The sequence below is a fragment of the Zosterops lateralis genome, assembly GCF_965231275.1.
Source record: "Zosterops lateralis genome assembly, chromosome: 17".
In the NCBI taxonomy this organism is placed as follows: domain Eukaryota; kingdom Metazoa; phylum Chordata; class Aves; order Passeriformes; family Zosteropidae; genus Zosterops; species Zosterops lateralis.
Window position 1 is genome coordinate 13,103,847 of NC_139777.1, and position 71,560 is coordinate 13,175,406.

Sequence of the window (71,560 nt, forward strand, 5' to 3'; positions counted from 1 at the left end):
GGGCTGAAGAGCCAGAGCTGGGCAGGAACTCTCCCCACATGGGTCCAGAAGAGAGGTGGAGGTGCCAACCTGCAAAACACTTGGGTGCTTGAGGGAAGGAGTAATTCCAGACTTTGCCTGGTACAAGGAACAGTAAATTCAGTAAATGAGAGTGGACATTTGGGATCTTTGCATTTCACATCACTTTCAGTCTTGATTGCAGAGGTTGAGCAAACATCAAATCCTAGCTCTTCTCATCATGAAGGGCTTCCCATCAACAGCTGCTTACAAATTTGGGGTTAAAAAATTCCTAATCTGTGCTCTGAGAGCTTCTGCATCCCACCCAAGTCCTGACCCCCAGCTCCACCACAGCTCTGCTGCCCTTTCTGGGGTCTTTGGAGATGTTAGAGGTGGTTTGTCCCATCCTTGGAAGTGTCCAAGGCCAGGCTGGATGGGGCTTGGAGCAGCCAAGGTGTCCCTGCCATGGCAGGGGGTGGAACAAGATGGTTTTTAAATCCAAACAATTCTGTGATTCTGTGGTTTAACCATGAGGTGACTCTGCCTTGGTGGGTCCCAAGTGCTCCTAGTGCAGGGTGATCCCAGCAGGAGCTTCCAAACACAAATATCCATGGGATTCACCCCATCTCCACCTCCCAGAGCCTGTGGGAGCTGGGCTCACCCCATCCTGCAATGGGATGATTTGGAATAAGGCACCAGAAACTGGCACTGCCACCCTCAGCATACCAAGCCCTGAGCCCTTAGGAACTATCCCTGCTGCTGGGACCATCCCTGCTGGGACCATCCCTGCTGCTGAAACCACCCCTGCTGGGACCGTCCCTGCTGGGACCATCCCTGCTGCTGAAACCACCCCTGCTGGGACCGTCCCTGCTGGGACCATCCCTGCTGGGACCATCCCTGCTGCTGAAACCACCCCTGCTGGGACCGTCCCTGCTGGGACCATCCCTGCTGGGACCATCACTGCTGGGACCATCCCTGCTGCTGAAACCACCTCTGCTGGGACCATCCCTGCTGGGACCATCACTGCTGGGACCACCCCTGCTGGGACCATCTCTGCTGCTGAAACCACCCCTGCTGGGACCATCCCTGCTGGGACCATCCCTACTGGGACCATCCCTGCTGGGATCATCTCTGCTGGGATCATCTCTGCTGCTGGAACCATCCTGCCCCTGCGCCATCACTGGTGCTCCTCAGACTTTACAAATATTCATTTTTAATGACTTGTTTGCCCACTCGTGGATTGAAGATGCCCAGGATGAGGTGTCACAAAAATCTGACAAACCAGGAAACTCTGAGCTGCTGCTCTCCCTCTCTCCTGACACGTTTTGGAGACTTGGCTTGGGGAAATCCAGGATTTTGGGACAGAAGCCACTGGTGGCAGGAGCACAGGGCCACTCTCACCTCTTGGGAGCCTTCAGAGCCCTGGGCTACCCTGGGCTGGGGTATCAGGCCCAGCAAACACAGGATGGTTCCCAGGGGAGTTGTGATCTCTGATGAAAATGGCATTTTAGGTCAAATCATATAAACTGGGGGGAAAATTGCTTTAAGAAAAATGCATATTCACATTTTCAGGGTGAATATCTGGGTTTCAGTTTAACACATCCTTTGCATCTGAGAGTGAGTTTATTTTAGTTATTTAGATTTATAGTTATATATTTATCCATTAGAAATGGATTTATTTAGTTATTTGGACAGCTATAAAGGGAAGGAAAAGGCAGTTTCAGTTCCAACCATTTGTTACGTGAGTTTATCTACATTATACTCAAATACAATGTTTTTGCTATATATTAAATTATTACCATGACTTCCCTTTTCCTGCCTTATCCTTTGTTAAAGAACTTTGAATTTTGGCTCTTCATTTACGATCCTTTTATTTCTTCCAACCTCCTCTTTCCAAGACCAACCATTCATTTTGTGCCCTTGCTACTGAAATCTTTTTAGTGCTTTTAATCCTTCTCACACCCAGAACTCCCTGATACAGAGGCTCAAAAATAAAACTCAGTAATTGACCACTTGGAAAACGTTTATTTTTATTTTTATTACCTTTTTTTTTTTCACTCCTAACTCTGCAAAGAAGGGGTGAGTCACAGCTTTGAAATCTGCACTGGATGCCAGCTGAAAACAGAGGCTTTACACGATCAAATTGACAGATGATTCCAAGGCAGCCCTGCTCCACACAGACCCATCCATATTCCCAGTTAAAAGAAATATTGCATTTTTAAGGGTAAAGAAACATATTTAAGAGATAAAGGAAAAAGAAAAGTTTGCTGGTCATCAATTATCATAATAAAACAGAGGAGCGGAGGGCAGGAGGGGGGATGAAATTCACTTTAAAGACATGTTAAAGCCCCCTAATCTTCAAAGAGATAAAGGCTGCCCCTGAGAGAGCCACTTCGCCAGGAGGCAGCCACGGGCCTGGCCTCAGGGGAGGCTGATCCAGCTCCAAAATAAACTTGGGATCGACTTGAACCGAGTGTGGTCGGGCTCAGGGGGCGATGGAGAAGGAGCAGGAGGGGCACGGGAGGACACGGTGAGGCCAGGGGCTGGCTGGTGGCCTTGGGGACAGCCCTGAGCTTGGAGGTGGCAGCAGGGGACACACAAGGAGCCCTCGTGGTGTTCTCCCTCCAAGCCCTGCCAGAAAACTCAAAATCCAACACAAATCCTGACTGGTGAAGCCTGCAGGGACAGAGCTCAGTGCTCCCCACCCAAGTCCGGATCCATCCTTCAGGAATTTCCTTGGATGGGGATGACAGACAAGGCTTGGATGGGCCAGGTGAGCTGAGCTGGGGCTTGTCCCATGCTTCTGAACACAGAGTGAGTGTGCAAAGCCCACGGTGGTGTGACTGCTTCACACAGAGGGGTCACCAGTTGTGATGTGGGTGCAGACTCACACAGAGGACAGCAGGCAGCAGCAGGTCAGACATGGAAAACTTTTTTATTTTCTGACTTTATTAACTTATATACACTTTGTATAGAAAGCCAGGATTGGCTTAAGAAGGCTACAGTTTTATGGACCTCATTGGTCACTCTTACTATCAATCAAGTTCTCCTCTCAGAGAAGAACTATGCAAAATACATAGATAATTTAAAAAAATACACATAGTTTACATCAAGCTCCGTGAGAATCATGCTGCGAAGATTCAAACACTTGAAAGCAAGAAAATGCAGGGCAACATTGTGGTGTCAGAGACTGGGAGAGGACTCTCATGCCCTTGAGCCAAGCCTGGGCTCTTCCCCTGTGATCACTCACAGAAGATGCAGCAGGGCAGAAGGTCCTGCCCTTTCCAAATTTTGGAAATTCAAACTCCACCCTTTAAGCACAAAGGCTTCAGCTTTTCCAACACGGACCAAAGGGGAGGCTCCATCTGCAAACTGCATTTCACAGTTCACCAAGGTGGAAGAGGCTTTTGTGCAGCTCTTAAGTTGTTTCTCATAATGAAACATTTCTTTTAAACAATTTGAGAAAGGAAAGTTCAAAAAAATCCAGAGGAAAAAAATCACCAAAAAGATGGAAAATGGCAAATCCAGGTGACCAGGGATTTCTTCTGGAAAAGGTGACATTGATTAGAGCCCTTAGAAAGCAGAAAATCAACCATGGAAGCAAAAATGAGACTGAGTGTTGCCAGGTTTTGACCACTCTGGAAGAAGTAGGATTTGGGTCCATATGCTGGGGTAAAGGTTTGGAGAAGGATCTTTAACCTTGGTGAAAGGAGTGTCCTACTCAGAGCCAAGCAGCAGGAATTGTCAGGGGGCAAAAAAGGACCACCAGGAAATAAAAACCTGGATCCAGAGAAGGGAGGAAATTCCAGCTCTTTGGAGAGCCCTGCTGAGTTCTGAATTGGAGGGAGCTGAGCACATCCAGGTGCTCACTCCTCCCAGGGCCATCAGAGGGGCTGCCTGGGCACAGAGAGCTCCAGAACAATGGGGATTTGCTGCAGCATGAATGGATTAGGGATCTGGCATTGGACTGTATTATTGGATCATTCATACTAACACAGAAACGCTCCCCATCCATCCCTCCATCCATCCATCTCTCCATCCATCCATCCATCCATCCATCCCTCCATCCATCCCTCCATCCATCATCCACCCACCCACCCATCCATCCGTCCATCTGTCCATCCATCCATCCATCCATCCATCCATCATCCATCCACATCCATCCATCATCCATCCACATCCATCCATCCATCCATCCATCCATCCATCCCTCCATCCATCCCTCCATCCATCATCCACCCACCCATCCGTCCATCCATCCATCCATCCATCCATCCATCCATCCATCCATCCATCCAAGCTGTGTCTCACTAACCAGCAGCTCCTCAGGTTTTTCCAGAGTATCTCCTCCCATCCAGAAGAAAACTGGCCCAGCCTCACCCAGGAGCCATCCAGACCCACATCAAAGCTTGGCAAAATCACAGCCAGGTTCACTCCAGCCCCTGCAGCTCTGGCAGAGTCAGAGCACAAAGCTCATTTCATACCTCTGAGCTCCAGCAGGGATCTGAGAGCACAGCTGGGAAGGAACCTGCCAAGGACACAGGATAGGTGACCTGCCACCAGGTGTGCGGCAATCCCAGAGCATCCCAGTGAGTTTTGGCACTCAGAGCCCGGGAATAGCTGGATTCTTACAGCTTTGGCCAACTCACTTTGCTCCTCCAGCCTGTGGTGGGCCAGCCCCATGGAGGAGAGTGTCCAAAGCTTTGGAGAGCTGGGATCCTCCAGCAGGGAGGGCTCATCTTGGCCCAAAACACACCCAGGCCATATATCTCAGCTCTAATGTTCACTCAGCTCGTGCTGTGCCAACCTCTCACCCTCCTGGATCTTGGAGGCTTTAAAAAGTTGTTTCCAACCTCAGATGGAGGAGAGTTTATCTCCAAGCTCAGTACCAGACTTTTCCTGCAGCCGGCAAGCCAAAACTAACACAAACAGCAGCCTCCTCATTCATTATTCTAATTCCACCATAAAACATTTCCAAGCCAGCTCTGACTGAGGGTTTGAGCTGATTTACTGCCTTTTCAACAGGCAGTGTCTATGAGCTGCATGAGCTCGTGGGTCAGATTTACACCGAGGAGCAGCTGAAAAAGGAGCTCACCCTCAGCACAGCCTCCCTGTGCCCAGGGCACTGCTGAAAAATCCCCAAAATGTTCCTGCTTCCCACCACATGGAAGTGGCTACCCCCAAAATTTTCCTCAAAGAGAAGGAGAGGAGATCACAGGGGTTGGAATTGTTATTGGCTTGGGCTCAAGGGTTTGCTTTGAGGTAGGGATTAAAGGGTGTTGCAGCTCATCCCATGCCTGGACACATCAAAGCCAGGCTGGATGGGGCTCTGAGGTTGCAGATGGCCCTGCCCATGGCAGAGGGTTGGACTTAATGACCTTTAAAAGTCCCTTCTTAACCAAAATTCTTTTATCCAAGACACCGTGCACGGAACAAGAGGCTCTGGCATGTGGCACTCACTGAGGGCACCCACACCCTGGTGAGTCCTGGCACCACATCTGGGGTCTTGGGTGGCCCAGGAGGTGTCAGTGACAGCCATTCCTTGTACCTCTGGCCACTGCAGAGCCAACACTCAGCCTGGATGTGCTTCTACAAATCCATTGCTCCTCCTGGATCCCCTTTTTTCTCCCTTCTGGTGGAGGGAATCATTCCCAGCTTGAGCTCTGGCAGGTGTTCCACATCGCTCTGAGAAGTTTCATCTGACCAAGTGACTCCAACATGGGCTTTATCAAAAAGATTCCCAGGCAGCTCTGCCTCCAGTGGCTCCAGAATCCCCCTGCAAGGTCTGATCCAGTGGCTGAGACAGCAGTGCCATGTGTATCCCTCAGCACAGCCTGGTTTGTCTCCAGCTGTCCCCACCAGAGCCTCCTGAAGAATGGTGCTGGCTCTGGATGCCCCTGGTTAATCCACATCAAATATAAAACCCCTGCCTTTTTCACATTTTTCTGTATCAGGTTAAAAACCAGAATCCCAGGGAAGCTGGTGCATGGAAAGAAGATTTCAGTTAAGCATTAACCCTTTGGCATCCCACAGCAGGTATTTTGGAGTTCTTTCAGGAATCCTTTTTATCTTTGAGATGCTCCAATTTCAATCACAGCCAAGCTCAAACTCCTGAGCAGCGTTTTCCAAGTAACATCATGTCCTGGGTTGCAGTGTAGGATGTACACAAAGTATTTATTCTATCACCATCTTCATGAACTGTTGAAACCAGGTGGGCTAGTGTTTTCTCAAAAGTGTCTTCTGCTAATGGCCTTTGGGGTGTCTTCTGCTAATGGCTCATCAACGCCTGGCCCATGACTCACAGGGAACTCCCTCCAGGAGTTATCTCTGTTTAATGGGCCATCAAGGACCCACTTCACAACTCCTCATCCTATTGGGAGATGCTCTGCCCAGGGGGAGGAGCCAAGCATTCTCACCTGGATATAAGCTGGTATGTGGGACAGTGCAAGTGGCACTTACCCACTGAATTCCCAGAGGAGCAGAGCTACCAGACCTTTCTACAGGATCACTGCTTCAGGAAGACCATCTCATCTGGACTGCTTCCACTATCCTGCTCAAGTTGTATTCTGACTCTGTCAATGTTCCTTTGTGTTATCGCATTTATTTTATTTTTACCTTTTTACCTTTTTTCTTATTAAATTATATTTCTAACTTGGAGCCTCTCACTCGTTTTGCTTTCAAACCACAACATTTTTTGGTGCCCAACGTGGGGCACGAGGCACTGAGAAAAGCCAGAACTACAGTTTTGTATTGGAGAAGACACCTGTTTGCTATGATGCTCAACATGCTTACATGTGTCTTATACCTATCTCTCTATATTTTTCCACACATGGGGTACTATCTCCCAGTCTTAATGCTCCTGCGTAGACCAGGGTATGGTACTAAAATTGCCTTATTGGTCTATTATGTCCATTGCTTGATAAACTCCGAGGCAATGAACAGCATTCAGAATACATACCCAGTTTTGAATTCGTGTCCTGGTCTAGGATGCTACATCTGGGGCCTCAACAATCTCACTCAGCCCCTGTGGGGAGGAGTAAAGAATGATTTTTTCCAGCTTTTCAGGCATCACACAGCAGTTTTTGAAAATACTGGGTACCCTCTGGATGCCAAGGACAGTATTATGTTATTGTTAGTCCTGCTTTGTCTTCTCTGCACAGCCCTTTGTTTTTTTCTGCACCATGCTTATGATCAAAACACTACCTGGTGTGATGCAGCGTGTTCCTAAGGAAGAGGAAGAGGGAAAGAGAAGCAAAGCAACAGCATCAATGTCTACACAGACTGTCACAGAGGAGAAGGGAACCAAAGGCAAGGCAACAGTGTCCTCATCTACACAGACCATTGCAGAGGAGAAAGAAGCCAAAAGTGAAACTGTAGAAGCATCCACGACTTACAGGGACAAGGTACTCTGCAAACCTGAGATATTCTAGAATATGTGGTTTTATTGCAAGGGTCGTGGGTAGAAAGGGCCTTCCCTTCAGCCACCAGCCTCGGCTGAAGGGAAGTCCCAGAGAGAGAATGAGAGAAAGCAAGAGGGTAAGCTGGCAAGAAGAGGGGAGAGAGCTAGAGCAACGTGGCAGGGGTCAGAGTGCCAGGGGAAGAGAGCAGAGGTAAGAGCAGGGAAAGGAGAGAGTGAGGTCTAGAAAGAGAGAGAGCGAAGAGGAGAGCCAAGAGAGTGAAGAGAAGAGGGAGGGAAAGCCAAGAGAGAGAGGTCCTGGTTACAATACATTTTAACTCCTTTTGTGATGAATATTCTAATTTACAGTGACCAACCAATACAAGACACAAAATCCTATAGAATCTACATACAGCCTATAAGAACTACTACATTACCATGTGTTATATTTTAAACTTTAAAAACTACTCTTTAGACTTTTCTGTTTTGCTACATTGACCTTTGGATCCCTTAGCCAGCAGAAAGGTCTTGTTCGATCAAAAGGGATTCTCCTTCAGCTGGCCAGGCTATTGTCTTTAGGTTATATAGTAACTAAGACTCGGTATCCTACAACTCAAAGTAAGCTTCCATTTCTATCTCGACTATAGGTTTCACATTTTCAGAATCTTTTGCCAAGCAATCATATTTATAAGGTTTCCCTGATTCCTCTTTCCCAACATGAATCAACAGTGTCTGTGTCTACACAGACTGTCACAGAGGAAAAGAGTACCAAAGACAAGGCAACAGTGTCCTCATCTACACAGACCATCGCAGAGGAAAAAGAAGCCAAAAGTGAATCAACAGTGTCCGTGTCTACACAGACTGTCACAGAGGAAAAAGGAACCAACGGCAAGGCAACAGTGTCCTCATCTACACAGACCATCACAGAGGAAAAAGAAGCCAAAGGTGAGGCAACGGTGTCCACATCTACGCAGACTGTCACAGAAGAGAAAGGAACCAAAGGTGCCGTCAGCATCTCCACACAAACCGTTACTGAACTGGAACAACCTAAACCAGTAGCAGTTGCCACCACTCAGAAAAAGAAGTCAAGGAGCAAATCAGTCCGCGTAGTGACTGACAAGGATGAAGCAGGACCTTCGCAGCCAGCAGAGGAGACAGAGATAGAGATTATTACTCGCTCTCTATCCCTGGGTGAGCTGTGTGACCTGTGAAGGGAATTCACCCGCCAGACCAACGAGTCCATCCTGACCTGGCTGCTCCGCATCTGGGACGCTGCAGCCAATGACACCATTCTGGATGGAATTGAGGCCAGGCAACTGGGATCGCTGTCCTGGGATGTGGTCATTGACCAGGGGATTGGGAAAACCCAAGAACCTCTCAGCCTCTGGCAGCCACTGCTAACAAGTGTGAAAGACAGATACCTTTGTAAAGAAGACCTCCAAGTGCACCAAGGAAAATAGAGCACAATAGAACAAGGTATCCAATGCCTGAGGGAATTGGCTGTGCTGAAGATCATTTTTTCAGAAAACGAGAGATTTCCTAGAAACCCAGATGATGTCCAGTGCACATCACAGATGTGGCTGAGACTTGCACGGCTTGGACCAGAGATGTACTCACGTTACCTGGCAACACTGCAATGGAGGGAAGGTGAAGACAAGGTGGGTATCTTGGCTAATAAATTAAGAATTTATGAAGACACTGTCACCGCCCCAGTTCGTACCCATGTCTCGTCTGTAGAAACACAACTGGCTGAGCAAGTCCGGAGCTTGATTGAAAAAGGCCATCAGAAACTGAAAAAAGAACTTAAAGAAGAAATTTATCATATTTCACCAGAGCCGATGAGAGTCTCTGCCATTAGGAACAGGCGTCCCCCAGCCAGGGAGAGAGGATAGACACCACGAGGTAACCTCTGGTCTTTTCTTCGAGAGCATGGACAAGACATGAAGAAGTGGGATGGAAAACCCACCTCCTCCTTAGCAGCCCGGGTACGTGAACTGAAAAGAGGAACACCTACCACAAGAAGCCCATCTAGAATCAAGGTTGCCCCAGTCTCTCAGAACTCCAGACGGTACAGGAATGATGATATGACTGATCCTCTTGAAGGGACCTCAGAAACATACATACAGGAAGAGAACAATATATGCCATGACCAGGAATAGGGGGGTCCTGCCTCTAGCCAGGAAGAAAGGGATAATCAGATCTACTGGACTGTGTGGATCCGATGGCCTGGCACATCTGACCCACAAGAATATACGGCGTTGGTTGACACTGGGGCCCAATGTACCATGATGCCATCAAGGTATGTAGGAACAGAATCCATCTCTATTTCTGGGGTGACAGGAGGGTCCCAGGAACTGACTGTATTAGAGGCTGAAGTGAGTTTAACTGGGAACGAGTGGCAAAAACACCCCATCGCGACTGGTCCAGAGGCCCCATGCATTCTCGGCATAGACTATCTCAAGAATGGATATTTCAAAGACCCGAAAAGATATCGCTGGGCTTTTGGATAGCCGCAGTTGAGAAAGAAAACATCAGACAGTTGAATACTTTGCCTGGTCTCTCAGATGACCCCTCTGCTGTGGGACTGCTCAGAGTCGAAGAACAACAGGTACCAACTGCCACAACAACCGTACACCGCCGCCAATACCGCACTGACAGAGACTCTATGATTCTCATACATGAGATGATTCGTACACTGGAGAGCCAAGGAGTGGTCAGTAAGACTCATTCACCTTTCAACAGCCCAATATGGCCAGTGTGTAAGTCCAGTGGAGAATGGAGACTGACAGTAGATTACCGTGCTCTGAATGAAGTCACGCCACCACTGAGCGCTGCTGTGCCAGACATGTTAGAGCTTCAATATGAGCTGGAGTCCAAGGCAGCAAAGTGGTATGCGACCACTGACATTGCCAATGCCTTCTTCTCCATCCCTTTGGCAGCACAGTGCAGGCCCCAGTTTGCTTTCACCTGGAGGGGTGTGCAGTACACCTGGAACCGACTGCCCCAGGAGTGGAAACACAGCCCCACCATCTGCCATGGGCTGATCCAGGCTGCACTGGAGAAAGGTGAGGCTCCAGAACATCTGCAGTACATCGGCAACATCATCGTATGGGGAAACACCCCAGGGGAGGTCTTTGAGAAAGGAGAGAAGATTATCCAAATTCTGTTGAAAGCTAGTTTTGCCATTAAACAAAGTAAGGTTAAGGGACCGGCTCAAGAAATCCAGTTCCTGGGAGTCAAGTGGCAAGATGGACGTCACCAAATCGTCACAGAGATAATAAACAAGATCACTGCCCTGTCCCCACCTACCAAAAAGAAGGAAACACAAGCTTTCCTAGGTGCCATAGGCTTCTGGAGGATGCACATTCCTGAGTACAGTCAGATTGTGAGCCCTCTCTATCTGGTTACCCGCAAGAAGAATGATTTCCACTGGGGCCCTGAACAGCAACAAGCCTTTGTTCAGATCAAACAAGAGATTGCTCACGCAATAGCCCTTGGCCCAGTCAGGACGGGACCAGATGTGAAGAATGTGCTTTACTCTGCAGCCAGGAACAACAGTCTGTCCTGGAGCCTGTGGCAGAAGGTGCCTGGGGAGACTCGAGGCCGACCATTGGGATTCTGGAGCCGAAGTTACAGAGGCTCTGAAGCCAACTACACTCCCACAGAGAAGGAGATCTTGGCCGCCTATAAAGAAGTTCAAGCTGCCTCAAAAGTGATTGGCACTGAAACACAGCTGCTTCTGGCACCCCGATTACCAGTGCTGGGGTGGATGTTTAAGGGAAAGGTTCCTTCCACGCATCACGCCACTGACACCACATGGAGCAAAAGGATTGCTCTCATCACACAGTGTGCCCGTATTGGAAACCCAAATCGCCCTGGGATTCTGGAAGTTATAACAAACTGGCCAGAAGGTGAGAATTTTGAATTATCGTCTGAAGAAGAAGAAAAGCAAATAACACGTCCTGAGGAAGCCCCACCATATAATGAGGTACCGGAGACTGAAAGACAATACGCTCTCTTCACTGATGGCTCCTGTCGAATTGTAGGCGCTAACCGGAAATGGAAGGCTGCAGTTTGGAGCCCCACACGACAAGTTGCACAGGCTGCCAAGAGACAAGGTGGGTCGAGTCGAGTTGCAGAGCTTAAAGCTGTCCAGCTGGCTTTGGATATTACTGAACAAAAAAAAATGGCCGAGGCTCTATCTCTACACTGACTCATGGATGGTAGCTAATGCTCTGTGGAGATGGCTAAATGGCTGGAAAAAGACCAACTGGCAGCACAGAGAAAAACCCATCTGGGCCGCTAACATTTGGCAGGACATTGCTGCCCGAGTAGAGAGACTGACCGTGAAGGTTCGACACGTGGACGCACACGTACCCAAGAGCCGGGCTAATGAGGAGCATTGCAACAACGAGTAGGTGGACAAAGCTGCCAAAGTGAAAGTATCACAAGTGGATCTGGACTAGCAGCACAAGGGAGAACTGTTCTTAGCTCATTGGGCCCATGATGCCTCTGGTCATCAAGAAGGAGATGCGACATATCGATGGGCCCGTGACCGAGGGGTGGACCTTACTATGGACAGCATCTCACAGGTCATCCACAACTGTGAAACCTGCGCTGCAATCAAACAGGCCAAGCGAGTGAAGCCTCTGTGGTATGGTGGACGATGACTGAAGTACAGGTATGGGGAAGCCTGGCAAATTGACTACATCACCCTTCCCCAAACCCGCCGAGGAAAGCGCTACGTGCTGACCATGGTGGAAGCCACCACTGGATGGCTGGAAACCTACCCCGTGCCTCATGCCACTGCCCGGAACACCATCCTGGGCCTGGAAAAACAAGTCCTGTGGAGACACGGCACCCCTGAGAGAATTAAGTTGGACAATGGGACCCATTTCAAAAACAGCCTTATAAACATCTGAGCCAGAGAACATAGTATTGAATGGATATATCACATTCCTTATCATGCACTAGCTGCTGGAAAAGTTGAATGGTGCAATAGACTGCTAAAGACTACCCTGAAGGCACTTGGCGGGGGGACCTTCAAGAATTGAGAAATAAACTTAGCCAAAGCTACCTAGATGGTCAACACCCGAGGGTCTATTAATCGAGGTGGTCCTGCCCAGTCTGAACCCTTGCACACAGTGGATGGAGATAAAGTCCCTGCAGTACATATAAAAGGCATTTTAGGGAAGACTGTTTGGATTAATCCCACCTCAGGAAAAGCCAAACCCATCCGTGGGATTGTCTTTGCTCAAGAACCTGGTCACACTTGGTGGGTAATGCAAAAAGATGGGGAAACCCATTGTGTACCACAGGGAGACTTAATTTTAAGTGAGAACAGTGTGTAACATTTTATTCTCTATGTGTATGCATATCTTTGTAAAAATGTATTGATTTGGATATGATGTAGATGGTAATAGAATAAGAAGTGGATTATGTCCTGGGTTGCAGTGTAGGATGTACACAAAGTATTTATTCTATCACCATCTTCATGAACTGTTGAAACCAGGTAGGCTAGTGTTTTCCCAAAAGTGTCTTCTGCTAATGGCCCATCAACGCCTGGCCCATGACTCACAGGTAACTCCCTCCAGGAGTTATCTCTGTTTAATGGGCCATCAAGGACCCACTTCACAACTCCTCATCCTATTGGGAGATGCTCTGCCCAGGGGGAGGAGCCAAGCTGGTATGTGGGACAGTGCAAGTGGCACTTACCCACTGGATTCCCAGAGGAGCAGAGCTACCAGACCTTTCTACAGGATCACTGCTTCAAGAAGACCATCTCATCTGGACTGCTTCCACTATCCTGCTCAAGTTGTATTCTGACTCTGTCAGTGGTCCTTTGTGTTATCGCATTTATTTTATTTTTACCTTTTTACCTTTTTTCTTATTAAATTATATTTCTAACTTGGAGCCTCTCATTTGTTTTGCTTTTAAACCATGACACATCAGCAATGAATCCAGCAGCATTCCAAGGAGCAGCAGGGCCTGGGAGATCTCTTGGGAGCAAACAGGAGCTCCCAGATCCAGCAGATCCCTGTCCAAGCCACAGTGTGCTGATGCCTCACTGCTCTCCCAGCCACAACCAGCTCTGGCACCAGCCAGATGCTTTTCCTTCCTTGTGCTGAGCCAGCTGAGTGAGCCACATCCCTGGGGAGTTTGGGAATGGGATAAACCCCTGCTCAAGCATCCCTGCAAGGCTTCCCAGCCATGCTGTGCACCCCCGCCAGCTCCCCAGGCCCTGGCAGCACGCTGTGCTGGGACAGCTGGCAGGGCTTGTGGCTGCCTTGTTTTCCCCTGCAGGCAGTAGGAGCTGCAGATGTGTGCAGGGGAGGCAACCTGGCTTTTACATCAGGGCTGCCTGATGAGGGGATTTTGGTGTTTCAGCTCGCTTTGGCACAGGGGAAAATATATTTCTCCTCCTTCTGTGGGCTGGACTCTTGAACAGCACAGCCACTTTCATGTTTCACTCAGGATTTTTCTTATTCCTGCTGCACAGAACAAAACCAGTCTAACACTGAGACCAGGTAACATTAGGACCAGGAATTTGGGTCCTTCTTGACTCTCTGGAGTACTGGAAGATACAGCTTTCTCCAGTCATCTCCAGGCTGCTTGCGAGGATGCAAGGGAGAGAAGGAAAACCAAGCTTTATCTAAGTGCCAACGTTGTTCAGGCTTGACTAAAATCAGCTATAAACCCAGCTCAAGGTTTGGAGTGAGGAGCTCCTGTGGATTTAGCTGTTAAAGCCAGGGGCAGCCACACTGGCAGCCTTGTGCTGGGACCACGGTGGCTCTTCAGTTGCCCAAGGCATTTTCACATCAGCCAAGAGCAGGACAAAAGCCTGGGAAGCCCTTTCTCCCATCCTACAGCCAGCCAGAAAACAACCACTCACTGGGATATCAGCACTCCCAAACCTTCCTCTGGCATCAGGCAGCTTTAGGGGACCTTGTGTCTGCTCAGCTAGCCACACCTTTCACTAAGAAAAATATTTGAGGATGATTCCTTGCCCTGTCTGTGGCAACAATGGGGTTCGTTAGAGCAGGATTTGCATTTTTCTGTCGGTTAAATGTAAGGACACACCTCTCTCCCAGGAGGGGACCATTCTGCATTGCTGTAGACCAAAATCCAGCTCCTCCAGCATGAGACAGGCCCTGGGTTTTCTCTGCCTCCTCCCTTATCAGAGGTGAGAGTTGCCAGCAGCTCAGCACGGCGCTCCCCCAGGAGCCCTGATCCCAGCCACGCTCCCAGCTCTGTGTTATACCAGCCACAGCAGCGGGATCAGCCTCTCCAGGCAGCAGAGCTGATCCAACCTCCTCCATCCCCTGCCTGTTCCTGTCCGTGCGGGGGGAAAAGGGATCGCTCGTTAACCAGGTGACGCTCAGATGCAGCAGTCTCCCCTACCTTCTCCTCGGCACAGCCCCTGCCATTTCAATCACACCCAGGGGCAGGATTTAGAGGGCTGCAGGGAGCGGGCTCGGTGTCTGGGCTCCTATATCTGGAGCAGCTCTGTCCTTTGTGAATTGTGTTATGAGACAGAGGCAGAAGAAAACACCTGGAGCGCTGAGGCCGGGCTGGGGGCCAGAGATGTGAGATTTGGGCCAGACTTGCAGAGCTCCTTGGAGATCAGCAACCTCTGCTAGAGGCACCTGTGCACCACGGCTCGGAGATGCTCTGGGTCAGAGCTGGCTCTGGATGGCCAGAAATCCTGAGGCATCCTCCTCGAACATACACGGGGCAGTTCTGCTGCATCCCGGGGGCACCAACCTGCTGCAGATGCCGAGCAGAGTCAATCCCTGCCTGGGATGTGTTGGATTTGCTGCACACGCTCAGGCAGGACCACCTCCCTCCCCGTGTGTTGACAGGGACGTACTCAAGCACCTAAAGATATATAAAATGTGCCTGGAGGGACGGAGCCAGGCCGGGCCCACTCCTCCTGAACTCGCAGCTCGCACCTTCCAGAGCTGCTCCCTGCACCTCTCAGCCACTTCATCCTCAAAAAAAACCCCTTATTTGAAACTCTAGCAACGAGCTCTAACAAACTTCAGCTCTTCCCTACGCGGGGGACACGGCACAAACGCGTTTTGCAGCCAAGAGAGGGATGGGGAGGAAGGGCAGATAAAGCCTCTCCCTCAGCTTTTCACGGGAAATCCTCCTCGCAGGTGTGAAGAGAGGCCTGAGAGGTTTGTAGGACGCTGATAACCATCTCTACGCCCCCCCTTCCCAGGAGCATCTCCTTCACCATCTGTAGTATTGCAGATGACGAAGGAGAAAGCTGGAGATGAGGAGACACCAAGTGCCACCACGGTGTCCCCACAGTGTCCCTGACAGTGTCACTGCCCGGCACCCCGCGTTGGGAGCCGCAGAGAATGAGCTGTGCGAGACACAGCCCCTCCCTGCCCAGCGGGAGGAAGGGCAAACCCCATAAATAAACGGCAATAGGGAAGGGATTGCAGGTCCTGCAGCAGCGCCTGGAAGCCGCCCCGGAGGCTCGGCGGGGGAGGCAGGGAGCCTGACTGACAGCCTGATTTAAGACCTGCCTGAAAAGCAAACAAAAGCAATTGAAAACTGCATCATCTAGGAAAACTTAGTAGGTTGTATTTTCACAAGTGAGGACTGATGGTAAGGCCGGTTAATCCCCCGGTGGACTTTCCACACCTCGGCAGGGGCCAGCTGGTTTGTCTTGCAGCTGATTGCTGAAACCAGAGCGCGGGCTGGGGGCTGGAACGGGATGGGCTGCAGGGAGCCGCGCTCAGCAGAGGCCCCGGGAGAAATGTGCTCGTGTTCCAAACCCTCCTGCTCCCTGTCGCAGCCGGTGACACCTCCCGGGCTCTGCAGCAGGGAGCGAGGATGCTCCAGCTTGGCAGAGCCTCTGCCCGCGGGCAGCTGGAGGAAAACCCCTGGAGAATCTTTCCTCCCTGTTCCCAGCTCGTTTGGGAGGAGCAGGAAACGCAGCCAAGAGGTAAAGACGTAACTGAGGGCCTTATCTTTCCTTCCCAGGGGCTGAGCTGGGGACACAACGAGCTGAACATGAGCTGCAGAGCAGCAATGGGGCCACAGTGGGCTCACCGAGGGCAGACACGGTGCCTGACACAGACAAGTGTTAAAAGATGACATCATGTGCAGGCAGACAAAAAAACCCCCAACCCCAATCCACAGCATTCTGAAGCCTTCCACAGATAATATTTCCATTTAGGTTTGGCTTAAACGAAGCTGCAGTTTCCTTCTGCAGAATCCAAGTGAAGTTCAGAAAAAGAGAGAGAAAAATTGCCCCTTTGCCTGCGCCAGGTGATGTTCTGTGCCCTGATTCCCTTCTATCCCCTCCCTGAAGTGATGAACCAGGATGACATTTCCTTTCCCAACATCAGACCTGTTAACAGGGCAGAAAACCACAGGTTCAACTGTCCCTGAACAGATCAGACACGCCAGCAACAGATGTATGAGCCCCCCATACTGAGTGTTTCTGTGGTTTCAAATCCAGACCTGATGGCTGGAGAACAAAAGGCAAAGCTCCTCAGTCCATTCCTTTCCAAGCCATCTATTTTACTCCACAAGCTGGGAGACTGGATAGAAATGTAGGAGTGGAGACAGATAATTAAATGAAGATGGGAGGTGCCTCACCTGGGATGTTGGAACATTTAGAGCTGACAGCCTAACAAGTTCCTGCAGGGGAATAAACCCAAGCCTGGCATCTGGGAGATCAGGGGATGTCCAGATGATAAAAAGCAGCTGAGGTAGATTTGGTAGCTGGGTCTTAACGTCCATGGTGTGAAGTTCTCTCCTTCAGCTTTTGGTCAGAGAAAGAGTTTAAACAACACTTTGTATTGTGTCCACATGGTGATGGGTGTGACCTCACCAGGAGATGCTCCAGACGATGGAACAGCTCTGGCTGTCCCCAGGGACGTGCTGCTGCTATCAGGAGCTCTCCAGATCCGAGGGCTCTGAGCATCCCAGGTCCTGCCACACATCTGGAATCCAGACCAGGCACAGAATCTGCTCCTCTCCCTGCCTGAAGGAGAAGATGGATGGAGCTGCCTGGCTGACCTGGGGGTGTTTAAAGGGACAGGTGATATATCAAGGTCTCTCCCTGTGCCAGCACCTATGTAGGGATACAGGCCTGGCCTCAAGGCCATCAGTCCCTGCTCTGTCCCCTTCCCTGCTCTCACAGTGGCATTTCCCTCCCTCATTATCTGCTCTGAATTACTGTGTTTGCTGACTGAAGTAGCCATTTAAGAACTGGTATTTTGGCTCAGACACTTTTTGCTTTGTGCAAACATGACATTACAGCTCAGACCACTGGATATTCTGATATTTTCAAAGGAGAAAGTTTGTGAAATCCAATTTCTTGGTGGTGTTTAATCTTTTAAACTCATCTCCATCTTTGCAAAGATGTAGTTTGGCCCTTCCTGATTAAGGCAATGCCATCTCTTCCTCCCATGTCAGGTCTCTGTGCAGCCAGCAGTGGAAAGGGGTGGAATTGTGGAATTCTGTAAACTTAGATTTTAGGGTTTTAGTATACAGTGGTATATGTGAAGCAATATGGAGGACTTTGGGCATTGTCTGAGTCCTTCTTCACCTTCTTCTTCCTTCTTCTTCATGGGTTTGGGTGGTTTTCTGTAACTGGGTGAAAAAGGTCCACATTACAGGCCTTGGGTGGTCATTATTGGCTCAGAAATAGAAATAATACAGGTGTCACCTCGTTACTGGGTAATTAGTGCTTAAATAACCTCGGAATGAGTTGGAGGTGTTCCATTTTACCTTCATTTTCTCTAACTTGCTAGTGGAAAGAGTTGGGCAGTTCTGATTTTTGGGGGATTGAGTGAGGAGCAAGGCAAGCAAGGTCCTAAACCACCGAGGACAAGTGACAGAGAGGAGATAAAGGTCAGAGATTTGGTCTCAAAGCTGGGTCACCCTCAAACCCCAGATCCAGACCCCTGGCTAGGTTTGCTCCCAAATATATTTTCACTAGACTGGCTACACCAAAATTTTCTGTTTCCACCAAGTCCTAACCAAAACCTGGCCAGGTTTAACACTCCAAAATCCCATTTTCGATCTGGCCATGATGCCTGCTGAACCCATCAGGCCTGACCCATCAATTTTCTGCTCTCCTGTTGCCAAACCCCTTCACTTCCACAGTTTTCCCTGACCAGAGCTGGATTTCCCCCCCTTCCCAGCCTTCCCTCATCTCTGATCATGCTCAGAAAGCCAAACCCAGAGCGAGCACATCCTTCCAAACCTCCCTCTCCTGAAAAGTTCCACGCCCTGCTCTGGGTCTGGCTGGTGAGGACCAACTCCGAGGCTAATGCAGCTCCTTTGGGATGCAAACAGCTCAAACGTGTGACCCTGGCGACCTTCCCAGCTCCAGCCCCGGCTTCCCTGTGGGTGGGGAGGGGCACAAAGCCCCCGAGCCACGGGCTGTGAGCAGAGGGAAGAGCAGAGCCTCACCTCACACACCTGCCTGGAAAATGGAAAAGAGGAGGGAAAACAGGGGAAAAGCCAACCTAAAGGCCACCCTCCAACAAAATTGATTTCCTGATGGAGTTTATTGAGCATTACCTGCATTACTGCGGTAGTTTATCCCCTCCCAGCCTGCAGGGAATGGGATGGGATGGCCCCAGCCACTTCCATTTGTGGCCCCAGACACATCCATTTGTGGCCCCAGACACTTCCATCTGTACCCCCAGCCCTGCTGGACATGGATGAGCAGCTCCAGGTCGTTAATGCTGCCGTTCCCTGCAGCTCCTGCCCCTCTCTGCAGGGCTGAGCACCAAACCAGGCGGATTTCCCCCCAAGAGTGTCAGTTTTCCCCAAGCTCTGCCACCCGTCCATTGGAAACTGGAAACCTCTCATCCAGGAGCCTGAAAGTGCATTCGTTTTCAGATTAATTATTCATTTTCAGCTTTCCAATTAAAGGAAAAAAACAGAGTTTTTTCCTCTGTGATGGACATCAGGGAAAGGGATTTTTTTTTCCCCTACCACAGCTGTAACTGCAATGCATTTGTCCATGTTTTCCCGGTGTTGGGAGTGCCCCAAAGGTGTTATTTTATCCAGTTTTCCCTGGTATTCTGAGTGTCCTGAAGCTGTTATTTTATCCAGGTTTTCCAGGTGTTGTGAGTGCTCCAAGGCTGTTATTTTATCCAGTTTTTCTGGGTGTTGTGTCCTGAAGCTGTTATTCTGTCCAGGTTTTCCTGATATTGTGAATGCCCCAGAGCTGTTTATTTTGTCCATGTTTTCCCAGTGTTACGAGTTCCCCAAAGCTGTTATTTTGTCCAGGTTTTGCTGATATTGTGAGTACCCCAAAGCTGTTATTTTATCCAGTTTTTCCAGGTGTTGTGAGTGTCCTGAAGCTGTTATTTTGTCCAGGTTTTCCTGGTGTTGTGGGTGGCTCACAGCTGTTATTTTGTCCATGTTTTCCCAGTGTTATGAGCTCACCAAAGCTGTCATTTGCTGTCCCTTGTCCCCCAGTGTTACCAAGGGAACAACAAGAGACACCAGGCCCCCACCAGCACCTCTGCCCTGGCCTTTTGAGAAAGGAAACATCCCCAGAGCCATTAACTCTCCCAATTCCTTCCAGCAAGCATCCTGCCTCCTCAGATCCATGCTAGTAATTCCCAGATTAAAAAAAAAAAAAAAAAAAAAAAAAAAATCTGTTGGAGCAGGACTTTTAAGCTGGGCTGCTCCTAAGGGGGAGACCATTCCATGGAAATGATGGGATTTGGGCTGAAGTTATCCTGTGTCAGCTCCTGCAATCATTCAGCTACACCTGAAGCTCCACAGGAGCATCCTCTCAGTGATCCATGAAGGAGAAATTCGTTTTCCTCCCAATCCTTTTCCCAGGGCAGCTATAAACCTGTTCCAGCATGCAAAAAACCTCCAGGAAAATTCCCTGCCAGCACTGCAATCAGCCCGTTGAGTCCATTTTCACAGCCTGGGGGCTGTTTTGGGTGGCTCAGTGTCTCCTCCCCACCTCCAGAGCAGCAGCAATTCCCCCTGGCATCCCAGGGAATGGATTTCCTGCTCGTGTCCCAGCGCTGGAATCCTGGAATCCTGCCCAGGTAAGGTTCACTGCAAACACTTCCCTTTGTTTGGGCATCTCTCCCTGGGAGCAGCCGGGCACGAGCCACGGCAGAGCTTCAAAAGGAGAGTGGGTAAAGGTCCTTTAAAATGGGATTAAAAATTCACATTTTTGTCACGCTTTTTTTTTTTTTTTTTTTTTTTTTTTTTTTTTTTTTAATATATATATTTCTAATCAAACCTATCCTGAGACAGAGAGGAGCATGGGCTGAACTCGCTGATTTTCTGTGATAAGACACAGGGAGCTTTTGGTGGGTATTTCTAATCAGCTCCTTTCCTTTCCTTTCCTTTCCTTTCCTTTCCTTTCCTTTCCTTTCCTTTCCTTTCCTTTCCTTTCCTTTCCTTTCCTTTCCTTTCCTTTCCTTTCCTTTCCTTTCCTTTCCTTTCCTTTCCTTTCCTTTCCTTTCCTTTCCTTTCCTTTCCTTTCCTTTCCTTTCCTTTCCTTTCCTTTCCTTTCCTTTCCTTTCCTTTCCTTTCCTTTCCTTTCCTTTCCTTTCCTTTCCTTTCCTTTCCTTTCCTTTCCTTCCTTTTCTAAAAATAAGCCCCCTTCTCTGAAGTCCAGAAGGTGCTGTTGAAAACTTTAAGAGTTTTCAATTAAAAAAAAAAAATTAAATAGATGTATATGCATCACTTTCCCCACAACATTTTGCTTCCTACCTTTTCACCAGACTGGCTACACCAAAAATTTTTGGTTTCCACCAAGTCCTAATCAAAATCTGGTCAGGTTTACCACCCCAACATCTCATTTTAGACCAAAAATTTTCTGTTTCCACCAAGTCCTAACCAAAACCTGGCCAAGTTTAACCCCCCAAAATCTCATTCTAGACCCAAAATTTTCTGTATTTCCACCAAGTCCTAACCAAAATTTGGCCCAACACCCCAAAATTTAACCTGATTTAACACTTCCAAATCCCATTTTAGACCCAAAATTTTCTGTTTCCATTGAGTCCTAAACAAAACCTGGGCAGGTTTAACATCCCAAAATCTCAGACCAAAAAGTTTTGGTTTCCACCAAGTCCTAACCAAAACCTGGCCAGGTTTAACACCCCAAAATCCCATTTTCGATGCCCAAAACCTCAGGAGGCTCCTCTCTGCCCTCCTGCCCTGTCCAAGCCGACCCTTGGATGGCTCTGCCTGCCAAGATGGTTATTCCCAGCAGTTACTCCAGCCTGGTCTCCCCAGGGATTTGGGGCTCAGCAGCAGGTGAGTGGCCTTTGATCCCACTGGGGCATTGGGGCTGGTGGATAAAACCCCCGGGAGACAGACCCCGCAGCCATCCCTCCTTCCCTAATTCCCTTCTGAAGTGCTGGAGCCACTGTCAGCTCGCATTAAAAGGAGGGAATGCCCTTGGTTTAATTCCCGACAGGATAATGATATTAACCCCGGCAGGGGGTGGCAGGAGAAGGCACCTCCTCGCTTCAAATGTTTGGACAAAAAATTTGCTCTCATTAGGGCACCGGCCCAGGAGATGTCGCCTTTGTGGGGCAGGGGACGGGGCTTTGTTGGGTTTGAATGTCCCCGGGCTGTAATTGGAGCCGAAGAGAGGGAGAGACAAAAAAAACAAAACAGAAAACCACAAAAAACAAAAAACAAAAAATAAACAAACAAAAAAAACCACACACACACAAAAAACCAAAACAACAACAACAACAAAAAAAAAAAAAAAACAACCAAAAAACAAAACAAAAAAACCCAAACCAAACCAAACCAAACCAAACAAAAAAAACCAAACCAAAACAAAAAAACCAACCAAACAAAAAACCACAACAAACGGGCAGGAAAGCGTAAGATCTCCTCTGCAATTCCATATTCCTTTCCTGGAACAGGATCCCTGGGATCAGGAGAGATGTGGAGACCGTGGATGGCCTTGAGAAAGCTAAGATCCTGCAGGGATGGTCCCATTGCTCCAGGACAAGGCTCAGCAAAGGACAGTCCTGAAGACAAAGAGATTAATTCAACTTAAAATATCAGAGCTGGAAGGGGAGATCCATGGGAGGGGCTCAGAGGTGTCCGTGGGTCATTTTCTACCAAGAAATGGGGAGGGAAAACCAGCCCCTAACTGAGCACAGTGTTCCTGTTTCTCCTCAGGCACAGAGATATTATTATCATCATCATTTTCAGGAGGTTTCCCATATTTGCAGGGGACAAAGGTGCTGCAAACCAGGGAGGAACAGGATTGGAGAATTCCCAGTGCCAGGGACACCAAAAGCTGAGGGAAAAAGTTCATTTTTCCACAGCAGCAGTGTTTCCTGCACCTGGGAAACATCCCCTGGGGAAAGGAGGTTCCCTCCCAATTTAGCTGCTCTCAGGGATCACAGCACCTCTCTGAGGTCACTGCAGACCTGGAGTATCCAAAGGTGCAAGCAGGGATGTGATGGGAAACATTCCCAAATCCATGATCCAGCCCATGGACACAGGGTGTGACACCAAGGACCTGAACTGACTGAGAGCAGCTGGGGCTGCCCCTGGATCCCTGGAAGTGTCCAAGGCCAGGCTGGATGAGGCTTGGAGCAACCTGGGACAATGAAAACCAGCAGGGGGCTGCAACAAGATGAGTTTTGAGGTCCCTTCCCAACCAAATTCCATCCGGGAATTCTGGGGTTGGCTAAATATTGCCACTCCCTGATACCACAGATACCACTGCTAAAGGCAGAGTCCCAAATCCTCCTCCCAGCTCACAGTGCTGGGGAAAAGAGAGGGGCTGGTGGGAAAAGAGGAAAAAGAACTGGCAAAAAAACCTGCCTAAATCAAGCAGAAAATGATGGAAACCCCAACCATGAGGGAAAAATTCAGCCCCTTTCCTCCAGTGGGAGGGACATTGTCAAAGGGATCTGAGTTAGTCTTGGGCAAGGAGGGAGGGGAACATGAAAAGCAAGTGTTTAATTAATTCCTCATTTGTGGCCTCAGAGCCCATTTATTGCTCCCCTCACTCGCGGCTTCCCCACTGTCAGGACGTTGGGAAACAGGTTGGAAATGAGGGTTGTCCCTGTCATGGGAGATCAGGGATTCCTTTGGAGAGTCACCTTCCCAGAGTTTGGTTGTGATTCCAGCTGGGAATAACCCTGAGGAGTTCAGGTCCTCCTAAGTGATGCTGTTTTACACCACAGTGACACACTCTGAACTTCAGAGGGCTGAAAATGACTCTTTTATTTTGGATGTGTCTCCCTTTTGTCACTAGAGGACACAAAAAGAAGGACACTCACCTGTCAGGTTGAGAGCGAGAAAAAGAAGGGCTTTATTTTTGGATTCAAGGTTTAAATAGAGTTTAGACTTTGATTAGTGATTGGGGGGATGAGGTTGACACCCCTCCGACCCCACTGGTCAAACCAGCAGTTTATCAATTTGTCCTCCCCCCTGGAAGGAATGTAGTTACAAAACTCTTTGTTTATCTTACAATTTGTGAGAAAGCTCCAGTAGAAATGTGAAAACATCAGAAGGCTGAAAAATCAGGGCAATGCCCTTTTGTACCATTCTACACAGACCAGTTTGATGGGGAAAACAAAGACAAACCTCTTCACTCACATTGGTCAGATCAGAAGGACATCAAGAAGTCCCTCTTAGGAAAAGGAACGAAAACAAAGGTACAATTTACAAAAACATGTCTCTTGTTTGCAGAAAATTCCCTGGGAAAAGAATTTCAGGAAACCAAAACACCTCAGGCACAAAACCAGGGCTACACCTAAGGACAGCACTGGGATGTTGAGGGTTTGGGAAGGGACAGATTCCCACTGTTTGGAGGGATGGGAACACAGCTCCAGCTGCACATCCAGCAGTAGGAATGGACAAAATGGACATCCAGCTTGGAAAAGGACAAAAAATGCAGAAATATTTGAACTCACCTGACCCTGTGGAGACTTATCCTGTTGGATTCTCCAAGGAGAGGAATCCAGAAGCAGGACCTTATCCTTCTCCAGGGACTTTAATCCCAGCTCATCTCAAACCTCCACCAAATTTTTGGGTCAAAGGGCCCCATGCAGCAAGGACAAAGCTGCTGTGATTATCTGTAACTTGGAAATTATATTTATTATCAATTTCTAGCTAAAGCTGGCTCATTAGAGACCTTTCTTTAGCAAGCAGAGAGCCCACACATCGATATCTTCATTATTAAAACTTGTTTCCATTTTAAAACTCCTGATGGATGCCAATCCATAAGGTTAATTATTTGTTTTCCATAGGAATTTGGGGGAAAAAAAAGAATTTAGTCGTGTTCCTAATGTTCCTTTACAGCCTGAATCAGTTTTTAACAGTTAAATATTTAAAAAAAACCCAGTTTATTCAGTCACTCCTGAGTCTTCCCAAGGACTCCAGAGATCCCCTCCAGGGGAAACCAGGCACTTTAAAAATAAAAAAGAAACAGGTTTTAACTCTCAAATCTGGTTGCAGATGAGTTGAGGGTGACTTGATGGGACAAAGGCTGACTGTGACGGGACAAACGACACTTGTCATGTTGTTTTCAGGAAGCTTCTTCTAAAATCAGGATCAAGGAGAGCCTGAGGAGACGGGACACAACCTTCATTCAACCCTGAGCAGCCTCCCCATGTTTCCAGTTTGTGGCAAATAAACAGAAAATTGGGGAATATTCAGGGAGTTCTTGGTGGGGGCAGCTCCTTGCCAGGGAGGTTAGACTGGGAAATGACAAAAATTCAACTGGGAATTGGCAAAATTCAAGTGGGAAATGGCAAAATTCAAATAGGAAATGGCAAAAATTCAGCTGGGAAATGGCAAAAATTCAATTGGGAAATGGCAAAATCAAACTGGGAAATGGCAAAAATTCACCTGGGAAATGGAAAAATCAAACTGGGAAATGGCAAAATTCAATCAGAAAATGGGAAAATTCAACTGGGAAATGGCAAAATCAAATTAGGAATTGCCAAAATTCAATCAGAAAATTAAATGGCAAAATTAAATCAGGAAATGGCAAAATCAAATTGGGAAATGGCAAAAGTCAACGGGGAAATTACAGTAAGTTGAAGTAACAAGCCCGGTTGCAGTGTGAAAAATCCCAGTTTATTTGGGATACAGCACAGCAAAACCCCCCAAAAGTGGATTTAACAGGGAGGTGGATTCCCAGAGTCGTTCCCACAATCCCTGGTCCAGAACGTGCCTCGTCTGGGCTTGGAGGAACATCCACGTTGTGGGAAGCACCAAACTGGCCACTAAATCTTGGCTTCCCCTCCAGCTCTGCCTCCAAGTCCTCTCCCTCAAACTTCGCTTCCTGGGCAGTAAAATGAGGATAATGACCAATTCTGCCTTTCCTTCTGGAGGGATGAGATAATTTGATTTAAGGAAATGACCAAAAAAAAAAAAAAAAACAAACAAACAAAAAAAAAAAAAAACACGCACATTTTGGAGTTCCAAGTGCATCTAGAGAGCCACGGATCCAAAGGAATCGATCAAAGAGTTCCTGGAGGTGAAGTTCTTGCTCCTTCCAAACCCCTATTTGGATCAAGATCAGAATATTTTGCAAGAACTTCTCCAATTCGGTGAAATTTTTGAAGAGGGACAAATCTTTTCCTCAGTTTTCCAGAGGCACTGCTGGAATATTTCATTTCACTCGGGGCATTATTTCACTGGAGCAGTTTGTTTAAAGGATATTAAAATATATGATGACATATTATTAAATATTAAATGTCATAATGCATTTTGATGCTGGTAAGTTTCAGCTATGCACACAAAGATCCAAACAAAACATTTTCTCCTATTAAAATGTCAGATTTTTTTATTGAAACAAATTAATTCTTTTCTAAAAAAAAAAAAAATCCCAGAGTCAGGAAGCATTTTAGACTTCCTCCACACTTAACTGCTTTTCTCCAGTTTTCCTGCATGAAAAATGCTGGTTTCTAATTGCTTTGCAGAAGGGGAAATTTTAATTTTGTTGTTTTCAGACTAAAAAACTGTGGTTTGCAGTCAGCTCTCAAGGCACTGGAATTCCTCAGCTTGTGTTTTTCCCACATAAAGAAAAGAGGAGGAAAAGACTCTCATTTCCACCAACATTTTTGAGTTGTCTCTCAAACGAAAACCTGAGAGAAAAGACTCCACTCCTGGTAAACCAAGGAAATCGAAACGGTGACAAAGATTTTTTTCCTGAGGAGCCCCAAATTCTCAAACAGACCTGGATCCTGAGGAATATCAAAACCATTTTTTCCTTTCTGGGATGGCATTTGACACACCTTGGTCCTCCCTCATTACTTGCCAAATCCTGTTGGTGTGAGAAGGGGAAAAAGAAGAAATTTTCTTTGTTGGCTGTTTTTGTTGAGCTTGGGGAAAACAAAAGGAGGGAAAGGAGGGGAAGGAGGGGAAGGAGGAAAAGGAGGTAAAGGGAGGAAAGGGAGGGGAAAGAAAGAGGGAAAGGAAAGAGAAGAAAGGAAAGGAGAAAGAAAGAGGGGAAAGAAAGAGGAGAAAGAGGAAAAAGAGGAAAGAAGTAAACTTGTGCTGTAATTTCCCAGCACCTCCTTCTGTTTCTGTTGGGAGAAGAGCAAGAGTGGGTGATGTTCCTGGGCCCATCATGGATGGTTGGAATTCCCTGCACAGCCACAGAAATGATTGTTGATATCACACACGTGGTGGGGAAAGTCCTCCCACAAACCTCTGGCTGCAGGACTGTGGTGCTGGGTCAATCCCTTATTTAGTGCTGAGAAAAGAGGGAAAACCCCACGGAACAACTGGTGCCTTGTACTGGTGGGAGTGGTTTCCTCATGGATGGGTTTTTTGTGGGAAAGAGAGGCTACTTGTGCTCCTGAACACCCCAAAAGGCACTGAATTCCTATGGAATCATAGAAATATCAGCTCAGAAGGATCCTTGAGAGGTTTCAAGTCTAACCTCGTGCTCAAAGTCCACATTGAGTTCAAACTGAGTTGACGCTGTTTTACACCACAATGACACAGACTCCAACTTAAGAAGGCTGAAAATGGCTCCTTTATTTTTGGGATGTGTCTCCCTTTTATACTATTTTACACACAGACCAATTTGATTAGTGAAACAAAGGCAAAACCTCTTCACTGACATTGGTCAGAGCAGAGGGACAGCAAGAAGTCCCTCCTAGAAAAAGAAATGAATAACAAAGTTAGAAAAACATTTCTCCTGTTTACAGAAAATTCCCAGGGAAAGGAATTCCAGAAAACCAAAACATCTCAGGCACGAAACCAGGGCTACATCGGGTCACTCGTGGCTTTGTCTAAAAGACAAGACAGTCCTGTGCTTCCAGGCAGCTCCCAGAGTTGTTCTTCCCAACTTTCTCTCTGGAAAGAAAACCTTCTGGCTCCCTGGAAAAGGAGAAGATGAAGGTGTGGAGGCCAGGAGAAGGAAAACCAAGGAAAAGTCAAGTGCCAGCGTCTCCAGCCTCTCTATTCTGAGATTCCACATCTCTCAGGCTCCAGTTCCTGGAGCCCAGTTAGTAAATGAGAGATTATTATCTCAAACAGTTCACAAGATGCTCCACCTTAAATGTGGGGAATAAAAGAGGAATCATGGAGTATCCTGAGCTGGAAGGGACCCAACCAGACCATCACAACCCAGCTCATTCAATAAGAAGCTTTTACTGAATGAGTTTAGAGTGTAGAATTCTCTAATATTTCCCAGAACTTGGAAACCCCCCGGGTGAGCTGGGGGTGAGCAGAGTGCAGGTGAACCCCTCACACCAAGGAAAAGCTGCTTTTCCCTGGATCCTGGAGGCAGAAACTGCAGCATCCATGGTCTGGCTGTCAGCAACACCCATGGGTGCTGACACGGGATCTAAATGACCCCCACAGTTTGGGGCTGGGGGACTGATTCCCTGACACTCCTGCCCTACCTGTGGCTTGAGTTCTCGACTGTTTTCATTATTTTTTCATTTGGAATTTTAGTTCAGGATGGTAACAAGACACCCTGGGGCAATGTGTTTCCAGGGGATTATTGCCTCCAGCCCTTTGCTTTACGACACATGCCATAATCACCCAGAAATGTACAGCCTGCCACAACTCATTACTTAAGCCTGGCTCATATGGCCACATATTAGGCAGGATGGATAGACCAGAGCCATAAAATTATATGGACATTTGGTGGCAAAAGTGAGTTTGTCCTGAGAATGGCTTGCAGCTGGGCCAGCTGTGCTTGGAGCCATCCTCAGCTTCATATCTCTCACGAGCTGGTTTTGTTCTCATTCTGCCCACAGAAGGTGCCTGAACGTTTTTTCCCAGGGTTTCAAGCTCCTCATAGCTTGGCGAGGCTCACCCACCTGCAGCCACCAGCAAGAATCACCTTCCAGGTAAGCTGAGCCTCACAAAACTCCCCTGAGGACTTGCAAAAGCAAGTCCCAAGTCAGGCTCATTCTCCCTTTTACTGCCCATAAATCACCAGGCACGAGATTTCCTGGAGAACAGAGAGGTGGAGGAGGGAAAAGGAGAGCAGGGAAGGTGGGCCATGAGCTGCTTTCCTCCAGGGAACGGTGGAGTCTTTCTGGGTTTGTTTTACAGCTTCAGGCAGTCTGGGCAGCTGGCACAGGGAGCCAAATGTCTGAAATGCCCAAGGGGCAAAGTGACACCCCTTGGGTTTTGGGGTCAAAGGGAATTTGGACAGCAGCCAAGGGCCAGGAGAGCAGCAGGGAGGTGGTGACCCCCAGGGAATGTTCTTGGCCAACAAGGCTGGGGAGATGGGCAGGACCCACACCCAGGGCAGCCCCAGCACCCCAGGGGTTTAACCAGAGCTGTCCCACCATGGCCAGGACAGTTGGTGGTTCTAGTCTTTCCCCTGGAGCTCACAGGGGTTCAGACAGGAGGCCTTTCATGGGGGTCCCTCATTCCCAGCTGCTGGGCTGGCTCTGGCTCCCAGAGCTGTGTCCCTGGCAGGGCTGGGGATGGACAGGCTGGGATTCCTTCCCCCCACAGAGCCCAGGGCTGAGGTTACAGCTGGAGAACATCAGGCCAGGCAGGGAATGAGGCAGAAGAAGAGCACTTTTGTGCAGCTCCAACACACTGACCCTCTTCAGAGCAGAAGTCCCTGAGCCACCACCTTGAAGAAGCACCAAGATGAAGCTGAAGACCATGGAGAGACAGCAGGATAGAGGGATCTTCATCATGAGGAGCTGTTGTGGTGTGACACTGGCCAAACACAGGGCACCCACAGGAATCATTCATTAACCCTTTCCTGCTATGGAGGAGAGGGAAAAAAAATTAATGAAGGGCTCATGATCAGCACAGATTAATAAGCTGCCATTTAATAAACAGAAATCCTCATTGTGGCAAATACAGGATGCTTGCAAAAGCAGCAGACACACCACTGAGAGATGCTGAGCTACACTGATATAAAATAAGGGCAAGAAATTATTCTGCCATTCCCCATATCACCCCATTGCATTTTTAAAAATATCAGTACATTAAATAAAGACTAAAAAAAAAAAAAATCCACAAGGACTTCTTTAAAATCTAGTGCACCCAACATTTAAAACAGGATGGAAATAAATGTATTAAATTGCATTAAAAAGAGTGAAAACATGCTTTCATTAACTCTGGAGCACAGCAGTACCTGACAGAGCAGGGAAGTGCCTGCTTGGGTTTTTCCAGGGAAAAGAAATTAATAAAAAGGAGGGAAAAAATAAAAAGGAGGAAAAAATATAAAAAGGAGAAAAAACACTCTAAGGGCAAAACAGGTTCAAATTTAAAAGTATAAAGCCTAAGCCAGCAGGAGAATCCCCTCACACAGATCTATCAGAGGAGTTAGGAGATGCTGTAGGAAACCCTTTTCTGTTCCACTGCAAGTGCCTTTCTGTGTCTGGGAGCTCACAGAGAGGCTCTGAGAGCTGGACCACCAGGACAGGCACTCCCCTGTGGGAGTGGGCAGCTGGGATGCAGGGGTTGCCTGCCAGGCTCCTGACTCTCAAAGCCAGCTCTGTGCTAGCCTGGCCAGCACACAGCACCACCCTGCTGGCCCTGGCCCAGCCCCACAGCTTAGGCAGCCCAGGGTGGAGATTGATTTTTGTTCTTTGCCCTTAACCACAAAGGCTGAAGGAACCCAGGGCTCAGCCCTTTGCAGGGAATAAACTCACAGCAAGGCTTTTCATCCCCAGGGAAGCTCATCTTACCTGAGTGCTGGGACAATGCCACAGGGATAGAGCCTCCCTTTCTCCAAGTGAGGGTTTTCCATATTCTGTGCCTTTAAGCTCACTCTACTTCTGCCCCTCTTTCCAAACAGCCACCGTTTTGTTCTCCAGCTCTGCAGCTCAGATACCTGCACCGTGCTCTCTTTCCCAGAGATTTTTTGGGATTTTTCATCCTTCTTGCTGTTCTCCATGATGTGAAGTTAAAGACATTCAGGTTAAAAATATCTGGCTGGGGTGGTTTCTCCCAGACCCCCTCAGAAATGGAGGGGTTTTCTCAGCTGAGCAGGATCAGCCTCCTGCAGGTGACAAAAGTGATTTAGGAGAACATAATCTGCAGTTGTGCACAGTGAATTTCTCCTCTTGGAAACATGGAGACAAATCCCCTTTTCCCACATCCCTTCTGCCATCCCTGCTCCCACTCAAGATTCCCTTTATTCCTGAGAGCAGCTCAACATAAACCCCGACCATCCCAGGAGCTTCTTAAGGCTTTTTTCTCCCTGCCAAGTTTCCTCCAGCTCCTGGAGGGCAAACAGCAGCCACACAGCCCCTTTTGTGCTCCAGGGCTTGGCTCCTGGTCCCCCCCAGGCTGGTGGGCAGGAGAGGTGCCCCGAGCCACGCTCGGAGGGCTGGCACAGCATCACAGCAGGGCTTTGAGCAGCAGCTGCTGCTGGCTCTCCATGGAAAGGGCTCCTCACCCAGCCCAGCAGTGCAGAGGGGAAAGGATCTGCAGGGCAGAGCCTTGGGCAGCACGGGGGAACTGGGTTTTGGGGGCTGGAAACCTCCAGGGGGGATGGTGCTGCTCGGGGAATAAGGGATCAGCCTCGGAGAGGGGAGCTGGGTTAGCCAGGTTTTGGTTTGGAAGGCACAAAATGCAGCACTGAGTGTCACTGGGCTCACTGAGGGACAAAAGTCAGAGCCTGCAGCTTCAGAGATGAGGCTTCCTCACCCCTTGTTCTCCCTGGGAGAGAAAAATTCCAATGCAGGCACAGGGTGTGGGCAGGACTGAGCTGGGGATGTCCCTGTCCCAGCTCCTCAGTACCTCACCAACATCTCATTCCCTCCCCTCTGCCTGTGGGAAGGGACACAGGAGATTCCTGCATGGCAAAAGCAGCTCCAAGGGATGTTCCTGTGCTCTCACTCTGCTCTGAAGGGGCAGCAGCTTCCAGGGGAGAGATGGAAACTCCACCCAGGACCCTGCAAGGACCCCTGAACATCCCCAGCTCTGGCCCCGCAGAGACACGATGGGTGGCTTGGGGACATCTGTGCCTCTGAATGGTGATGGCCACTGAGGTCTGTCCTGAGCCATAAAACTCTTGAGGAGTCACACAGTGAGTTAATGAAACCCTACAGTCACTCAGGGAGAGATTCAGGTAATGGGGGACATAAAATACACCAGGTGAGAACAATAAACCCTCTGCCTTGGCTTCACTTCCTTCTGCTTTCTCCCAACTATTTCCTCTCCCCCATTATTGCTCCGGGGTTGGATTGTTTTTCCCCCACGTGGTTTTCTGACTTCCTACCTCACTTTCTCAGGTTTTTTTTTTTTTTTTTTTTTTTTTTTTTTTTTTTTTTTTTTTTTTTTTTTTTTTTTCTGCTTTTGTGTTTTTCTCTGCAATGCACAGCTCACATTTGGTTTATCCCTCACCTGGCACCTGTGGCTGGTTTGTGCAGTGTCACAGTCTAGGCTGTGGCTTGCATGCATGGGTGATGTGCTCCCATCATCTTCTCTGCCCTTGTTTTTTGGAGAGAGAAAAAAATATTATCTATGGTTTTCCTTAGTGGCACCTTCATATTTAAAAATTCCACACACTGTAAAGTCTCATGTAATGCCCTTTTCTCTTCCATGTCAGGCAGTGGGACACAGCAGGATCATGATCCCAGTCCTACATCAACCAGGGCTGGAGGAAGAGCCCCAGATCTCAAACCTCTCCAGAAAGCTCTGCAGAGATGGGATGACAGCACATTTCAGCCTCTCCTGCAGCACCTTCTCCCCTTGCCCAGCCCTTTGGGACCACAGCAGGGAGGAAACGTTCCTTTATTCTTCCCTCACATTTCCAGCCCTGCCAGGACTGGAACTACATTTATTTATAAACGAGAATTGAGGCTGTGATCTCATGTCTGGGGTGAAGCAGGTCCTGACAAGGCACGCAAACGGTTCCTGTTACTGCAGGGACCAGAATAGCAACACCCAGCCCCACTAGAGGATGGATTAGTTCACAACAACACTTTGGGAACAGAACTATGGGAAGAGCAGGATATTTCTGCTCTCCAAAAGGTCCTTATGTATGGAGATAAAGGGGGAGGGTGAGTATGGGCAAAGCGTGCTGTGCATGGCTCTTCCAGCACTCTTGAAAATCTGTGGTGACTCTCTAGCCTCTCTCTCCTGCATTCACAGCCCTCCATCAATCCCAGGAGTTACACAAAGTCCATTCCCCTTGCACACTTCCCTCCTTCCCAGAGTTTACCTCTCCATTTCCTCTGGTTCTGGGTTTGGGAGGCTCTGCTGGATCCCATGTGGGAATTGGGGATCCCTCTTGTCAGGAGCAGCAGCCGCTTTCTTATCTTAAATGAATTAAAACATCACTCCCTTCTCCCCGCTAACAACCATCAGGAGGAGAGGAAACAGCCTCAGGTTGTGCCAGAGGAGGCTCAGGCTGGATATTAAGGAAATTTTCTTCACCAGAAGGATTGTCGAGCCTTGGCCAGGGAAGCTGTGGAGTCACCCTGGAGGGTCACAGTGACCTGGGCAGTGCTGGGGGAATGGTTGGGCTCAATGATCCTAAAGAGTTTTCCCAGCCTAAATGATTCCGTGATTCTACAAAAACACGTTTAAAATAAAGCTGGGGAGGACTCTGAACTGAATTAATTCCCTGTTCCAACCACCCTCTGAAACCTCAACTCTGAGATTCCTGGCATGGGGGGGAACCACCCGGGCTGGGAAACATCCCAAAGGGCCGGGTAGTGCAGGGGGCTGCAGCCGGGTGTGCTGCTCTCGGGATCCCGGGCAAAGCCGGGTGTGCTGCTCTCGGGATCGCGGGAAAAACCCAGATCCCAAAAACGGCTGCTCCGGGCACAGCCCAGGGGTACAGCGACCGGGTGTGAGTTACTGGCACAGCCCAAGGGACACCCAGGGGACACGGACCGGGTGTGTGCTCCCGGCACAGCCCAGGGGACACCCAGGAGACACGGACCGGGTGTGTGCTCCCGGCACAGCCCAGGGGACACCCAGGAGACACGGACCGGGTGTGTGCTCCAGGCACAGCCCAGGGGACACCCAGGAGACACGGACCGGGTGTGTGCTCCCGGCACAGCCCAGGGGACACCCAGGAGACACGGACCGGGTGTGTGCTCCAGGCACAGCCCAGGGGACACCCAGGAGACACGGACCGGGTGTGTGCTCCCGGCACAGCCCAGGGGACACCCAGGAGACACGGACCGGGTGTGTGCTCCCGGCACAGCCCAGGGGACACCCAGGAGACACGGACCGGGTGTGTGCTCCAGGCACAGCCCAGGGGACACCCAGGAGACACGGACCGGGTGTGTGCTCCCGGCACAGCCCAGGGGACACCCAGGAGACACGGACCGGGTGTGTGCTCCAGGCACAGCCCAGGGGACACCCAGGAGACAAGCACGGGGTGCTGTCGCGCCGGGCGAAGCTGCGCTGATCCGTGCAGGGATCCCGGCCGGGGGGACAGGGGGGGTTGGCAGCGGGACTCCGCAGCCCCCGGGCCCTGCAGCGCCCCTTCCCCGGGCCGGGGGCCACTAGAGGGCAATCGTGGCGTGTCCCACGCCCGGAGCGCCCCGGGAGCCAGGGATGCGCGGGGGAGCTGCAAGGGATGCTCGGTGGCTGCAGGGCACCTGCCCATCCTAAAGCTCAAAAAACCCAAAACTTAGGTATTTTCTAACTCTGCTCGGTTTAAACGCCGCAGGTGGATAAGGGGGATGTACCTTTAGGATCCATGCAGACACTCAAGTTGCTGCTGCTCAGCCCTGACACAAAGCAGAGAGTGGAGCCCCAGCTGAGTAGGGTTTAGCCCCAGCTGACCAAGCTAATTTAGGGCAAACCTGTTCCTAAGGCAGGCAGGTGTCAGCAGTCGGTTTCCTTGATAGAATTATCGGAGCCGACCGCTATGGTGAGGTCAGACTGTTCCCCCAAGTACCAGGACAAGAGGAAACATCCTCAGGTTGCAGCAGGGGGTTGAATTTAAGAGAATCCTTAAATTTAGATTGGATAAAAGGGAAATTTTCTTCACCAAGGGTTGTCAAGCCCAGGTAATGGTGGCGGAGTCCCCACCCCTGGAGGGATTTAACAGCCATGTGGATATGGCACTTGGGGACACGGGTCCGTGGTGGCCTTAGCAGTGCTGGGATGACATGATGATCCCACATAAATTATCTGCGATCCCATGGCGTGCCTCTGATTTTCCCAGGGATGAATTTCCGTGCCCCCAACACCCCTCACCCCTCCCCGGGGGTCCCAGCCCTGTCCGCTGCCATTCCCAAATTGCTCCGAGGGATCCTTTGGGAAAGGATCTGCTCTGCTCCTTCTCTCCGCCACATCCTCGGTGCCGCAGAGGCGCTCCCTGGACAAGCCCCGCGGCCCTGCCGGGCTTTGCTTGACCGGTCCCCAGCTCCATCCCCTGCTCCGGGCGCTTCCCCTGGGTGCCAGCAGCCCCTCCCTTTATCAGCCCGCGGCGGTGGGAGATAGGCAGCGAGGCTGATAAGCCCTCAAGTGGCAGCGTGCTGTAAACATTCCCACTGGTGCTGTTAGATTAGAGCGCTGGGAAAATGCCCGCAGCCCCCCGGGCCACCAGCGCAGCCGGGCCGGGGCTGGGGGGCCGCGGAGCTGCTGAAAAGCGCCGGGGGAGCGCCTGTGGAGCAGCTGAAGTGCTCCAGGGCCGGCTGGATTCTGCCTCCCAGGGAAGCAGGGCTTGGCATGGGCTCCCCGGGATTCCTCAGACGGCTGATTTGGCGTCCGACCCCGCGCTGAGTTCCGTCCCCATCCATGGGCTACGCTGCCTTTTTTGTCCAGATGGAAGGAAAGCTCCCTCCTCCCATCCCCCAGGCTGCTGGTGCCCAGAGGTCTCAGCTGGCTGGAAGTTCTCACTGGGGGTTTTCACATCCACCTGGAGGATGCCACAGAGTTAAAGGCTGAGTTAAAGTAACCTGGGACCATTTTAAACCCATTTTCTACCAGTAAAACCCAAGAAGCTTCAGAAGATGAGTTCCTCTAATTCGGAGTGGAGTGAGAGGGCAAAGCCTTCAACCCACTTGTCCTGGAGGCCAAGGGGCTCTTTCCTTGCGGGAGCTCCTGTGCACGGCTCAGCTGGAGCCGGGACGTGTCAGGATTCGGGGCTGGAAATGCTGATGGTTGTCAGGGCTCCTGGGGCTGGAAATGCTGATGGTGGTCAGGGCTCCTGGGGCTGGCCCTGCACAGGGAGCTTTGTCCCCAGGGGTGACCCCTGGCGTGGTGATCAGTCAGGAGTGGTCCCTTGGGAGGAGGGGACGTGGTTCCAGCATTTCCACAGGAGCTGGGCACAGCAGGGAGCAGCAATCCCTCTCTTCTCCTACCCCCATTCCTCTGTGTCCTCCCTGACCTGCTCATCATCACCCTCATCACCATCACCCCCCATCATCCCCATCACCATCATCCCCCTGCACCTCCAGCTCCAGGGCTGAACACCTTGGCTGATGAAAGTTCTCCAGCCTCCTTTTCCCGTTACCCCGAGAAGGAAATTATCCGTTTCCCGGGATTCTCCGCAGCTCTGGAGCTCGGCAGAGCACTCGCAGCTGCCTCCCCGAGCCACTCGGAGGCAACCTTCCCCTTCCCCCCTCCGCCGTTCCCTGCAGCTTCCAGAGCTCAGGGCCAGGCAGCGCCGAGCCTGGGAACCTCCCACTCCCACTTTCTCCCTAATATTTCCACAGTGAGTAAATCTCCTTCCTTTTAGGGCTCTCAAATCTATTATTTTTACATTTGCAGTGGATTCCCTGGCCCTGTTATTAATGAAAACCTCCAGGAAAGCTCCTCAAATACAGCTTTGACTTTCTGCCCAAGACCTGTGGACATGGGGGAAAAAAAATAAAAATCAGGCAACATTAATAAAGCAGGAGGTTTCTATTAAGTCTGAGGGACTGGACTTTCTGGCTTTCTTGGATGCTGAAATCCTCTAGTGCAGGATAAATCTTATACACTTCATTTTCCCAATCTCTCCTTCAATATATTTTAAGAGAAGGCTGCAATATCGGGGTAAATAATGTCCCAACTGCAGCGTGGGGTCTGCAGAGCGGCCTTGGGTCAGCCTGTGGGCTGGGCTATCCTCCACCGAGGCTGCCTGTGGCCTCAGCCTCCTCTCCCTAATCAGGGGGCTGAGCTCGGGGAGGTTTTAATTAGCTGTGAAAACAAATAACGAGCAATCCCGGCGAGGCTGGGGAAGGAAGTGGGTGAGTGGATGTGCATGAAGTCACTAAATATGCAAATCTCTGCAGCCAGCACCTCCTTGGCGGGACTCAAACCTCCCCCAGGTCTCTTCCCTCGGAGCACGATCTGCCTGCGAGGGAGTTTTCCTTTTGTGGGCTCTGCTGCTGCCTTTGCACAGCACCTGCTCCTCCTAAAGGGGCTGGGTTTCCTTGGGGAAAGCTGTTACCTGGGGAAAGGTGTTTTATCTGGGGAAAAGCTGTTTTACCTGGGGAAAGCTGCTACCTGGGGAAAAGCTGTTTTACCTGGGGAAAGCTGTTTTACCTGGAGAAAGCTGTTACCTGGGAGCGTGCACCAGCCTTCTCTGCAGCAGAAAAGGGAGCAGGTCCATGGGGTCCTGTGAGCCCTAGATCAGGCTGGGAGATTATTTCCTTCTGCTTTTATCCCTGTCAGGGCTGTGCAGAGTGCCCTGAACGTGAGTTAATGCATCACCTGCAGCACGGGCAGGGCAGGGAGAGCCTTTGGGGGGGTTTTGGCACCCAGAGCTCACACGCAGCCAGCCGTGGGTGCTGGAGCAGGGATTTCTGTTTGGTCCTGGGGATGCCTTTACGCTCTCATGTATTTCAGGTTCTGTGGTGCCCAGGGGTGCAGCTCTGAGCTCACAGTCAGTGTCACTCAGCTCTGCACAGAGCAGGGACACAAAACAAATCCTTTTCCTGCTGCACACCAAGGACAACTTTCAGGCCCAAAAGCACAAACAAGGGTGGCTGGAGGGAGGAACAAGAAGGATGGGACCTCACAGCCTGGAGCTGGGATTGGACAATTCAACCCCAATATGCAAATGGACCAAAACTGATAAAAGTGTGAGACCTGGTGACTGTTGGTCTATTTTGGGACCATTTTGGGTCCACCCTGGGTGTAGCCCTGGTCAGGCCCTGTCCTGCCAAAGGTGTATCCTGGAGGCCTTTCAATAAATATCTACTTTATTCCCTGGGTCTGTCCAGTCTCTGTTCCAGCTCAGCCTTCCCAAGGCATCACTGGCATCTCTTTCCCCTCGGATTGCTGGGGCTGGGGCTGCTGTGCTGGCACAATGCACCAGAAGCAGACTGGTGCTTCAGGCCACTTTGGGTGGGGGTAAATACAAAGGAAAACTCTCTCCTTCCTTAGGAGCAGGAGCTTGCACGTTCAGAGTCAGGTTTAACCCAGCAGCACTCTTGGGGGTTGTTACAACGATGGTGCCAGAGAAGCAGAACAACCTTTTTCCTGCCTGGAAAAAAAAAAAAAAAAAGGCAAAAAAAAGCCAAGCCAGTCCTAATATGCAGAAGGAGCTGAGCTCAGGCACTATAGGGCAGGAGCCTTGAATTCCCAGCACTAGTGCTGACACACCCAGGAGCACAGCCCTCATCAGTGGTGATGGAGAGCAGGGTGTGGCACAGGGTCAAGTGAATGAGTTCCAAGGCAGTTCTGGGGCTCGGGAAGTCAAGGGTGAAGGGCTGTGGCCCAGAGCTGGGAATGGAGGGCTGGAAAGCACCATTTGGGTTAGAGTATATCCTGAGCTGGAAGGGGCCCACAAGGATCATTGATCCTGATCATGGCCCTGCACAGACACCCCAACAATCCCACCTTCCTCCTGGGAGTGGTGTCCAAACTCTCCTGGAGCTCAGCCTTGGGGCTTTTCCCATTCCCTGGGGAGCCTGGGCAGTGCCCAGCACCCTCTGGGAAAAGAACCTTCTCCTAAAATCCAACCTCAACCCCCCCTGATACAGCTCCAGCCATTCCCTTTTGTGCTGTCACTGGAGAGCAGAGAGCAGTGCCTGAGTGACAGGCTCCAATCCACTGGCTCTGCTTTCATCCAGCCTGAGAAATCTGAATTTGTCCTCCTGTCAATGAAGTGCATCTTCATAATGCTCGTCCTCTTTGCCCTCCACCTTTCTGGATCATCACAGGGCAAGCTCAGCCCTGCCTGGGGAAATCCCTGTCCTGCTTCTGTCCAAGGTACAGCTCTGAGGATGGTGACAGGCTGGCAGGAGGGGCTGGGGAAGAGAAAGTTGAGTGGAGACATCAGAACAGCCTCCCAGAATCTGAGGGGCTGCAGAGAACCCAGAGAGGGACTGTTCATGGGGAACTGGAGAGACAGGACACAGGAAGGACTTCAAACTGGTAGAGAATAGGGTTAGATGGGAGATTGGGCAGGAATTGTTCCGTATAAGGGTGATGAGTCCCTGGCACAGGGTGCCCAGAGCAGCTGTGGCTGCCCCTGGATCCCTGGCAGTGTCCAAGGCCAGGCTGGACAGGGCTTGGAGCAGTCTGGGACAGTGGAAGGTGTCCCTGCCATGGCAGGGGTGGCACTGGATGGGCTTTAAGGTCCCTCTCAAGCTGTTCTGGGATGCTGTAAACAACTCCCATCATGGCAGATGAGGCATGAAATGAGTCCCTGAGCAGAGGACAGAACTTTAGGGGTACCCCACTGCAGGCTGTGCTCATGGAAGCTCTGCAAGGAGCCTTGGACAGGATCCCTGGGGCTCCAGCCCCTCTCTGTGCTTCCACAGGTCCTGGCAGCACTCAGGGCAAACTCACTCCAGTGATTTAGGGGAGGGGGCAGAGAGAAAACTCCCTGAGTGGCCAAGTGTGATAAACACAGTCACCAAGCACAGGTCAGGATACACACAGAATAATGTGTTGGAGTTATAATTTTACCAGCCCAGTGGGACTTTGGCAAGTAAATCAAATTTCCTTGCCCTGACCCAAATAAATGTCCTGGAGTGGAAATAACAGGCTGCCTTTGCCTGAAATCACCATGTGCTCATTCCAAGAGGATATCAGTGAGCAATCCTGGCTTCTCTGGACCCTTCACAGCTTCCCCCTCTTCTCCCTGTGCTCGGTAGGGACCCATTCCCATTGGGCCTAAAACAAATTCCCCCAAAGCTGGGGGTAAATCTCTGTCTGGCTCACGAGTTTTCAGCAATTCCTCATCCACTAAAATGCTTGAAAGGATGGGGTGGGCAGGGTCCAAGCTTTTCTGATCCTCCTCAGAAAAATCCTTGCCCACATTCCAGACCCAGTTCCTGAAATGCCCCTCCATTGGGAAGAGAGGAGCAATCCCCAGGGAAGCAATCCTCATCCCACAACCCGCAAGCTCTCTCTCCTCTTCCTCCCATGGTGAGGTGTAGCTCTGGTTCATGCCCGAGATGTTTTAGTTTTCTGAAATTCTTCTCCCAGGGAATTTTCTGTAAACAAGAAAGATGTTTTTGTAAGGCTATTCATTCTTTCCCTAGGAGGGACTTCTTCTTGATGTCCCTCTGCTCTGACCAATGTGAGTGAAGAGGTTTTGCCTTTGTGTCAGCAATCCAATTGGTCTGTGTGAAATAGTATAAAAGGGAGACGCATCCCAAAAATAAAGGAGTCATTTCAGCCTTCTGAATCTCAGTCTGTGTCGTTGTGGTGTAAAACAGAGTCAGTAGGGTACCTTTAGGGCCACGTTCCCATCAGGATTTCCCCTCTTGCTCCTTTCCATGTTGTCTGGAGCCACCAAACCACAAAGCTGCAGCAGAATTATTTCTTATCCTGTCCTGCTTGTCCAACCAAACTCCTCCTTGCTGCTTCTGGAGGGGACATTTCATTTCTCTCCAGGATATGGGTTTAGTAGGATGATCAATGGCTGTTTAAAAATGATGGTGGAGGTCCCAAGGATAAAAATTGCCTCTTGTTGTTACCACAGGCATCCTTTTAAATCTTCAGGAGCTCTATGGGTTTCAGGGCCCTCCATGTGGGGAACCTCAGTGTGGCTTTCAGGGCCCTCAGTATAGCTCTGGTTCCATGAGATGTTTTGGTTTTCTGAAATTCTTCTCGCAGAGATTTTTTTATAAACAGGAGAGATGTTTTTGTAACTGTATTTATGTTATTCATTCCTTTCCCTAGGAGGGACTTCTTCTTGCTGTCCTTCTGGTCTGACCAATGTGAGTGAAGAGGTTTGTCTTTGTGTCACCAATCCAACTGGTCTGTGTAAAGTAGTATAAAAGGGAGACACATCCCAAAAATCAAGGAGTCATTTTCAGCCTTCTGAAGTCGGAGTCTGTGTTGTTGTGGTGTCAAACAGCATCAAAAGGCCAAGGACTAAAGAACTGCAGTGGTTGCCTCTGTGCTGTGTGGAGACACCAGGTGGCCCAGGTGGGGCTGGTGTCCCCTGGCAGAAGCAGGGGCTGCAGAGGGGTCATTGTCTCACTTCAGGCCCCATGGTCCTGACACCAGGAACAGCTGTCAGCCCCTCTCGTGCCCCTGATCAATAACGCCCCGACTTCGGCGCTCGATGGCATCAATTATTTATCTCTAATTGGGTTGGGCTCTCCCTTGCTCCTGGTGAATCAATTAATGAGGATTTGCCAGCAGAGCTCCTGGTGCCCTCCAGAGAGGCTTGTCACAGCAGCACCACTGCAAACAGGGGCTGGGAAGATTGGAGGAGCAGAAGGGAAATCTCCTGGGGGCTCCTTTCCCTGCAGGACAGGCTGAGCAGCCGTGGCTGGCCGGGAGCTGAGCTGGGAGAGGGGCTGCACAAAACCTTTGTTCTCACTGCAAGACCTTTCCTTGAGAGCTAAAGCTCCTGGAAGGCCGTGTGGGATGGGGAGAAGTCTGAAGTCACACAATCCCAGAAGGGTTTGGGATGGGAGGGATCTTAAAAGTTATCTCAGTCCACCCCCTGCCATGGGCAAGGACACCTTCCACTATCCCAGGGTGCTCCAAGCCCTGTCCAGCCTGGCCTTGGACACTGCCAGGGATCCAGGGGCAGCCACAGCTGCTCTGGGCACCCTGTGCCAGGCCTTCATCACCCTCCCAGGGAAGAATCCCATCCCAATATCCCATTTCACCTTGCCCTCTGGCTCTGGGAAGCCATTCCCTCTTGTCCTGACACTCGAGGCCCTTATAAAAAGTCCCTCCCCACCTTTTCTTCATAGACTCCCTTCAAGTCCTGGAAGTCAGCATTGTCCACTCTGCATTTCCACCACTTCCTTCCCTCTTCTGCCTGTGAACAATTCTCCACCTCTATTCTAGGTATTCTGTTATCACCTCCAGCCCCTTTTCCAGAGCAGCAGCCTTCACTCCTCTCACTGAAGGATCCCTGCCAGGATACTCTCCCACAGTTGGGCAGCAGGGATCCACTGCATGCTGGCAGCTGCCTTTGATAATGAAGGATCTTTGGGAGCTCAAATGTCCTCCTTCTGAGCCCTGACAATATTTAAGCATGTGTTAACAGTTTAAAGAAGTAACCCACTAGAGGAAGTCTCATTTGTCAGGAGCAGTTGCTCGGAATTTCATCATAACTGAATTAAGGCAGCCCAGAATGGAGTGGGTTAGAGCGAAGACAGGAGCACTGATGGATGGTTCACACCAGCTGCTGGAACGGGCCTTTGAAAGCTCCTCGAGCTGAGGTTCTGCAGATCAGCAGCCCCTGGCTCCTGAGGGAAGCAGGGCAGCCCCAGGAAGGCTGGATGGGATTTCTGGAGCCTCGTGCAGAGCCACACATCAGCCTGGCAGCAACACTGCTCATCCTCCACGTCGTCCTTGGGAAATCAAAGTGCAGCTGCCACAGATGGTGGTGGCTGGGGAGGCTCAGAAATCACCTTCAGACTTTGGAAAGAAGAAAACCCACCATGGCAGCTCCAGGAGACACTCACAGTTCAGAGCCTGTTGTGCATTTTTAGCCACAAGGCCATGAAATGTCTTTGGAGCCCTAATGTTCCTGATCCCTTGTTCTCTGGGTGACTGAAATTGCTTGGAAAAGCCAAGGAGTGCTCCTAAAGAATAGTTTAAATCTTGCTGCAACCGCTGAACCTCAGAATCAGCAAATTCTGCTGCAAGGAGGTTTCCCTCTAGCCTATAAACCATGGGGTTTGGCTGTTCAGCAGGCTGGGCAGGAAACAAAATCAGGAAGTCACTCCTGAAGTTATCCACGAGTTTAGTTCACCTGTCAGAGGAAGATGAGAAAGGTGAGGGCTTTAGGGGCAGGGCAGGTCTTGGTGCAAGGCAGGAAAAATGGCACAAAGTTCCTTTATCACTCTGGATTTGTTATGAATCAAAAGGTTTTTTTGTGTGACCGCACTGAGGCCGAGAGTCTTTTGAGAGCCTCAGAATGCAGGAAACAGGATCTTCACCCCACGGGGTGAAAGTGAAGGAGTGACATGGGTTAAACCTGATGTGCCACGCCAAGAGCTGTGCCAGGATAGGAAGAGAGCACTTGGAACAGGCAGGGAAAAAGGAAGAGCCCCATAGGTGGGCAGGGCTGGGACCTGCTGCTCTCGGTGTCCCCTGTCCTCAGCAGCTCCATCCCAGGCTGCCCCAATGGGTCTGTGGCTCATCAGCACTGCAGGGGAAGGACATTTATTCTCCCTTTTGGGAGGAGTATCCTCTCTGTGCCATCCTGAAGTTTTTAGCACCCTCAGAAGCCTTTCCCCACGCTGATTTCCAGCAGATGTGGTGCTAATGAATAACACTGTAATCTCAGTGCCTTAATATAGTGCTGGGGGGTGATAAGTCAGAAATTGCTGTCATCGTCGGGGCGAGGACGATCTGGTCATTGTTCAGAACTGTCCTCCTCTGGTGATTACATCAAGGGCAGTGCATTTTCTCCCCTCTACTCCCACTCTGCTTCCAAATTTAAAGCTATTCAGGCATCAGACACTTCTATTTTTCTAAGGGCTTAATAAGAGGCCGGGATGCAGATGTTCAGATAAAGCCCTGACAAATTGCAAGTGGAGAAGCCTCATTGAACTTGACCAATGATGGGATGCAGGGCAGGAGAGGGCCCCAGCAGCTCTGCTAAACCAGCTGCCACCTCCTCATGCCCCTGGGTGGAGAGGGCAGAGGAGATGGCTCAGAGCCAAAGCAAATATTGCCACTCAAAGCTGAAAGCTGGAGATGAAATGCAGGACTTGGGGAGGGAGCAGATGGGTGAGGGGATGTCCTGGTTCCTACATTGGGATCTGGGATGGAAGCACACTGACATCACAGGAGTTCATCAGCAGAGTAGGCAAGGCCCAGGAGAAGCTCCCTGGTAGGGCAGGGTGGGCGCTCTGGTGGGGCTGTGGAGCTCCCACCTTTGGAAAGGCTGGGGAGGGAGAATCCAGGCAGTTCTCCCTGTCAGCACTGCCAGGGTGGGCCTGGGGACACCACAAGGCCCAGCTGAGCATTGTAAACCCCATCCTGCTTTTAAAGGGTCTGAGGAACATTCCACGTGGCCCATGGGATTCTTGTGATCCTAAAGCCCTCAGAGGTCATCACATCCAACCATCCCCCAAGGCCACCACTAATCCTTGTCCCCAAGTGCCACATCCACACAGCTTTTAAATCCCTCCCTTCCTCTGAACTCCCTGGTGACCCCACCCCTGCCCTGGGCAGCCTGGCCAGTGCCTGGCCACCCTATCAGGGGAGAAATATTTCCTGAGATCCAGTCTGAGTGTGGTCAGGAAGGGAACAGGGGGACTGAAATGGGACAAGAAATGACAGCCTGAGCACGGGGAGGGAAGAAGGGGTGAGATACAAGAGGAAGCTTTTCCCAGGAGGGAGGATAAGGGGTGGGAAGGCAGCCTGGGAGCAACAAAATTTCCCACAGGTTTGCTTTGGAAGAAGAATGGCCAAGCTGGGGGCAGAGCAGGAGAGAGGGCAGGGGTGAAGTGCCAGGTGTGAAATCCTTCAGGCAAGAAGAAACATCCCAACACCAGCCCTGGTGACTGCATCTCTCAGGATGTTTAAATCCAGCATCAGGAGAAGCACGTAGGCTGTGAGGGACCTCTGGAGATCTCCAGTCCAACACCTGGCAGCTTGTCCTGCCAACCTTCAACATCCCTATTTCATCCTCCCAGAGAGCCTGGGGAGGAGGAAATCCACCTGCAAGGAGCTCGAAGGGAAATCTCTTCTGCATCTTCATTTCTACATCACCACACCAAGCCCTGAGCCCAGATTAATCCTCTTCCCAAACTCCAGAGTGATTCTGGAGTGTTAAAGTCTCCCTGTCCAGGCTGCCCAGGGAATGGTCACAGCCCCACACATGGCAGAGGCCAGGAAATGTTGGGACAACACCCTCAGGGGCACAGTGGGACTGTTGGGTTGTCCTGTGCAGAGCCAGGAGCTGGATTTCAGAGATCCTCGTGGCTCCCTTCCCATTTAGGACATTCCATGATTCCGTGCTGGCAGAGCTGGCAAAGGCAGGATGATGGAGGAGCCAACAAACAGAGCTGAAAAATGCCTCTATTACCTGGGGATGAGAGCAAAGTGGAGATGCTGACTCCCCCAGTGCTGGGGAAATGCTGGCTGTGCTCCTCTCTCCCGGGCTCTGCAGGACAGCTAAATCCCATCCTAAGCCCATGAAATATCGCCTGCCCTTTCTGCCTGGATCTGCTGGATTTGCTGACGGCCAGAGCCGGCATCTCCATGGCTCCTCTTCCCCACCCCGTGTTCTGTGGAGCTGGAAAAGCCCTGCTGGAGCAGATGGAAACCAGGGGGTAAATCAATCTCGCTTGCTTGGTGGTGTCAAATGTAATAAAAAGGGGGCCCAGAGCCCGAGCCCGAGGCTGTAAATTTTCCTCCAGCACCGAGTCCTGCTCAGGCATTTCTCCCGCATCCCTCCCCTGCCGTGCCTGCTCCCACCGCTGGGACCGGGCTGTCACTGTGCCTTGCTGAGCCAGGCCTTGCCGAGGAGCTGATTTAACGAGCTTTAATTCTGCAGATAGTCTGGCAAGGGCGAGGTGGCTCGAGGTAAAGGCAGGGAAATAGGATAGTCTTGGCTTTTGCCCCAGAGAAAGGGAGGGAGGGGTGTGTGATACAGAGAGAGGAGGGAAGAGCCTGGCAGCTCTCAGCCCTGCCTTGGAACAGCATGGGAAACACCACCAGGAGCAGCTAATTATTCCAGCTTCATTTTTAGCACCCTCAGCAGCCTTTCCCCACGCTGATTTAATGAATGGCTTCATTATATACCAGGGGATAAAAGGCCAGAGCTGTCACACACTGTCCCAGCTTCTGTCTCACTCCCAGAGCTGCTTTTCCTCCAGTTTGTGAATTCCAAGCCTTACCTGCTGCCATCTCCAAGCTCTTCCTTCACTTCCATTTTCCCCTCCCTTGTCCAGGAACAAATCCATCCCACCTCAGGCCACACCCTGTGCTCAGAAGTCACCAGTGGGCAGCAGGGAGGGAGCTCTGGAGTGCTCAGCCAGGCTTTGGGATGTCCCAGCTCAGTCCCCTGGGCTCCCAAAACACCTGCTGCAGGCTGGGAAGGCCAGGGCTGCTCCAGCAGCTCCAGGGTGGGGATGGCACCCTTGGGGTGACATCTATGGGATGAGCCATGGGGTGACATCCATGGCTGGAGGCTCATCTCAGCATCCAGGGTGGGAGAAAAAGGCTCCTCCCTTGGGAATAGAGGCTGCAGCTCCAAGTGGGATGCAGGTTTTGCAGCAAACTCTCCCAAAATGAGTTGTTGCAGCAAAGATTTTCATTTTCCTCTCCAACTAAAGAAGAAGAAAAAAAAAAAACCTTGTGGAAAGCCCCAGGAATTTTTTTATCTAGAACAGATTTTTTTTTCTTTGGTTGTTTGAAGTTTTCCTGGCAGACTCACCCAGGGAAGGGGGTGACACTGCCAGATCAGTCACCCCAGTTACCCAGCAGAGGAGTTCAGGGCTGGGGGACCCTGGATGGATAAAAGGGAGAGAGAGAGAGACTCCAGAGCTCCCCTGCACAGGCACTGCTTCCCCAGTTCCCTGATACCTCCCTGTGCTGCCTGAAATCCCACAGGCAGAGCTTCCCAGGCAGCCCCCTCTCCCAGAAACCCCATCCTGCACCCCTGGGAGCCAGAGGAGCCAGAACCAACCTTCCAGAGGAGGGGGACACCTCCCCCTCCCCTCCCCTCCCCTCCCCTCCCCTCCCTCCTCACCCTCCAGTGCTCCAGAGCTCAGACTCCTGCCTTGGGTTACCCAAATCCTCCAAATCCCTGGCTGAAAACGGTGCTCAGAGCCAGGGGCTGCTCCATCTCCAGCCCAGGAAGAGGAGGAATCACAGCCCTCCTCCTCTCCCCTTTTCAGCTCCCTTTCCCCCATCCCAGCTCTCCTGCAGCCATGGCAGAGCTCCAGGGCTGGGATGCTCCACACGTCCCTCCCATCATTACCCTGCTGTAATTAGGGAGGGAGCGGGGAGATGGGACGGCCCAAATCACATCATCCCTCCTGCTTTGTGTTCAAACGTCCCGCGACACGCTGCAATAAACAGACAAATAGCAGGGGTGATCCCCACGAGCTGCTTGGGGCAGGAATTATCTCAGCAGAGCTCTCCCTCATACCCACCCCTCCCTCCCTCTGCTTCCCGGGAAGAAAAGGAAAAGCCCTGAGCCAGCAGCTCCTGATTTGTGGCGCTCAGTGACAGAGATTACAGTCCTTGGGGGAGCTGGTTTGAAACTCTTCCTAAATAGAGACACGGATGGCAAGGTGGGCTCAGCCCCAGGTTTGACCTCCAGCTCCAGGAAAATGATATTCCAGGCCGCAACAGGGCTTCTTCCAGAGCCTAAATACCTGTTAGCACCTAGTTTCTCGTGAATTGGGATAAAGAGGCACATTCCAGCATCTCCTGCTGCTGCAGGAAAACCTGCAGTCCCCAGGAATAAACACCTGTGCTGCCTCCACCAGGTTACCTGTCTCAGGTATTGGCACAGCTTTGAATTCCTACAAGTGATGCTGCTTTGTCAGCCAAAGGGCTGGAAAGCAGGAATTTGGCTTCCAAAGGGCTGCTAAAAACCAGGAGTTTGACTTGCAAAGGATTGGTAAAGCAGGAGTTTGATTTGCTCTCTGTTGTTCCTCAGTCAAATCCTTGAGTTTCAATCAACTAGTTTAAGTGAGGATTATTTCTGAAATATTTACAGCTTCATGTTGTGATGTCAGAAGCCCTTGGTAGCCAAAAACTGAACAGCAATCTGGCTGAAAACCAATATATCCAAAATGTAAAAACCTGAGATTTTTTTTTTTCCCTCACCATCTGTTCTATTCTTCCCACCAGGGAGAAGCCCTAGAATTAAAACCCTGCCCTGCAGTGCTGGTGAAGAGTGAGTACTCTCACTTGATGCTGATCTTCAGGATTTTCATTTCACGGCATTCAAGTTTATTTTAAAAGCATTTTTGGAGTTTTTAGTTGGCCGTGTGGCTTCAGAAGGAAAACCATGAGCTCACTCTGAGCCACTGTGTGCCCTCCAGTACAAACTTTTATAACCATACTTTTAGTTCCTCTCCCTCCATCCCACTCCAAGCTCTTCCAAGGCAGTTTCCCAGGCCTGTATGCACAAACTTACAGGGCACTGGGAGAAAAACACCCTAAAAATCATTCTTCAAACCCCCCCTTATTCTTCACCACCCCCTTTTGCTGCTGCTCTGTGCAGGCAGGGCCTTTCTACACCCCCTGTCCCAGCTTCCCACTGCACAGGCTCCAAATATCTTCTTGTTGGTATTTTGGGATTTTTTGGGAATTTTTTTTTTTATATTTTGGTATTTTTGGAGGGTTTTTTGGTATTTTTTTCTGAATGGAAATTTTTATTTTTGGGTTTTTTTGGTATTTTTATTTTTGGTATTTTTATTGTTGGGGATTTTTTTGATATTTTTTCTGAATGGAAATTTATAGAAATGAAGACATTCCCTGTAGCCCTGGTTTTGTCCCTGAGGTGTTTTGGTTTTCTGAAATTCTTTTCCCAGGGAATTTTCTGTAAACAAGAGACATGTTTTTATAAGCTGTATCTACGTTTTCATTCTTTTCTCTAGGAGGGGCTTCTTCTTGATGTCCCTCTGCTCTGACCAATGTAATTGAAGAGGTTTTGCCTTTATTTCACCAATCAAATTGGTCTGTGTAAAACAGTATATTAAAAATACACATCCCAAAAATAAAAGAGCCATTTTCAGCCTTCTGAAGTCAGTCTGTGCCGTTGTAGTGTAACCAATATTATTGAAGAATTTTGTCTTCGTTTACCAATCAAATTGGTCTGTGTAAAATAGTAATGTAATTGAAGACGTTTGTCTGACCAATGTAATTGAAGAGGTTTTCCTTTGTTTCAGCAAATTGGTCTGTGTAAAACAGTATATTAAAAAGACACATCTCAAAAATAAAAGAGCCATTTTCAGCCTTCTGAAGTCAGAGTCTGTGTAATTGTAGTGTAACCAATATAATTGAAGAAGTTTGTTTCACCAATAAAATTGGTCTGTGTAAAATAGTATGTAAAAAAGACACATCCCAAAAATAAAAGAGTCACTTTCAGCCTTCTGAAGTCGGAGTCTACGTCGTTGTAGTGTAACCAATGTGATTGAAGTTTTCCTTTGTTTCACCAATTGAATTGGTCTGTGTAAAATAGTAATGTAATGGAAGAAGTTTGTTTGACCAATGTAATTGAAGAAGTTTTCCTTTGTTTCACCAATCAAATTGGTCTGTGTAAAATAATATATTAAAAATACACATCCCAAAAATAAAAGAATCACTTCCAGCCTTCTGAAGTTGGAGTCTGTGTCATTGTAGTGTACAAGAGCATCAATTCCCCACACTCCTTTCTTTTAAAGGAAGCAAAAAGGAACTAAAATTTCCCCGACTGGTGGAACCCTGTGCTGGGACACCCAGCAGCAGCAGCAAGGCCAACATTGGGACTCCCTCCATCCCTCCCATCCCCGAGGAGCCGGGCACTGGGTGCAGAGCACCACGGGCTGCTCCGTGCCGGCCTCTGGAAGCTCATTACCGTTTTATGGAGGTCACCCTCACCTAATTATGCCACTGTTCCTCTCAGCCCCGGGCTGACCCCGCGTGATCCTGGAGCGGATTAAACATGTGCTGGGCACTTGAGCGTGTGCTGCGGGGCTGCTCGGGCTGGGGCTGCCTGCAGCTCCCTCTTATCCTGACCTCGGCCGTTTGTCCTCCCTGCCCGGCCCTGCCAGGACCTGTTGAATGGGGCTTTCATTGGGATGACCCCCGGGGTCAGCTCTTTTCGGAGCATGAAATATGGCAACGGGCCCGGGCAGGAGGGAAGAGATAAACTCGGCTGAGGAGCCTTAACAGGCCAATGAGCCGTGACTAATGATGATTGGGGTTTGTCTTTCCAGCCCGTAATTTATTGGGTTGCTGACCACTTAGTGCACTCCTCGGGGAATTAACTCCTTCATGGGCAGCGCCTCTGCCCGTTTGGGCTGCGGAGCATCTCCACCACTAAGGGAAATTTTAGTTCTTTTTTACTCCATTTAGGCTGCTGAGCATGTCCACCACCAAGAGAAATTTTAGTTCTTTTTTACTCCTTTTGGGCTGCTTGGCATCTCCACCACTAAGGGAAATTTTAGTTCTTTTTTACTTCCTTTAAAAGAAAGGAGTGTGGGGAATTGATGCTGTTGTACACTACAACGGCACAGACTCTGACTTCAGAAGGCTGAAAGTGACTCTTTTATTTTTGGGATGTGTATTTTTAATATACTGTTTTACACAGACCAATTCAATTGGTGAAACAAAGGCAAACCTCTTCACTCCCATTGGTCAGAGCAGAGAGGCATCAAGAAGTCCCTTCTAGGGAAAAGAATGAAAACATAGGTACAGTCTATAAAAACATTTCTCTTGTTAACAGAAAATTCCCTGGAGAAAGAATTTCAAAAAACCAAAACATGTCAGGCACAAAACCAGGGCTACAGGGAATGTCTTCATTTCTATAAATTTCCATTCAGAAAAGAAAAACAAAATAAAACCAACAGGAAGATATTTGGAGCCTGTGCAGTGGGAAGCTGGGACAGGGGGTGTGGAAAGGCCCTGCCTGCACAGAGCAGCAGCAAAAGGGGGTGGTGAGGAATAAGGGGGGGTTTGAAGAATGATTTTTAGGATGTTTTTCTCCCAGTGCCCTGTAAGTTTGTGCATACAGGCCTGGGAAACTGCCTTGGAAGAGCTTGGAGTGGGATGGAGGGAGGGGAATGTCAGGCCAGCTTCCTGCACAGGATGGTTATAAAGGTTTGCACTGGAGGTTTCTCTGCTCATCCTTCCCCACTTTGGCAGGGCAAGCAAACATTTCTCTCTGATCTTTCCCTGCCATTACACATCCTGCTTGTTTTCTGGTCTTTTCACCCCATGTACCCCCAAAAAATGCTTCTTGAAATTTTTCTCTGGCAGAGAAAAGCAGATTTCCTATTGGCCCAGCTGTTTTTTGCAGACAGAAAAACGGCCCTGAGTCCCTCCTGGGCAGGAGTGTGGTGGCTCCTGCGTGGCAGGCGGGTGGCACGAGCCACCAGTGCCCCAACAAAAGAGCTGGCGTGTCAAACACGGCTCTTACATCTTCATCAGGGGCTCCTCCAGCCTCCAGCTCTCTCCTGGGAGGACAGCCCCAGGCTGAGAGCACGTTCCCGGCAGCAGCACCATCCATCTCTGTCACTGCTGGGCAGATGGAGACGGACAGGAGTTTTCTGGGATGGCTGCAGGCTCAGCACTCGGAGATCCAAGCCCCGATTTTGCCCTTTTGTCTCCTTATGGTTCAGTTTTTGGAGGGGTTAATTGCCAAAATTTGGATTTCTTGCTGTTTAGCTGGCCAGGAGTGCTGCCGGCACAAGGAACTCCCTGGCAATGTTGTTTTATTTTGTGGAGGGACCTGTGTCTTCTCCAGCGTCCTAAAAACTGGGTGACAGAAATCAGTTATTTTAATGGCTGAATTCTGCCTTTGCCTGCAGTGCCCTGGGGGTGATTAAGGAGGCTCATTTCAAGTGCCTCAGTTTCCCCACCTGAAAATAAGATTTGGGGGGAGGGAGGATGGTGCCACTGACATTCCATGGGGTGTGTTTGGGGATCAGCAGGGTAAAAGAAAGATCCAGCAGGTGTTGAGGGAGGGATTTGGAGCAGGGGATGCTGCTCATCTTTCCTCCTGTCACTCCACACATGCCTAGGTGCTGATTTAGGTGCTGTATGGTGCTGTGGTTTGGGGTACTCACAGCCATCAGTGCAGAGGAGAATTCACAGCTTTGGGGAGAGCCCTGAAAGAGCCATTTTCAAACCAGCCACGAACTGAATCAATTAATTGAATTATCAGTCAAGCCATATTTAAACGCTGATCCCATAAATTGAAAGGAGAGTGGCCTCCTTTGGATAATTCCCCTTAAAAGCACAGAAAAAAAAATCAGCAGACCTGAGGGAGGCTGAAAGAGCTCCCCAAGGACTTGCATGGGTCCAAATCTATTTCTGCCTTTGAAAAGCTGTAATTATTCCCACAGTAAGAGCCATTCTGGCAGAGCAATTCCACAGGAGCTATTCCTGAATGAGAAATTCCCAGCAGTGGGGTCCTCCAGGACAGAGGGACCTCAGCAGGGCAGAAGTCACAAGATGTCCCCGAAGCTCTCTAGCGGGAGCACAGCCACAGGTGCCTCTATACCAACCTGGCCTTTCCTGCCCTTCAGGAACGTTCCCCTGGACATTGGGAGCTGGTTTTGTGCTGATTTAGGAGGACAGGCCATAAACCCGAGTTTTGGAATGGCACAGGGAGCAGTGACACAGTGCTTGAGCATGGCACTCTGCAGCCTCAATCACCCTGTAACTCGTTAATGGAAATGAAAGCAGAGCCTCTCATTCCTGCAGGCGCCTGCAGCTCCTCCAGTCATCACCTGGGGCAGGACTTCTCCGAGCTGAAGTTGAGCTCAGGGCTATGAGGGCTTCGTGTCAGGGCTTTGCAGCGGCCGAAGCCAGGTCTGTCAATAAATGGGTTTGGCAGAACGATTGGGAGGAGGGGGAGTGTTTTAGGTTAATATTTAAAGAAATTAAAAGAAATTGCAGGAAGAGCCTGGGAGTTTTTGTGTGTTCATATTCCTTCACATTCCCAGATTTCTTTGTAACTACTCCTCAGCAACTTGAAAAACCAGCAGGATTATTTAGTAGTCTAGGGTGGTTTTTTATTTGTTTGTGGGGTTTTTTTTTGGAAGGGGGTGGGGGGGTTGGTTTTTCTTCTTTGGGTTTTTTGTTTGTTTGTTTGTTTTTGGTTTTTTCCTTTGGGGGTTTTTGTTTGTTTTGGAGTTTTTGTTTGTTTTCCTTTGGGTTTTTGTTTGTTTGGTTTTTTGTTTTGTGTTTTTTTTTTTTTTTTTTTTCTTTAGTGGGTTTTTTGGGGTTTTTTGTTTGTTTGTTTGTTTGTGTTTTTTGGTTGGGGGGGGGTTGGATTTGTTGTTCTTGTTGGTTTGGTTTTGGGGTTTTTTTTCGGCAGAATGAATAAATTTTTGCAAAGAAATAAATCACCTCTTTCCCTGCCCAGCCAACACACTGGCACCTCCTGTGCTGCCCTCCCAGCATCACCCAAGGCGAGAAGGCAACACATTCCCTTCCTGTTGGGTGTGCAGCGCCCTTCCCGCCGCTGTCCCCGTTATCAGTGCCGGGCAGCAGGGCCGGGGTGACACTGCTGTCCCAGGTGGGGAGAGACCACACACGAGCAAACCTGTCCTGCCCCACGGGAGGGATGCGCGGGGCCGGGAGAGGCGGCAGCCGGGAACGTGAGATGTGAGAAACGTGAGGCTGAGTCCGCACGGAGGAGGAGAGGGAAAGTGCAGAAAGAAGAAAGAGAAGGAAAAAAAAAAAAAAAAAAAAAAAAAAAAAAAAGGAGAGAGAGAAAAAGCTCCCTCCCCATGGCAGGGTGGGTGCGGCCCCGGTGATTAGCCAGACATGATCCAGCCTTGGCCGGCCTGTGCGGGGTAAGAGGTCAGCGAGAGCCTGATAAAGCAGAGCATCTCCAGCCCCTGCTGGGGGTGAGGCAGCTCAGATCGCACTGCAGAGTCTTCGGGCAAACAGCCCCGCAGTGCCTAAAAAACATCGGTGCTATCAGGCTTGGCTCTGCTTTGGAGCCCCAAAACGGGCTCATTTGGGTGTGGATGAGCCTTGCAAAGCTGCTCCTCGCTGTGCTGAGCTCCTCGCTGCTGTCAGAGCTGGCTTTGGGAGGGGGCGATGGGGAGCGTGGTCCTTTTGAAGTGATGCCGGTACCTGCTGTCACCGCGCCCTAATGGATGGGGAGAGATGGTTCTCGGCTGCGCCGCAATCCCCGAGCCCAGCCTTGTAAAAGAGGAGCTGAACGTAAAAGAGAGGGGGGGATGTTTAACAGAGACAAGACCTGGGGATCAAGAGGAGAGAGGAACATCCCAGCACATCGGCTTAACCCTTGCAATGCCAATTCCCGTGCCTCTGGAAAGAAATCCCGGCATGGAGTGGAGCAGGAAGAAAATACTTTTCACAAACACGCCTGCCTGGGCTTTGGGAGGGGAAATGAAGTTTTCTCCTTCCCTGAAGCCTCTGCTTTCCTCTCCCATGCTCTGGGCAGCAGCTCCCAGCCCACAGCCGGGGTGTGAGTGGCTGGGAAATCATTAACTCGGCTGCAGATGCTTTGGTGAGTTTGGATAAACAGCCTGCTGTTGTTCTGCACATGGGAGTTACTGTAGGAGCTGCTGAAAGGCCCGGGATTTATGGCCCTGGAAAATGATTTATTTTGTTAAGCTCACAGCTGATACAGCTGGGGAAACACCAGTGTGGGATCTCCCTGCACTGCTGCTCCCTGGAGCCACCAGAATCCTGTAAGGAAGGGGAAAAATGATGAGACCAATAAAAAAATTCTTAAAAAGGCACAAACCCTGCTGCTCACCATGGTGGTGAATGCTGTGTGAGCCCACACACATCCCTGGCAGTGTCCAAGGCCAGCTTGGAGCCCCTTGGGATGGTAGGTGTCCCTGCCCATGGCAGGAATGGGGCAGGATGAGCTTTAAGGTCCCTTCCTACCCAAACCATTCCATGATTCTGGGAATCATTTGGGCACAGACCCAGCCAATCCTTCCTGGGATTTTCAGGATGAACACAAGCTGTCTGGGGATTAACCTCTCATCTCAACATCCTCAGCACACAACCAGCAGCCACTCGCTGGCTCTCAAAGCTGTCCCAGGTCTTTCAGGATCACTCATTTGATCCATTTTTTCCCTGGGCAAAGTTCTGGCTTTGGGAGGATCTGCCTCTCCCCTCCCACAGCCGTGCACCCTCCCCATCCCAGCAGGAATTCCTGTCTCCAGCATTGCCAAGGGGGAGGTTTTGTGTTGTCATCCTCCCAGCTGACAGCAGCACCTCGCAGGGCTGTCATTTCTTCATCCACAGCATCATTTTGGGGTCTGGAACTGTTGACAGCCCCCCGTAAAATCCAGCCCTACCTAGAGATGTGTTTGCCACAGGATTTCTCCAAATTTACCTCACTGGAGGTCACAGCCAGGCAAAATCTCAACACCCAACTGTCCCACCTGCAGCATTTCTCCTCTGCCCCTGGGGAGTTTGGGGAGGTGTCAGCAATTAGTGCCAATCATTTTACACCCCGCAGGGCTCAGCACTCACATCCAGGTGAGGAAGGTGCTGCTGCTGCTGCCTCTGGAATTATCTCTGACTTGTGCCACTGGTGGGATGGGCTGCAGTAAATCAGCACTGGGGCTGTCCTGTCATCTCTGACAGACAGAAACACTTCCTAGAGGAAGCATCTACTCCCTCCACCTTTTTTTATTAATTGATGATCCTGCAGAGTTAAAAAGTGAAGAATTTCTGTCTGTGAAGTCCTTGGAGGAGGAATTTACACTCAGCAATGCTCTAGTCTGGCCCCAGCTGTGTCCCTCCAGGACAGAGAGCCTGGGAGGGGCTGGAAGGTGCCAAGTCCTCCCTGCCTGACTCAGTCCAGGCATGGGGGCAGCTGATGTCCCCTGTCACTGCTGTGCTGGCTCTGACCCTGCCTGCAGCACTTTTAACCAGATTATTCCCATTTTGAAGGGTGAAACTGCAGAGGAGCTGAAGTTTCAGAAGCAATGTGGGATTCTGGAATGGAGCAGGACATTTGGGCCAGGGACTGCAAAAAGGGAGCAGGGCATGGACCTGGTCACTCACCCTGGTGTCCCAGCCAGCCTTGATGGGAAATAATTACCAATTTGTTCATTGAGCACCCATCCATCACTCCCCAGTCTCACACACCCCTCAGAGGGCATCACCTCCAGAGCAGATTCTCCTCTTTGGTCCCAGCTGAGGTTAAAGCTGGCAGAGCAGCTGTGGGACTCACACATGAATAATCAGAGGTTACCAAAGCCCTCATTAAGCAAACCAGCCCTGGCTTTCCAAAGGATGGGTGGAAAGGCAAATGTCTCCTGTTACAAGTGCAGTGTCCAGAAAAAGAAAAATCCCTGCCTGGTCTAGATAAGGGCAAGGGTAGGTATGCCTGAAATATTTCTATTACTTCAAAGTTCATAAATCTATTGGTTTAAAACTGTCAACAAGAAAGAGGAAATATGAGCTACAGACATGGTTATCACCAGGAAAGGAATTTCCTCCAAATGGAGAGCAAGACAGAAAGGCCAGGAAAGAGGAGCAGATAGGGAAATAGCTCTATGAGATGGCAGAAATCTGGATGAGCCTGGCCTAGGAATATCTTTTCATTGACTCCAGCAGACTCTGTCTGTGCCCCAGCCCAAAAGGATGCTCGGGGAAGACTTGTTTGACACTCACCAGCTGAATAAAACAGGCAGTAGGAAGTGTGTGGGTTTATTGGTACAATTTTGTTGGGTCATTTGGAAGTTTTTTCTTAAGCTTTTGAAATATTTCAAAACTTTGTCAAAAAAAATCCCTGATCCTGCTCTTTGGTGGGCTGAACTGGTGTTCCAGGGAGAAAAGCCATGTGGCAAAGAGGTTCAGTGGTTCCGGAAAAGAGACTTTTGGCCTCAGACAGAGAGGGCTGCAGTGCAAGAGGGAAGAGGGGAAACAAGGACTGAAGAAATGAGCCCTGGAGTCTGCGCTGGACACTGTTTGCACAGGGGGGAATTGATATTAACCCTCAGCAGCAGCTTCTCCACCAAGAAGCATCCAAAGCATGAGGGATGCTCAGTTTTCCTGCCTTTCCATCAGGATCTCTCCAAACCCTGATCTGTTCATCCCCTCCCAGTCACTGCACACCCCTGGGGCTCTGCTGTGCAGCAAAGGAGGCCTGAGGGGCTGAAAGCTCCCCAAAAAGGGATGGAACAGGGCAGAGGTGACAGCAGGAGGTGCCAGTGGGAGCTGCGCATGGAGCAAGCAGTGACACTGCTCCAGAGGTGATGGAGTACCCTGTGGAAGAGTCACAGAACAAAGCAGGAAAGTGGGTGTTTCCCTACAGGTCCACCAACAAATCCCCCAGAGGATGAAGCAGATTAATCAGGATTAATCATCCCTTAATCAGAGCTCGCTGTGCTCCCTCCCAGTGCTGCTGACTGTGCACTTGGGGTGTCACCTTTATTGTCCCCACCAGGGCTGGATGGTGACAGCCTGGGCCTGACACAGCTCTGCCTGGAGCTGGGAATCCTCCAAAGCCTCCTGTTCCCAGAGCTGTCAGAGCAGTACCAGCCCCACCAGGAACACCTCCAGACCAACACAGCAGATAAAGGGCCCGAGAGTTCACTCTCACCACCTCCTACCTGAGAGCAGCCCCATCGCTCCCCGCCCCAATTTCATCCTTTATATGTCCTTTAAATGGATCTTTAACAAACCCCATCCTTCTCCTGCTCCTTCCCTCCTGCTTTTATCTCCTTCTGCCTCAAGTCCCCGTCCTGTCTCGGGGCAAAGTTCCCTGTGCTCGATAACCCAGCCCCTGCTCTGCTCCATGCCTGAGCAGTAACTTGCTCCTAGAAGAGTGTTTACATTTGAAAATAAGTCCAATTACACCAGCCCATCTAATAGTCCTCTCTGTATATGTTACTGAGTACTTAGGGCCATTTTTCTCAAAGCCATTATACTCATGCGATTTTCCTCAAAGCCTTTCGAGGGGATTTTGTTTTGACAGCAGGGCATTAAGGGGGTGAAACTGATAGCATAAGTACCACTTACAGACTTTGATCAGCCTGCCTCATAATTCTCTTGGAGAAAGTCTTGTATATATTAGAGAAGGAAATTAATTTTATTGCCGCTGTGGCTTTTTTTTTTTTTTTTTTTCCCTGCCAGTAACATCCAAGCACTTGTGCTCAGATTTTTTTTTTTTTTTAATTTTTTTTTTTGGCAAGCCTCTCATGTTCAGAGCTGGAGTACAAATTGGGCTGTCCTCCTCCCAGGAGAGAGCCAGCATGGCTTGGGCCGTGCTCATCCTCATCAGGATGTTCCTGCTGATGTGATCCCAATGAGGGAATGAGAGACTTTCAGACCTCTCCCATCCCATGCACCGCACTTCAATGTTGTACAGATGAATTGCAGTGAACATATAGAAATTTTGGTCTGTAAATACGAAAAAATAAGCAGGTAACTGGACTCCTGCCTTCGTTCCATATCATAAAATCATAGAATGATTTGGGTTGGAAGGGACGTTAAAGATGATCTCATTCCAACTCTGCCATGGGGTGCCTTTCACTATCCCAGGTTGTTCCAAGCCTCGTCCAGTCTGGCCTTGGACACCTCCAGGGATCCAGGGGCAGCCCCAGCTTCCCTGTGCCAGGGCCTGGCCATCCTCCCAGGGAACAATTCTTTCCCAAAATCCCATCTAAACCAACTCTGGCAGTTTGAAGCCATTCCCTGTGTCCTGTCATTCCAGGCTTTTGTAAACAACTCTCTGTCCAAACAGTGATCCAGAAACTGCATCCTAAATAACAAAAACCCCCAAAAAATCTGTAAGGAAGATCTGCAACTCAGCAGAACAACCCATGTGAGGCCCAAGCAGGCCCTGACTCTGGATCAGCAGCTGTCCAGCCCAAATTCAGCTCCCAGGTGAGCATTTCATAGCAAGGGAGCGTTTTAATCCCTGCCCAGGTCAGCCAGGCAGGCAAAGAGAGGGAACTTTGGGCTGAGATCTCGCTGGGATCAGGATGCTCTCAGCAATCTTGGGGCCTTTGACAGGGTGATACATCAGTGACAGGGCCTGAAAGGAATAGCCCCTCTCCATCCTTACCCCGCTCCCTGCCAAATCCAGATTGGAATCAAGAGCGGAAATGTTTGTGTGTAGCAAGGAAAGCTGGTTGGAAAATTCTTTGTCAAAACAGATTTCCATCACAAAGTGACACCCTGTTGGCTTTGGCAAATTTTTGTTCAGGAGCAAAGTGGAGAGAGAAAAAACTGTAAATGTCAGCGTGCCCTTTTGACATTTTCCCCAACGCAAAGGATAGGCTTTCTTGCTTGGAAATGACTTTTCTTTGACATTCATTTTCTACATCCAGCTCAAAACAAATCAGCCTTGCTACCAAAATGGAATTTGTTGACCACTCTTAAGAGGCTTTTTTCCTTTAGGAATTGAATATGCAGAATTTCATGGAGTGGTTTTGGTTGGAAGGGACCTCATGGATCATCTCATTCCTGCTCCCTGCCATGAGCAGGGACACTTTCCACTAGACCAGGCTGCTCCAATCCCCATCCAACCTGGGATTTTGGCTTTTCCCAATTCAGGAAATGAATAAAACAACCTTTCCTTTTTTTTTTTTTTTTCCCTCTCTTGAGTTAAAGATTCATTTTTCTCCCAGCCGGGCCCCTGCCATGCTCACACCTGAATTTCCTTTCTTGCTCATCCTGGAGTGACTCTTCCCTGCATTTTCAGCTTTAGCACTATATTTATCCCAGGTTTTCTCCTCCCAGTCCTGAGTTAACATCAGGCCCCTCAGAAAAAACCCCCAAAACAAACCAAAAGCAACTTGGGCACCACATGTGCAGTTGGAATCCAGCAGATGGGAAGTGCTTACCCTGGAGACCACTGCTCATCTCTGCATTCCCAAGATTTCTCCCAGGGTCCATCCTCCAGTGGCACTCAGCAGCTGGAATTCTCAGTGCCAGTCATAAGTGACCATCTTCTGCCATCCTGCCTCCGCCCACACTCCCTTTCTCCAGCAAGGATTTGTCTACCAGGATTTCTCTCTTCCTCTCCTGCCAAAAAAAAAAAAAAAAAAAAAAAAAAAAAAAAAAAAAAAAGTTGAGAGAAAAATCAACTGTGCCTTCTATAAAACCAGCTCCAGTTGTTCAGCTAAGGCATTGTCTGGTGAAACATGATCTACTTTTTCCTCCCTGAAATAGGTTCCCAAAGCAATTGGGAATTTAATTCAGGAGACTGTAATATAGCTGCATTTTGCTTAAGCTTAACCATCTGCAGGGAAGTGTCTCCTCCGCGCCGAGTGTGTGGCCAAGTCCTGCTGCCAACAGGAGGTGGATCTGTGGGGATTGATCCCCACCACGTTGCTCCAAGGGCTGCAAAGGGCACTTGGATATCTGTCTTGGAGAGCTGCAGCTTGCTGAGACACTTGGCACGTCGTTTCTTTCCTTGGAGTGCAGGTTTGGATTTGCCCCAGTGCTGGAAAATGGGGAGCTGGGACTTGCCTCCATCACTGTGATATTTGCTGTAATGAAAAGGTCTCAAATCCACTCCTGTGTGACCTCAGCAAATATAACTCTAGTTATTGAGTGCTGGTGTTGCAAATAAATTCTGGAATGAGCCTGGAAAACAAGCAGTTCTCAACAAAACCTCCCCAGCCTCAGCTTTGTCAGACCCCAAGTGCCCGTCAGCAGTCGCAGAACATCATGGCACAGGCAGAGCTTCCCTGTGCTGCCTTGCACAGCCAAACTCTCAGTCCACGATGATCAAACACTCCCAGAGCCGTGGAGGATCCATGAGAGATAACCAGGGAAAGCAAGTCTGTAATCAGAAGCTTCAAAATTTCTGAGCAAGTCTCATGAGGGATTCCAGGGGGAATCAGCAACTCAGACAAAGACTGACAACAGCCAGGCTAAACTTGATCTTTTTACCCAGCCAAAGCTGATGAAACGTCTTCCTCCTCATCCCCACATCTCTCCCACGTGCACTAAATTTATCTTGCTGGGAACTACCTAAATATTCCCCCAGGGACCCTGCAGGGCACCTCTGCTCTCCAGCACACAAAGCCCAGCCATGCTCAGGCCCTGCCTTGCCCAGAAGAACAGGGGGTTTTGGAGCTGGTGCCAAGGATTTCCCTTGGCTTTGCAGCTGATTCCAGGCTAGGGCCAAACTCCAACTGTATTTCACCACAGACAAGACCCAGGATCATTCCCTCCTCTCTTGGTAGCCCTGGGGGAACGACAGCACAAAATAACATCTCAACAGCCAGGTTTGGGGGAGAGAATCCAGAGCTTAGGGCCAAAAAGGGACATTTTGTGGCCACCTGGATGTATCCTGGGATTTACCAAGGGGTTACAGGCTGCTGGACCTCCCTGGTGTGATGAAACTCAGCTGCTGAGGGCAGGAGAAAGCACTTTAGATAAGAGGTCAGCAGAGGGGAAAGAAGGAGCAAGGCTGGGGGATATTTGATGCTGTCAATCACAGATCGCACCAGTCCCTGTGGGAAAGGCTGGAATTCAGAGAGCAGGAGCAGCACAGCACTGTCCCTGCAGGCACTCAGCCGTGCCCTCAGCTCAGGTGGCCCTGCTGCACATCAGGAGCCTCCCAGGGGAAGGCGCCCCCAGCCCCACGGCCAGTGACCCTCACAGAGAGAAATCCAGGCTGACAATTTATTGATGACATCAGCCAACACCTGAGCGCTGCCTGCTCCGCCTGACACAGGTGGGGGAGCAAGGGATGCTTCCCAAAATCCCACCTGGCCTCACACTTCCCTCCCTGGCACTTCCAGGTGCTTTCAGCAAGGACAATCGATGTGTCCCAGCTCTCCCTGGCTTTGCTGACAAATGAGAACTTCAGAGGTCAAGAGCAGGGGCTGTGCTGACAGGGCAGGGAGGGGGAGGCAGCCCAGGCTCCCTGCTCAGAGGAGCCTTTCAGAATTGACTTTCTCGAACAAAAAAGCAAAAAGAAGGTACATGGAGTTGAACAGGTGTTAAACAAACAAACAAACAAACACACCCAGTAGATCAAATTATTGCTCTAATTCCCTCTAAGCAGTAGCCCAGCAGAGCAGTGCTGGAGCTCACAGAGAACCCAGCACTGAACACTGGGCAGAATATTTAACTGTATCATTTGTTCTCCCCCCCCAAACCATCACTGTTGGGATGCTAAAGCTGCATAATCCCAGTCCTTGTGAAGGGGAAGCTGATGGCAGGACATTGTGCTGCCCATACCAAACACCTCCAAGGAGAGGCACCTGGCTGTGATGCAGAAACTCTGCACAGGTTTGGGCAGGGAAAGGAGCAATTTTGTTCCTCCAGGACATGAGACAAGTTATTCACAGGGCTGCAGTTTATGCAGGAGGGAGCTTGGAGACAAACTGCCCACAGCAGACAATCCAGGGCACTCCAGGTGACAAACGACGCACAGCCCACCCAGGAGAGCAGGGACAGCCCAAGCCAGAGCAAAGCTCAGAGCTGCCCTTAAACTCTATTTACACTCAGGGCTGTGGGTGGAGGCACCAGGTGAGGTTCATCAGGGTAGTTAAGACCAATTAATGCCTTGCACCTGCTCCTGCTGTGATGTCTGCTGTGACCAGGGAGAGCCTCCTGGGGGAAAATCCACCTGGGGAAACATCTTCCAAGGGCAGCAGGGCCTGGGCTCACCTCCCTACTCAGGGCAAATAAAACTCAGGAGATGTTTTTGAAGTCTCACTCTGAAATTTATTATGTTTATCTGTTACAAACTCACGAGATGTGAGCTCTCTCTAACAAGTGAGAAACTGAGCTAAAATAGTGTCTGTTCAAGGCTAGGTAAGTCCCAATTATCCAATAAACAGTTGGCATCTATATTATTTATGCTTCTAATCCAACTGTGATCACCTGAAACCCGCAATGCGAACCTCTTTCACCCAATTACAGAAAACCACCCAGATACATAAAGAAGAGGGAGGAAGAAGGTGCAAAAAAGACAACTGATCCATACCCAAAGTTTTCCATCTTGGCTCCCATACATCAGCATACACTAAGATCCCAAATCTAAGTTTTTCACCCTGTGAGATCACACAGTCCAAACTATATCCCCGTGATCCCAGTGCTATCACTCATTTTTGGAAGCCTTTTTTAAGGCCTCAGGTCAAATGCAGTTCTTCCCTGAAGTCCAAAATTCTCAGCATCCAGAGTTCCCACAAGGGACCTGCTGTGGTGGCTTTGATGGGCAGTGGCAGATGGGACAGGGGTGCAACACCACAGGGAAAAGTAATTTCTCACTGTCTCACTGGGAATTGTGCAGGATGCTCCACCTGCACTCACCCCAGATGAAAGCCTTCCCTTGGAACTCTCCTTCCCAACCCACAGTCTCCCAAAGCTGGGTCACTCCCCTGTCACCAAACCACCTCTGCTCACAACTCTCAGCTCTGGGCACCTCCGCAACAGAAAGGAGATAAATTTAGGATAAGCCAGAATTTAGGATAACTCCCAAACACAACTCCTGGAGCACGACCAGACTTTGAAGGGGCGCAGACCTGGATCACCTTAGATTTAATCAATGCTCTGTGTCGTGTTCAGGGAATTGCAAATCACAGAATTATTTGGGACCTTAAAGATCATTTCATATCCACCAGGAGAGCAGAGGGGAGCAGGCAGAGGAGGAGGGAACTCCAAGCACTATCTGCTGAACCCTGGAGTTTCCAAGAGCACATTGACTTATTGTACAGCAGAGGGAGGCCTTTGGAGCAGGCTTTGACTTGATGCCAGGCCTGGGCCGTGTGCTGCTCTGTATTAATTTGTGTAACTTCAGGAATAAACTGTGCTTGGCTTGTCTATGAATTTTAAACGAATTGTTAACACGTTTTTATGAATGGAGGAGGAGGTGCTGGCTGAGGAGGGTGCCTGCTTGTTGTTTCAAGCAGAGGAAATCAATCATGGGGTGGGGTTTTTTTTTCGCAAAATAAAACTTTATAGAGCTGTAATAAACAGATACTTCTGAAAAACTCTAAAAACCACAGAACCAAGGGGATGGTGCTTGACTGCTTCAGCAGGAATCGCAGGTCAGTGGAGGAATCTCTGCATTCAAACTGCTTTTTTTCATTCCTAACATCAGGAAAGGAGATGCAGGAACGTGGCTGGATGGTGGGTGAAAGGGCTGCCCATAAGTGATGTCTGGGCTCAGCAAGAGATGCCCCAGAGCAGCTGCCAGGTGGTGCCAGTTTGGAGATGCTGTGATGTCAAAAGGACTCTGTGATCTTTGGAGGCTTTTCCAGCCTTAATGATCCTGAGATGCTCTGCAGGGCCAGAGGCTGCTTGGGATTGTGGCACAGGAATAGCCCACTCCCCGTGCTCTGTGCTCCCACCCACCCTCTCCCATCCTTTCCAGAGGTTTTGACTCATGGGGTGGTTGGGAAACACAACCTCCCACATCTATTTCTTCATCCCCCTTTTAGCAATTAGAGATTCTGCTTAGGATCGTTGCTGGGGAATAGGGAAAACTGGAGGTTTTTCCAGTGAAAATCTGAATTAAATCAGCTTTAATTAAGAACAGAGGGGCAGCTCTCACTATGGTGAGTCCCTCTCCCTCCTGCTGCCCACTGCCAGCTGCTTTTGGGAAAAGTGAGGTCACAGAGCTACAGAAAAGACCCCTGTGGCTAAGAAGAGGTCATTTGGTGGCCTTTCTGTCTGTCAGTGATTTCAAATTACTCCTCTCCCCCTGTCCCACTGCCTCAAGAATGAAAAGCTTCAGATGTCTGTGATGAGAGAAAAAAAAGAGTGAGAGACAGAGACCTGCAGGTCTCCAGGATCTCCAAGGCTTTGGCTTCTCCAAAGTGGAAGGAGCAGAGCATGTCCTGGTGTGCAGTGGAGGCAACTTCCTGATCATGTAACAGAGGTGGAAATAACAGGGAATAAAAAGGGGATCCAGGCCAAGAGAAACCCCAGGGTGAGCATGTTCACAGCGCTGCCTGTTCCTGCAAGCTGAGCTCCTCAAAGCCAAACTGCCCCAGCCAGGAGACAAACCAGTCCTGCTCCTTTCCCTCCCCAAAACCAGGGCCATTACCTTGGACTGGGAAACTGGGACTGGAAAACCAATGGGCTGGCTCTTGGTGCTTCCACTAGGTTTGTGTTACAGAGTTATTCCTAAGAGGTCTTGCAGACTCAATGACCAGTCCCTGGATTGCTTCCAAGGATTATTTCAACTTTTCCATATTTCCTAGGCCTCGATCCGAACGTGTGGCTTGGGCCAGTGAGCTGATTGATGTTGCTAAAAATGCACGCTGCCCCCTCCTACTCCTCTGGAAAAAATGTGTTTTGGAATGTCTCTGGATTACTTTTCCTGGGGAGCTTCTGGAGATCACTGGGGTTTGTTATTGAAATCAACCTCCAAGGCAATTCCCTGGCCCCCTGTCTGCGCTTGCTCCCTTTTTGTGCTGCTTGAGGACAGGAGACAAAATTTCAGAGCTCATGAAGAGAACAAGGAAAACACAACTGGTTCCTTTGCCTGGTTTTCTGTGCCTTTGTGTCCCCAGGCCCTGATGTCCCCCCTGGGATGGGATCATTCTGTGGGATCTCCATCCTGCACTCTGCCCTGATGCTGTGGGGTGGGATCCTCATCATTTCTCCAGAGATGGTGTTTTATCCCAGCAGAAAATGAGCTGCTCCATCTCACCTGATGCTGAACATCAAAGCTGAAGGATACACACCAAACCCCTCCAAACATCCTCAAAACGAAGGGGCAAAAGGGCAGCTCTTGTCCCACATTGTCCATCCATCCCGAGGCAGGGAATCCCCCAAGGAACGCATTCCTCTTTCCCCTCTAAGCTTGAAGCAGCAATTTAAATACACCACACTCTGGGATCACAGAATCCAGAGCCAAATTTGTGCTGTCCAGAGCTGCACAGAGCCCAGGACGTGTTGAAGAGAATTATTCATGACTTTTACACTCCAAACCAAACGCTTGAAGCCAATGGACCTGAGATGTCAACACTACCAAGGCACAAACTCCAGATCATTTGCAATGTTGCAAGACTTCAAGGCAGAGAAAGACAATTTTCAATTACTCCAATCTGCGAGAAAATTTGTAAAAAATGTGACAGGAAAGAAAAAAAATAAAAAAAGAAGCACTAAAGGTGGGATGGGTTTTCACTCTGTGCCTCCTGAGCTCGTAGGAGGTCACATATCCCAGCGATTCTCTGCGAGGGACAGAAATTGGCTTTATTTAAAGAAAATGAAAGTTCAAGTAATTACAGGGCTTGGGGAGCCAAGACTCTAAGAAAAACATGGAGTATTTCGAGAGCTGGCAGTGCTGCCTGTGGAAAAGGAGTGAGTCACGGAGTCCTTTTGGGCTGCTGTGTGGGGGAAGGAGAGCAGCACGGCTCCTGTGGCTGGGGGCCACTGGCCACCTCCCCAGCACAGCTCTGATGGAATCCAGGGATGCTGGGGAGGCTGGGGAGCAGGGATGGAGGGCCCAGTGTGCCCTCAGCTGACTGCCTGGGGGGCAGGAGGGACAGAAATGTGACAATCTGGGGGAGAAGGGAGATGAGGAGAGAGAGTCCCTGGACTTGGAGGCACAGTGGAGAGGATCTCTGTGAACCAGCAGCTGTGAGCCCTGCAGAGAGGTAAAATCCCTCTTCTCTTGGGCAAAGACTTGGAAATAACTGGTCCTTCTTGTTCTTTTTCCTGCCTGGTGCCAGCAGGATAGGGCAGAGGGAAGATCAAGCCCTTGGACCCAGATGGCCCAGTGGGAACAAAGACATGTTCAACGTTGCTGGAAGAATCCAATCAATACCCCAGCAGTCCCAAAGCTGCTTTGATGTTTCTCTTGTACCTGATGTCCTTCCAGGCTGCCACCTCCCTGGCAGCCTTGTCCTGCCTGTGTCCCTGGGCTCGGAGCATTTCAGTTCCATCAGTTTTTCAAAGTGAGTCCCTGAGAGTCAGAGGAACACCTCTGTCCTTCCCATGCTGGAGGAAGCATCCAGAGGAAGGTCATCCCTGTGTCTGGAGGAAGAACCAGCCCATCTCATCTGTGAGGCATCCCAGGGGATGCACAGCTGGCAGCTGAAAGCCTCTGGAGCTCTTGTTTGGATGGCAGCTCTGGGAGAGGAGGCAGGGAAAATCCCCTGGCTGGAGATGAGGCAGAGAGCAGGAGGGTGGGACACCCTGGGAGAGCAGCAGAACACTCCCTGAGCATCCAGCTCCCCAAATTCATTCTGCAGTCCATCTCAGGGAAGTGGAGATGGCCCATCCAGAGATTATCCCAGCTGCATGGGCCAGTCAGTCCCCACTGCTTTCCCTCTGACCCCTTCCCAGCAGAGGGAATTTGGGATTGACACTGCATTGATCCAACCTGTTGTGGCCAGAATGGGGCTGTTGCCAGATTAAATTCACATGAAATATATATTTAAAAAAAACCCAAATGTTGCTTTCAGACGTGCTGCAGCTCCCGAGGAGCAGCCCCTGGCACCATGGCCAAGGAAGGATTCTCTTTCCCTTGCCAGCCCAGGGAGCAGGGGCACAGCTCTGCTCCATCCCTGCTTCTCACAGGGGCACTGCTGGTGCTGATCAGTGCTGCCTTGAGTTAATTAGTTAGAGATAACGGTGCAGTCCATGGCTGAGATCCCATGGCCACACCAGGGCAGGATGAGCCTGGAGAATCCCAACCCTCTCTCTGTGCTGTTTTTGTGCTCAGCCTGGCTGTAGGGGAGGGTGTTGGGCTCAGGATATGGTGCCAGCAGCAGTGATGGGGCTCTGGCTCCCTTGGGACACCACAGAGGAGCCCAGGGAGTCCTGAAGATTCCAGCAGCTCCCTGTGGCTGGGGAAGGTCTGAGGAATGAGCTGTCCAGGCAGAGCTTGGGTCATTTCACTCAAATCCTGTGAAGGCCACCCTCAAAGTCACATAACTCAGTCACTTCTTTACCCAGACTGAACTCATTTTCTCCCTCACTGCCACTTAATTGGCTCCATGGAATGAAGAACTCCTATTCTGTCTCACAGCACTGAAGACACCCAGAATTCCATCTAATTACAATCATCCCAGCTCGGGGAATGGCAGATCCTCTGGCATTATTTATGTCACCTACCTTGCTCCACACGGGGCTCCAGCCAGCTCCACTTGCTTTTTTTAGCAAAGCACATTTCATTTTTCACTCCCCACTGTCATCCCCTTCCCTCTCTCATTCAGAGCCTTCACCCACTCATTCCATCACAGCCTGTCTCTCTCTGCTACCCTGCACCATAAATCAGCATTAATTATGCTGGGAAAATCCTCTCAATCCCTCATTGTCCTCATTATTATTATTTATCCCACCCTGGAGGTGACACATGCAAACTCAAGCTCCTACTCAATCCTAGAAAGGATTTTATTGGGTTTATGGGCTTGGCAACCCAACTGCAACACCTGAGGCAGAGTTTCCTAATGGGGCTGCAACTGCATCATCACAGAACCATGGAAGGGTTTAGGATGGAAGGGACTTTAAAACTCATCTTGTTCCACCCCCCTGCCATGGGCACGGACATCTTTCACGACACCAAGTTACTCCAAGTTGTGTCCAACCTGGCCTTGGACACTTCCAGGGATGGGGCATCCCTCAGGTTGGGTTTGTTGGTCCCCTCAGGATGGTTCCCAGCCTGTTCCAGCTGTCCCTCCATGAGTGGGGTCAGGATGAAGTGCCCAGACTGACATTTCCCTTGCTTTGGGATCACCTAATTAAGACCTGTATCCTCACCCATGTCTGCAGAAAAACCTCACAGCCAAATTTGGTCTGGGATTTTCAGACTGGTTAAGCTGCCAAGTATTAATAATTTTTCCCCTCTTAGTTATCCCATAAATGGAAGGGGTTAACACTCAGTAATTCTGGACTGTGCAGCAACACCAGTGCATGTAAATAACCAAACAATCCAACCTCTTCTCTCCTCTGCCTCCCCTGAGCAGGAAAAACAAATGTAAGAGCTGAATTGAAGCTAAAAGTGTTGGAAGCCCACTCTTCTTCCCGGGACAAACCCAGCTCAAGCAAGGTGGAATCTTCTGCTTTGGAGAGGGCCCCCAAATTGCCACTGTGCTGTGATTCCAGCTCCCCCTTCCCTGATGCCAAATCTCCCCCCTCACACCTTCTGGATTTTCCAGCCCACCTGCCCTGTGCAGCAGGGGCAGAGCAGGCTGAGCCCTAGCCCTGCAGGAGCAATAATTCCCAGTAATATTGATCCTCACACTCGTCACTCAGCGCTGGATCCCTCACCTTTAGCTGTGCCTGTGTGTGTGAGCTCCTGCCAGGCAGGGAACACCCTGTCCCACAGCAGGGACAGCTCCTGGCCCTGGCAAAACTCACAGGGACTTCTTGTTGGCTGCACTTATATTTTGAAGCCAAATAAGTAGAAATCCAATCAAACCGCTCCATAATACGCGTTTTTTTTAAACCCAAATAATTTGGCAAAGCTCAAGGAGAGAGGAAACTCCAATGCTTTGATTATTTTAAAGCAAAGTGTTTAATTACAGACTGCTTCAAACTAAAAATATCTTCAAAAGTAATCCTCAAGTTTTCTTGAATACAAAATGATGTTCTTTTCAAATTGACTAGAAATTTGGTACAAGAATGTTTATGCTTGTTACCTAATTCATCAAAATAAAATGTAGCTGTGCTGCTGTTCATTCTCCTACAAACTGAACTGACACCATTTCTCTCTGAGCAACAAACTCAAAGCCACAGGCTAAAATAGAGTAATTTTGGGGGTGTGTGTGTTGAAATTCAGCTTTAAATGCTGTTTTTCCTCTAGATTTCAGGCATGTGTGTGAATATTTTTAATGAGGCTTGGGGAACCCACCCCAACACATCACTAATTTGAGGAGGCTTCAGAATCCTGAGCTATCCCCTCCTCTTTGCAAGCCCCAGCCTGGCAACCCCAGCTAGGAATTCCCTCTGATTTCCTCCTCAAACCACTTGATTCCTCCTGCTTCCTTTATTCTTCTCCCTAACGATCCCTGACATGCTTTTGGCAGCCTCCAGCCAGATAATCAGGTTGTAGCGCTTGAGAGCAGCCCCGCCGCGATAAAGCAAAAATGAGTGATAAAAACCAGTGATGTATTTGCCGATCAGAGGCAGAGCAGGCTGGGCTTGGGACTTTTGATCAGCACAGAGCACACGTTCCTCCTTGGTGCTGTAATCCAGCAGCCACTGGATTTGTCTGTCTCAATTGTCAGGCTGGGGTTGGGGCTGGAGCCTGGAGCTCTGTCTGCAGAGCTCAGCTCCTTCCCCAGGGGATTGGACATGGCTCCTATTTTCTACTCTCCCAGATATTTCTCAGCACAAATCCTGCCAAGTGCTCTGTGTGTCCTAATAGACCTCTATTCTCCGGCAGCCACCCTTCAAATCTTGGTCTGGCTGAGGGTTAAACCTGAAAAACTCACAAGAGAACTGAAAACTTTGATGGAACTGAAGGAAAAAAAACCAAAACCAACCCAGCAGCAACAATGACCCACAAAAAATGAACCCAAAACAAACTTAAACCAGGCAACTGTGGGACCTGCAAAGATCTCCACTCCAGCATTATTGATTTTGTGACACCTCTGCTGCCTGACCCATTAAACACGGCTCACTGGCAGGGTGTCAGACATTCTAGTGGCACTTTGTTACATCCTCGGGCATCTCCAGTGCCTGGAAGGTGTTGGACACTTCCTCAGCTTTTACATCTCCTTACATTCCCTTTTACATTTAGCAGCAAATTCCCATAAACCTCCAAGTGAGAGGACTTTGTTCCTAACCCAGTTTGTAGGAACTCCCCCCAGTCTGTGTTGTGACTCCCCTGGGGTGATGCTGGTGATGGGATCATTTACCCAAATTAGCCCCCCCAAGGTCACCTCTGGAATATGGGAAGGGGCTGACACCTCAAAGCTCTTTTCTTCCCCCTGAAAACAGCAGCTGATTTGAAAAATGCTCTCGTGGGGTTCTCATCAACTTCCATGGACTGTGGAGGGAGTCTGGACACCTGGAAATCTGGAGAGGTCCTTGAGGAGAATCCCTCTCCTACACCTCACATCCCTCAGTGATGGGCTCCAGGCACTCCCAAAATTTATTGGCACAAACCAGGCTCATGGCGCAGCCTCTCCTCACAGAGCAAAGCCTCACAGGAAGTGCCTTTCCAGGGAAAGCCAGGCACTGATTTGCCCAGACACTTCTTTTTTCAGAGCTGTTTTCTCTTGTCTCACCCAGGTGCTCTGGGTTCCAGCATCCTGGGTGAGAAGGTTGTTGGCAAAACATGAGAGAAACCATAGAAAGGATATAGGGAAAAGCCCAGTGATAGCTGAACCCACTGACATTCCCAGGAATGTCACTGGAGCAGGAGCAGCAAGGAATGTTCTTGGATTTGGGAAAAAAGATAAAAAAATTCTACAGATCAGCAGGGAGAGAGCCTGAGGCAGCAGAAAGGCCTGACTGGCACAGGTCTGGCCCAAGTTAAGCCCTGTGTTTATACCCAGGGTTGACACAAAACCAAACACAATCGCAGTGTCCTGGATGCTCCAAGGGCACTAAATCAGGGCCCACTCGATACTGTGGGGAAAATTTCACTGGGGAAAACTCCTCCACTTGGGAAAGAGCCACAGCAGGGCCCAGCCCTTCCAGTGGGGGAGATAGTCTGACGTGCCCAGTTCCCTTCTCAAACCTCTCTGTATTTCCAGTGTGCTGTGCCTTTTCCTGGAAGAGAATCAGCCAGTGGTTTTCCATATAGGATAATTCAGCCTCGTGGGTCAACACATGGATTCTTATCTCTGAGCTCCCATCAGCTCTGACTGTAATGGATGTGCCTGTGCTGGGGTTTTACCTGGA